A 71,307-nucleotide genomic window follows, 5' to 3' on the forward strand; every position below is an offset into this window, starting at 1 on the left:
TCTAGCACAGCTATTTACAAGGAGACAGAAAAGTTGAGGAACCAGCAAGTAAAGGGTTCAAGAGATCAAGCTAGATTGTATCTGGGATGGGAAAGGAAGCAAAGCCAGCAGCAGACTGGTGTATTAGAGGAAAAGGAGAGTTTCTAAACAACTTGGGAGATGCTGTCTCAAAATTTAAAAAAAAAAAAAGAAAAGAATAGAAAGAAAATGCTGGGGGATATAGCTCAGTGGCAAAGTGCTCCGGGATTAAATCCCCAGTACCTGTACCACCAAAAAAATCCTATTTAAAACTTCATTCCCAATGTGCTCAGACTATCATTTACTTTTCCCATTTATTCCTGTAATCAAGATGTTTTGTGGAGGCCATTTTGTACCTGGCTCTATGCCAGGCTGCTAAGACTCAAAAGCACACAGCCTATGCCCTCACAGCACTGCTCAGCCTCTAACATCCTACCACCCAGGGGTGCCAGGCTGCCAAGGATTCCCACTACAAGGGATTCAAGGGCTCTGCCACCCTCTGCTCTTGTCCTTGGCTTCTAGGCCCAGAATCAAGAGCTTAAATGGCCTCATGCTGAGTGTGGAGCAGGGCTGCCCAGACACAGACAGCACTAACACAGTGAGAACTGTGGAAAACTCCCCTCCCCAACACACCTACCCAGATGCTTTCCATCGCCTTGTCAGTTTTGGAGTGTCTGGGCTCAGACTTCATGTTGGTGGCCAGTGCGAGTTGTTCTTCAGCCTTCTTCCATTCCTCCTTCTTGGCATAGAGGAAAATGATGTTATACAATACCTGGAAAGGCAGAGGCCACTACAGAAATCTTGAGGCTCCTTCCTGTTAAAAGCCAGCAAAGGGTATGTGTACTCACAGGGCATGGCACCTGGTGACACTTCCCCTCCCAGCTCCCCTGGGTGGCACATTAGTTTTGCAACCCAGTTCTGTCAATCACTAGCCTGAAGCTAAGATAGCATCTCATGATGGGTCACCTCAACATCTGTATGTTCTTCCAACAACCAAAGGGGGCCCAAGGGGACAAGAGCTCAAGGGGACTGTGTGATTTTAGTATGGAGATGAGTGACTTGTCCAAAGCCCCTTGAAGAGGCAGAGAGAGGACTGTGACCTCCCAGTCCATAGGACCCAATGTATAAATATAAATAAATAAATAAATAAATAAATAAATAAATAAATATTACTTTACAATGATATAAAAGTAATATGTATTCAGCAGAAAAGGTACTGCAATTTTTTAATTTGATCTTCTCTTGGTCCATCGATATGCACTACAACAGACTTGCAATTTGGGCAGCGGCAGTGAGCCCCAGCTCCCAGTAACCAAGCAATCATGGGGGAACAGCCCCCACCCTGCAATGGACTGTGTTGCCAAACTGTGAAGGTCAGTAAGTCAGGTGCATGACATGCATTTTCAACTTAGGGTATTTTAAATTTAAGATGGGGGCACTGGGGCTGGGGCTCAGTGGTAGCACACTTACCTAGCATGTGTGAGGCATCATATATAAATAGATAAGTAAATAAAATAAAGATCCATCAACAACTAATAAAAAAATTAAAAATAAGTAAATAAATTTAAGATGGGTTGATCTGCACAGGTCTGGAAGCATCTGTATGTGCTCATCTACTCCTAATCGTGGGTAGAAAGGAAAGGAGAACTCAAGGGGGTTCAGAACATCTTGTTTGGTTCTCAGCCACCTTCTCTTGAAATCTTTACCCACAACAATTTTTGTGACTCAGTGACTAGAAAAATCTTGAGACTCCTTGACATGAATGCTGTGATTTCTCAGAAGGCGAGGAGGTGAAACCCACGTGGGACGAGATGAACGGAATCAGAAATAGGGAAATGCCTGTGACATAGAGGGCTTCAGGTCCCCAAAGATGGAGCTCCACTTGCAAGGAGACCCTCTCAGTCAGCATTTCCTGTTCCTTGGGTCATTTCAACCCCTGCTACAGAAAGGATGTCCCTTTCATGGAGTTCTGCTGGGATGTCACTGTGACATGATCCTTTCTCTAGTGCCACTTGACCCCCTAACCCTATGTTCTGTGTAAGTGGTAATGGGATGACTTGCAATGTTGAGATAGTTTCACCACCACAACTGAGGGTAGGGTACCTCTGGCATCTAGACGGTAGAGTCCAGAGGCAAGCATCACCCAGTCCATTGTAACAGCAGTTCTGTGGCTGAAAAGCTCACCTCTAGAACAGCCAATAACAAGCCTCAACTTCCCAGTCTGTGAGAGGTAAAGAAAAGCTGCTACCCTGCCCTGGGGCTGAGATGTCCCTAGGGACCCTGGGCAGCTGTGGACTCTTATTTTTAGTCCTGAGTGACCCTGGGTACACTTGACTTCTTTTGCCTGAGAAACTGTCAGAGGAAAAGGAGGGTCTAGAGTCTGTTGGTCTTGTAGACACCAGCAGTTGTTGGAGGGGAGACATAGGTGTGATTAAGCCAGAAGGTAAGGAGGGCTTCAGAGGTAGAATAGATGGGAAAGCTGGGCCAAGGCCTAGAAATGCAGAGCCTAGTGGAGGATCAGGCAAACTCATACTGTTGATGATGGGGCCAACATGGGGATGGGAAAGCATGGGAAAACGGGGGTGAGGGGTCTAATTGGTAACAGTCCAATAAGCAAGAGAAGCACAGTCCCTGTTATTCAGAAATCTAAGCAGGAAGGAAGTACAAAATAAGTTGATCACCAAGGACAAGAATCCTATCTACCATGCAAGGACTTGGGGACAAGACTGGACTGGTAGGGCTGGGGATATGGCTCAAGTGGTAGCGCGCTCGCCTGGCATGTGTGCAGCCTGGGTTCGATCCTCAGCACCACATACAAAAAAAGATATTGTGTCCACCAAAAACTAAAAAATAAATATTAAAATTCTTTCTCTCCTTTCTCTCTCTCTCTCTCTCTCTCTCTCTCTCTCTCTCTCTCTCTTTCTTTAAAAAAAGATTTTCTTTTAAAAAAAGATGTTGTGTCCTCCAATAACTAAAAAATAAATATTAAAAAAAAGACTAGACTGGTAGAGACTGAGGGCTTACCAAAGCCCTAGAGGACTAGGGAACAGACAGGTTTCCAGCACAAAGACCAGAGCACCAGTTGCCAAAAAGAAGGTAAATAACAAGACTGGGGTAAAAATTGCATCTCCCACTCTGCACAAAAGTCCACTTCAAGTAAATCAAACACTTAGGAATTAGACCAGAAACTCTCCAACTCCTAGAAGAAAATGTAGGCTCAACACTCCAACATCTTAGTACAGGCACCAACTTTCTTATCAAGGCTCCTAATGCACAAGAAATAAAACCACCTCAATAAGTAAGATGGCATCAAATTAAAAAGGTACTGCCCAGCAAACAAGCCAGAACAATGAGAAAGACTACAGAATGGGAGAAGACCTTTGCCACTAATGTCTCAATCAGAAGATTAATATCCAGAATGCATAAAGAACTCAAAAAACTTAATAACACAAAAAATTCATAAATGGGGAAAAGAACTAAACAGAAACTTCTCAAAAGAAGAAGGACAAATTACCAAAAAACACATGGAAAAATGTTCAACAACTCTATCAATCATGAAAATACAAATCAATATTACACTGAGATTTCTTCTTACTCGAGTCACAATGGCCATTATCAAGAATACAAATAATAATAAATTCTGGTAAGGGTATAGGGGAAAAGTTACATTCATACATTGTTGGTGGGACTGCAAATTAGTACAATCACTTTGGAAAACAGTATGGAGATTCCTCAAAAATCTAGGAGTGGAACCACCATATGGCCCAGTTGTCCCATTCTTTAGTATCTAAACAAAAGAATTAATGTCAGCATATTATAGTGGTATAGCCTCATCAATGTTTAAGGAAACACAGATCACAATAGCCAACTTATGAAACTAGCCCAGATGCCTGTCAATAGATGGCTGGATAGAGAAAATGTATTATATGTGCACAATGGAGTTTTACTCGGCCATTATAAACAAGAATGAAATTATAGCATTTTCTGGTTAGTGGATAAAACTAGGTCATCATACTCAGTGAAATAAGCCAGACTCAGAAAATCAAGGGTCAAATGTTATCTCTCAAATATGGAAGCTATTATTATCATCCTGGTTTTACCAAAGGGGGGAGGCAGATTATATCACTTGCTCACAAGCTCCCAAAAAATAGAAAAATAAAATAGTGAGGGGACCCCATAAAAATAGAAGTGAGATCAGTGAAATAGAATAAAGGGATTGGGTGGGGGGAGAATGAATGGGAAAAGGGAGGAACACCAGAATGAAATTGACCAAAATATCATATATACCACAGTGAATTTCACCTTTATGTATATCCATAAAGCACTAAAGTGCTAATAAAAAAAATATAAATAAGTAGAAGACCAGTAGAACAGAGGAAAGGAAACAGGAAAGGGACAGGCAGAGGAAAAGCCTAGAGATGGAATTAGCGCCAACTATATTTCATGCTTGTATAATCATGTCAAATGATGCCCAATATTATGTATAACTATAATGCACTATTGGTGGGAGGAACCCAAGTGGGCTGCCTGGGAAGGCAGTGAAAAGGCTGGTACCTCCTTTTCTGGCTCCTTCCCAGGCACTTACTGCTCTGCCCATCATTCCCACTGGCCACATCACTCTCCCAACATTTTGGTCTCCCCTATCAGTCTGAATGTTCCAGGAAGGGTCACTTGTTTACCTGCTGATACTCAATGCAAAGCAAGCCACTTGGAACATAGTAGGCCTTTAAAATTGTTGTCTGGCTATCTGGGTCCTAGCTGGCAAGACAGCTCAGTGGTCCCTCGGCTAGACAGCAGGTGGCTGTGGATAGCTGGGAGCCTGTTGCACACTCAGGTACAGACTGCCGGGGTTCTAACCTTGCCTCAGCTATTGCTAATTGGGCCATATTGTGAGGAATTCAATCCCACTGCATCTAATTTTTCTAACAAGATGGGAATTTATACTTTTTTTATCTTATTATGTGCCTTTCAGTTGATGTATAAAGAACATAGGATAGTGCTAGACATGCAACGCACTTGTTGTTATCATCTGATGACAGATAAAGAACATTCTGTATGTGCGCATATTGTAGCTGTCACAGCCAGCAGCAGAGGCTTAGCATCTCCCAAGGAGCACGGGAAGATGGCAGCCTCCCACAACCCACCCTCAATTAACATTCCTTAAATGTTTGCACCATGGCCCAGAAGAACAGAAAGGAGATGCATCCCTGAGGCAAGTTGCACATCCATGGGGGAAGCGGTGCGTCAATCGTCAGGTCCCCATCTCTTTGCTCAGGGCTGGTGCAGCTGTAACTAACCCGCTCGCCTTCCAGGAAGGGGCGCCTGCTGTTCCCTGCACCTCCGAGAGGCGGGCGCCTCCTGGAGGCCACCGCTATATCTGCGGGGATGCCCACCTGCATTTGGGGTGGTGGCCGGGTGAGGAAGATTGTGGCCCAGGAGGAGGGTTCATTCATTCTATTTTATGCATAAACATTTATAGACACTGCTGTGTGTTAGGATCGTTATTTCTGGGGGGGGGGAAATAAAACGAACATCTCATCTCTCGGTGCATTCATGGCATGATGGAGAAGATAGATCATCAACAGGTAATTCAATGTGCATCACAAAGAGCTGGGAAAGAGATGGATATCAAGGAGGAAATAACTAACCCCTTCATTCCTCCAAGCTTTGATTTGTCCTGGTACTAGTTCAAGGCACCAAAAAAATAAAGACAGGAACTAAACAGTCATCCTGCTCCCGAGGAGCACATAGTCCCATGGGAGTACAGACAGGCAAACTTAGAACTAAGAGGCAAACTTAGAAATAAGGGACAAGGCAAGAAGGGACCAGCCAGGCATAGGAAGAGTGGTCAGGGGAAATACTGCAATATTTTGCAATGAAGCCTGGAGAGTGTGCACGATTTCTCCAGGTTAAGATGTGAGAAACAGTATCTTCGGTAAATTTGTAAAAGCAAATGGAAATATATGGGTTAGTGAATGGCGGGTTTGTTCTGAATCTAAAATACAAGGAAGGGCAAGGATGCCAGGCAGGAGAGTTGGGGGACCTACAGGACGCATCAGAAATTCTAGAGTAGAAATTCACACTATGCAAATTCAACCTGAAATGCAGAGTGAGGGCTGATAAAAATATAGACCACTCAAACTTGATGCCCACCACGTGCAGAACACTGGGCACCATTACTGATTTTAATCTTTTTAATGGACTGAGAGGGTAAGTACCATTATTATCCCGAGTTTACCTGAGTTTAGGAGGGAAACAGATTACATCACTTGCTCACAATCTCCCCAAACAGGCATCAAGTATTTGCTAGATCAGGTCAGCCAGATGCTGAGCAGGAGCCCTTTCATGCTACTGAGCTAAGGAAAGCCAGGGAACTACAGACAAGACCCCTGGGGCAGGTGGAATCACATCACCTAATGACTTATCTGGATGTGGAATGTGAAGAATAGGGAAGAGTCAAAGATACAATTATAATGACATTTGTTTTTGAGATAATACATTTTCAGACCTGAGAAAAATCTTCTGGGCCTTTGAGAACAAAACCCCCAGTTTTAAAACCACACTTTCAGCCAGGTTCAGTGGCATACGCCTGTAAGCCCAGTGGCTGAGGCAGGAAGATCAGGAGCTCAAAGTCAGCCTCAGCAACTTAGTGAGGCCCTAAGCAACTCAGAGAGACCCAGCGTCTAAATAAAATATTAAAAAGGGCTGGAGATGTGGCTCAGTGATTAGGGCTTTGGAGTTCAATTCCTGATACAAAGTAAAAAAAAAAATCTTCAAGGATCACTGCAACTATGTGCAACTGTATCATAGCCCCTGTTCCTCCTAGTAGAAAGGATGAGTGGGGTGTGCTCCTAGGTGTATTCCCCATCACACACCCTTGATCCTGTCCTGTACCTACTCAACCACATTACTTCATCAATTTTTCTCTGTCTCTCCTTCAGGAACAATTTTTTGTCTTTTCACTGAATCATCTTTATAATCATCATATATGTGTATGAAAATCTTCCCCATAAAAAAATAAAAACCTTCTTGACCCCAAACCTCAAGCCTCCTCTCACCACCATATTATATCCATCCTCTTCAAAGCACTTATTCATACTCAGACTCCACATCTTTTCCTCTCATTCTTTCTCAAACTCACTTCAATCAGTTTCATTCTCATGACTCTGCCACAACTGCTTCTATGGAGTTCATTAAATGACTCCACATTGCAAATCTCAGGGGCCATTGAGAGTCCTCCCCTGAGGTGACCTGCCAGCAGTATTTCACACAGGTGAGTCTCCTCACTCAAGTGCCTTGCAGCTGCCTACCCTCTTCTCTACCTGCCCACTCCTCCTCCCTGTGCTCACTACCTGGCTGCGGTCTAAAAATTCCCCACTGCCTGTTTCCAGCCTGATCTTCTCTCTGAACTTCAGGCCCATCTGTCCCACTGTCCACCCCACATCTCGGCTAAACACTGAAACCAGTGTGTGGTCTGTGTGAAATGACCTCACTTCTTCACTCTGTTCTCAGTGTGGACAGCTATGGAGGAGCATAGCAAGAGCATGGCCTGAGCCATGAGGACGCTGCTAGAACAGTGGGCACACACTCCTGTTGGCACCAGAAGTCATCAATTGCTTCTCGGTGCCACCAGTGAGTGGAGGTGAGGAATTTGCCAAGAACTTGTGCAAAGGGCCCAATAAAGTATCTCCAGATGACCCCAGCCTGGGCTGGCATGGGCTTTCACAGAGTGCCCTGTGCTGATCTGTGAGCCCTGAACCTATGGGGCCTCAACCCCATTGCCTCATTGTGGATGCAGCTTCCAGAATAAACACATGGCCATCAAACCTACATCTCCATGGGGAGACCATGGGGGCAATATTCAGGCTTCTGACAGTGAAATATGTGTGTCATGACACCAAATGCAATTGAGTTGACCGCATTGTGACCTGTTTCAGGATGTTCTGGATGAACAGGGAAATCCAATCACTAGTTGCCCTCTCTCCCACATCATTTCTCTCTGCCCCACACTCCATCATTCCCATAAGAATAATTTCTCCCACTTAAAATAAAACGACTCTGTTGACCTCACATGGCTCTCACCGCTGCCTCTGTATTGCAAATCTCCCCTAAACACTCAACTGCCTCTCATCTCCTGTCTTCTAGAATCCATGCCACTTGGGTTTTTCTTCCCACCCACACTGCAAACTTTTTTTTAAAGAGAGAGGGAGAGAGAGAGGGAGAAATTTTTAATATTTACTTTTTATTATTTGGTGGACACAACATCTTTGTTTGTATGTGGTGCTGAGAATTGAACCCAGGCCGCATGCATGCCAGGCGAGTGCACTACCACTTGAGTCACATCCCCAGCCCAACCACCACAAACTTTTTTTAACCCAAGTAAATGATGGCTGCCAAAGGTAACAGCCCCTCTTCATCCAGCATGCACTTGACTGTGTGCAGCACTTGGCACTTGAGTGTGCCCATCCTTCATAGCATGCTCTCCCACTTGGTTGGTCCCCAGGGTGACCCTCCCGCTTCTCTCCCTCCCTTGTTGGCTTACCAGTTCAAAGCCAGCCTCTGCAACCTAGTGAGGACCTAAGCAAGATAGTGAGATCCTGTCTCAAAATAAAATCAATAAAATTAAAGTGGCTGAGGATTAGAGAGAACCACACAGGGTGTTGCTAGGTTGCCAGGGTCTTGCTAAGTTGGCTGGCCCTGAACCAGTGATCTTCCTGCCTCGGCCTCCTGAATCACTGAGTTTACAGACATGGGCCATCCCTGGCTCTTCATTTATAAATTTATAAAAATTTAAGATTTTTTAATTTTTGTCTCTAGCCTTAACACTCCTGAACTTCCTTCCCACAGACTCAACTACCTATGCAACACCTCCACCTGGATAGCAAACTACCTCCTCACTGTAAGGTGTCCCAAACAAAATTCCCCTTCCTTCCCTTTCTCCCTCCCTGCCTTTCTCTTTGCTTTCTTTTCTTCTTTCCTTCCTTCCTCCTTTTCTTTCCTATATTTTATCTTTGACTTACTCCTTATAATAAGGGATTTCAAACATCCACAAAAGTCCATAGACAGACTGGTGTAGCAACTCCCCCACCCATCCCACAGGCTTGGTGACTATTCACTCAGGACCAATCTTGTTTCCATTCTCCACCCCATATTATCTTTCCCAGACATACATGTTGCATCATTCCATATATATCTTTTTTTTAGTTTGCATCTCTAAAAGACAAGTCCTCATTTTTAAACATCATCATGCCCTCATTGTCCTCATTAAAAAAAAAAGACAATTTCTTAACATCATCTAATAGCCAGTCAATGTTCCATTATCCATCTACCTCATAATTTTTTGGAAGCTTGAATCAGAATTCAAATAAGGTCTGCACAGTGTGATTAATATATCTGTAAGTCTTTTAATCTCTAGATTCTCCCTCCCATTCCCTTTTCTTGGCAATTTATTTGTGGAAACTAGGTCATTTGTCTTATGGTGTTATCCTTTCTTTGGATCTCACTGAATGCACCCCACAGTATTGTTTGGTATGTCACAACCTCCTCTGAATTATCTGAAAATTGGTATTTGGATTCTAGAGGTAGAGACAGATCTTTCTATTGAGAGGAAAATAATGTCTCTTTTTTTATCATATTCAGAGCAGTTTATGCTCATTGCCTGGACCCATTACCTCATTAAGATGGTGTGAGATTCAAATTCTACCATTCTTCTTAATTCATTAGCTGCAAGATTATTAAAGAAAAATGCCCCCTCAAATACTATTTGATTATCCTAGGTATAGTTTGCACATAAAAGGCAGAATAAATGCTTATTCTTTCCCTTTACTATCAATCATTTTTCTCAATACTGAGTTGGTTTGCCATCATTCTCCAACAAGCACCAATTAAAAGATCTATTTTAGCATCATCATAAACACATGGATTTAAACACATTTGATGACATTGCAATTCATTGCAGTTTTATCCTTATTAATGCTTACATATTCTTCTTTCTTTCTTCTCTCTTTCTTTCTTTTCATTTTTTACTGGACCTAGGGCCTTCTACATGCTAAGCAAGTGCTCCACCACTAAGCTACATTCCCAGATCATTATCCCATCCTTATCCCATCATTATCCCTCCCTTCTAACTGGCATTAGTCCTTGGGACCAGACCCTAATCGTCTTTGAAAGCTTCCTTGCTAGCTAGTATTTTCAAATACCCCAGGATCCTATGGTCCATTTCCTGCCCCATACTTCTGGTCAGCAAACGTGGGAAAGAGTACTGCAAGATCACAATATGAATGCTGGCATGATTGTTGTGCCATTCATTTGAAATAGATCTCTTGATTCTGTCCTCAAAGCCTACTCCTCCCTCACTCTTCCCCATGCTCATGGGTGGCAACTCCCTTCATCTAGGCCAAACACCGTGGAGTCAGCATTGAATCCCTTTCCTTCACACCCATGTCTGCTCTATCAGTAAATCTGCTGACTTTGGCTTCATATAATGTATGCATCTCGGCCACAACCACTCCCTGAACTGTGGTCTCACCTGCTGCATTGTAGGAGCCTTATAACTGTTTTTTCTGTCTGTTCTCTACAGGGCAGCTAATTGGCTCTTTTGAATAACATGACTGAGACCTTGGCACTCCTTTGCTCAACATGATTTGCTTCTACTTGTGCTTGGAGACGAGTGCAGACACGTTATGACAGGCTGTAAGGCCTGCATGATCTGGTCTCAAACCCTTCCCCCACCCTCGACCTACATGTGCTCACTGCCTAGCTGCTTCCATTCTCTTCCTCAACAGTTCTTGCCTTTCCCTCTGCCTGGAGAGCTCTTGCTCCCTCTCTCTCTCTCTCTCTCTCTCTCTCTCTCTCTCTCACACACACACACACACACACACACACCTCTTCCCCACCTCCTCATTTCTGCTGTCTTCACTTTATCAGAAAGGCCTTTCTTCACTCCTGTATAAAATAGGTCTCACACGGCCCCACACCAACATCTCTGTCCTTTTACCCTGCTCTTTTTGTCTTGAGAGCACTAAGCACAGGGGACAGCTGTGCCCATTCTCTCACTACTAGGATACAAGGCAGGAATTTGTCCATTTTGTTCACTGCTGTACCCCGAGAACTAAAACAGCAGTCCTGGAAATTGTTCAACTGATGTTTGTTGACTGACTCAATGAATGAGTGAATTAAGGCAGAGGAGAGAGGGAACATGTGGGGAAGAGACAGATGTGTTAGCCAAGTTTCCATCCCTATTACAAAATACCTGAGAGAATCAAAGAATTTGGGCTCAGAGTTTCAGAAGTTTGGGTCCATGGTTGCTTAGCCCTGTTGCTTTTGGACCCATAGCAAGGTAGTCCATCATCGCTGAAATTTGGGGCAGAGCAGAGCTGTTTGCATCATTGGTAAAAAGGCAAAAAGACAGAGGAAGGGGCCTAGATTCCAATATCTCTTTCAAGGACAGACTCCCAATGACCTTCTGCAAGGCTCTGCCTCATAAAGCTTTCACCTTCTCCCAAAAGCATTACAGACTGTTGGCCAAGCCTTTGATGCATGAGGGGACAGTGGAAGACTTGGAGACCTCTCATTTAGCCTTTGGGGCAGTGGTGGCATTGACCCTTAATGAGATGTTGCCAGTGGGAAAGATGACAGAGCTCTCTCCTGTTCCAGACTTACCTTCCTGGACTTCAACAGAAGAGGCCTCATCCGGTTTTAGCAATGAACCATAAATAAAACCATTTATTACAGAGAGTTGTGGGAACATGATATAAAGATGAACAAACAGTGTAGAGGAGAGAAATGAGCCATCTTGATTTTCTGTAAATATCAGAGAACAAGAGAACCCAGAAGTCTCCCTATTTAGCTACTCAAACAAAGTTTAGCAAGGCCTTTGGAAGCACCCTAGCAGAAGGCAGGGTGTCCAAGTGCGTATTTCAGGGAGCACATCATAGTCAGCCCATCTCTGCTTTCATTAGTGTTCAGGTGAGGAGTTTAAATCACTGGTTTACAATAAACCTAAACAAAAGGGTCATTTTCTTTTATACTGGCAACTTGTCTGGGGAAATTTGGCCATTTATTTAAGACCATCAGCTGTCTCTAGTGGGAGACTGGATCTTTTGAAGGCAATCTATGCAGGATGGGGTCGCAGAGGCACTGGAGGGGACAGGGGAGTTTTGTGGATGTGGACAGTGCCTTGAACATGCTGGCCAAAGCTCTCTGCCTGTTCTTCCTTCCCCTCACCCCTGGTTCCCCCGCCCTTTCTTTAGAGGAGACAAACCTTCTTAGCAACTTCTTTCTTTTCCCTCTCTCCCTCCTCCCTTTATCCCCATTCCCTCCTCCTTTCATTCTTTCTCTCTTCCTCTCCATCTCTACTCACCTCCTCCCTTGAAATAATGTCTATGACTTAAAAAAATGGAAATTCATGATTTTAAATTAATCTGCTTGTTGGGGAAATCTAAATGGAAAAGATACATAGCAATGTCCTGTCTTCCAGGTGCATCAGAGGCCATATTGAAGTTTAGGATCAGGTTTAAAAGCAGAGATGGCTCTGGCTGAGGAAGCAGTTCCGAAATACAGCCACACGAGGGCGCCTCTGGGGCGGAGCCGCTGATAAGGAACAGGCATTAGTCAATTGCAGTGCCCAGTGCCGCCTCCAGGGGCACCATCTCTCTGCATCCCTAGACATGTGTAAATTACATTACTACCAGTGCTTCTGGCGCGCCACCACCCACCCCCTGGCTCCGTGAGATCTCGAACAGGTCATCAGGATTCAGAAAGCAGTGATAGCTCAATGGGCTGAAGATGGGAGGCCTTCTGCCAAGTGGCTCTGATGTGTTTCATCTCCCACTCCATCCTGGGGAATACCTGAAATTGGACAGCTCATCTCCCTAGTGAGGGAGCGCTTAGGACTAGATTTAATTTGATTTCAGTACAGTGACATTTCATCCATCCCAGTACTTGTGCAGCAACTCCATAGTCACTTTATGCATAATGTATTTGAGCTGAGTAATACACGTGCACAAACATCTTTTCCCCTATATTTTCATTCTGTGGAGCATGGGTAAATGGCCTTAGAGCGACATCTGAAGCTTAGAAATACAAAAGAATGTTGCCAAGGAAGGGGTCGCCAGTCCTACAAAGCAGAGCCTGTCTCCTGGGAGCAACTCCAGTACCCTAAGGTGAGGCCTTTCCTAGCACTCCTGAGCAATGGGAAAATGGCAATGCTCAGAAGCCCTGTGCTGCACCTTCTTCAGTCCCCAGGATCAGCAGCAGCTGCAGATGGTTCTGGCATTTCCCACTACTTATTAAGATGGAAAACATTCAATAAAACAGAGCACATGTTTGTCCCTTGGAGGACCTGAGGACCCAAAGCTGCCAAGGATACTAATTCCCGTTTATTTCTACACGTTTTTTGGGCATGTTTCTTGTCTGCTTTCCCTGGAAATTGGCTTGCAGCCTGGAAAGCAGACAGCATGATTTATGAAAGAACTGTTTTTCTTGCTAAATAAAAGCAGAGAAAAGGCCACATCATTTTCTGAGCATGCAGTGAGAAAGGCTTCATTCCTCATAGCCCACTATAGTGGGTGGAATACTGTACCTTCGGGCCAGGTTTGTGAGGTTTCCTGTGGTGGCATCTGAGAGTCTGGATCACATCCATAGACCCAGAGATTTCAGGTAACACCAGCTGCAAGGTGGAGCTTACAAAAGCAGAATATAAATGTTCAAGCTAGTTGGGAGCTTACAACCTCTTGTTTTATAGGGTTGAGATGGAAGGTCCGGAAGTGTAGGTGCTATGATTGGATATGGTTTGTCCCCCTAAAGGTTCATGTGCTGGAAGTTTGGTCCCTGGTGAAATGGTATTGAGAGGTGGTGAATCTGCTTTAGTGGAAGGTGATTAGGTTTAGAGGTATCACCCTTGGAAGAGATTAATGCCTTCTGGAGGAAGTGGACTAGTTCCCAGGAGAATGGATTGTTATAAAGCACTAACTGTGGTCCCTTCTCAGTCTTGCTTCCTCTCTCTTCACTCTATCTCATGCACATAATCGACTATGTGATGCCATCTGCCACATTGTGACACAGCAGAGGCCCTTACCAGATGCACTCAGCCAACCCAGCTGCCAGAACTGTGAGCTAAATAAACCTCTTGCCTTTAAAAAGTTCACCTCCACATGAACTAGGTGATTAACCCAGATGGTCTGCAATGGCAAACATTACTCCCTCCACTGTTTGGCTGGCCCAAGGAATTGAGTGGCATGTGAAATCTCTGACATTGTTTTCAAGGCTGTCTGAAATCATAGACAAGTGAAGACTACCACTACCTAAGAAGAACAAACTAAAAATATCCTGTAATTTCACCATCAATGAACTCAGAAAAAAATTCTGGAATATATCCACAGTCACTTTGCCTCTGTACTTTATTTCTCTCTCTCTCTCCCTCCCTCCCCTTTTCTCCCTCTCATTCTCCCTCTCCCTCTAATTCTTTACTCAGTACCACAGAAAAACTGTTGTTAAGCACAGATATAGAAGGGTTATGAAACTGACCATGTGCCAGGCCACAAAGGATTAATTGATAAATACCATAGAATAAAAAATAACAAACATATCATTTTCTCAGACTCTAATACCAAAAAATTAGAAATGCATAGCAAAAGGATAGTTTGCAAAACATATTGCTGGGAAATAAATAAGATTAAATTTTAAAATGTAAAAAAAGAAAACATATAGCAAATTAGTATGCACTCAGAATGTCAATGAAATGGTAATCATTTAAAATTCCTGGGACTTAAAACAGTAGATGGAGGGAAATTTATAACTTCAAACAAAAACTGTTAATTCAAGAAACTGGAAAAAATTAAAAGGGCAAATTTAATAAACAAGAAAGAAAAATAAATAAAAATAAGGACAAGAAAATCAATGAAGTAAAGGAAGAAAAGACAAAAGCAAAAGCAAATTCTTTGAAAACTTCAATAAAGTAAAATTCTAGGCTGGGGATGTGGCTCAAGCATGCTCACCTGGCATGAGTGCTTCCCGGGTTCGATCCTCAGCACCACATACAGATGAAAGATGTTGTGTCCACCGATAACTAAAAAAAATAAATATTAAAAAATTCTCTCTCTCTCTCTCTCTCTCTCTCTCTCTCTCTCTCTCTCTCTCTCTCTCTCTCTAAGAAAATAAATAAATAAAGTAAAATTCTGCCAAGGCCAATCAAGAAAAGAGGAGATGAAAGCCAAGCACAGTGGTGCACACCTGTAATCCCAGCAACTAGGGAGGCTGAGGCAGTAGAATTGCAATTTCAAGGGCAGCCTCAGCATTTTAGCAAGGCCTTAAGCCACTTAGCAGATCCTGTCTCAAAATTAAAAATTTTTTAATAGGGCTGGGGATGTGAGTCTGTGGTAAAGCACTCCTGGATTCAATTTAAAAAAAGGGAGAGAAAGAAATTGCAAATAGATAAGACTAATTGAAAGGGGAGAAACAATTATAGATATGACAAAGACAAAAAATGATGTAATAACAATAATCCCTTTGAAGTAGCTTTGTTAGATTATCACACCTAAATCTGATTGAGGGTCAACATTTAAGAATCAATTTGCAGAAATACAGAGGACAGGAGAACATGTCAAAGTGGAGATGCAATCATGGACAATTCTAGGCCATGACCCATGACCCAATTTCTTCAAAGGAAGAAAAATAGCTAGAAGGGACCAGAGATATTAGAAGACACATCAGCCAAGTGCAATGGATAGACTTCCTCAGATTCAGATTCAAACAGGCAAGCTTAAAAAAAATGACATTTGTGAGATAATTGGAAGCTTAAACACTAATTGGGGTTTCTTGATATTGAGCAATAATTACCTGTGGAGGAGTGGTGGATAGACTAAAAAAACACAGTTCTTAACTTTTGAAGTTCCCTGCAAGAGCATTTTCAGTTATAAAAATGCCCTTGATAGCCAAACTCAGTAGCGTACAACTGACATCCCAGCTATCCAGGAGACTGAAGCAGAAGGATTGCAAGTTCTAAGCCAATCTGGGAAATTTAGCAAGACTGAAATAAATAAAAAATGAAAAAGGACTGGGGATATAGCTAAGGGGTAGAGTGCCCCCAGATTCAATCCTTAGTTACCCCCCCTCCCAAAAAATGCCTGTGATTTGCTTTAAAGCATTAAGAGAGCAAGGCTGAGGGCTGTAAATACAAGATTAGCTGTGAGTTGATAACCACTGAAGTACAGGAGATCATTAATCTACTTTTGATTATGTGCTTAAATTTTTCTAAAATAAAAGTTTTCAAAGTATGATGAACAACGATATGCTAAATATTGTGAAAATTTGGATATTGTGATAAGTTTGTGATGCAATATGAAATGTCAAAATATGGAATACATAGCCCCAAACCCAATTTACAATCATTAAACTTAATGATTTTTTTTACTCTATAATTTCTGCTCTTTCTAAGTCACCAGTTAATGGAATTTTTTTATTAGCAGCCTAAATGGTCTAAAACACTAAGAATGAAAAAGAAATTCCAGGAATTGTTACCAAAAACCTATAACAAACTTTTTTTGGGGGGGTACCAGGGATTGAACTCAGGGGCACTCGACCACTGAGCCACATCACCAGCCCTATTTTGTACTTTTTATTTAGAGACAGGGTTTCAATGAGTTGCTTAGCACCTCGCCTTTACTAATGCTGGTTTTGAACTCAAGATCCTCATGTCTTAGCCTCCCAAACTGCCGTGATTACAAGCATGCGCCCCCACACCTGGCTAACAACAACAACAACAAAATTATAAGGAAAATTTCAGTATATTTCCTTGCCTCTCAGGTATAGTTTACACATTTAAAAAAATAATAATATAAGATGCCTGGTTAAGTTAGAATTTCAGATTAAAAATTATTTAGTATAAGCATATCCCATGCAATATTTAGGATAAAATACTGGGTATCCTATATTTTATCTGTCAATCCTACTTTGAGGGAACATTCAGTATCTGAAGACATTCTCATCTAAACTGGGGTTGGGGTATTAATGACATCTGCTACAGAGCCTACAATGCCAAAGATGGTACCTCTCACACACACAACAAAGTAATGATTCTAAGGTTAGAATCCTATGTTATACACTTATAATAACCGACCAAAAATATAAGAACCACACACAGCAACTATGAATGATATGGGCATTAACTTAATTCATAAAATCTTTATAAACTTTAAAACTCTAACAAATAACAGAAAAGATTTTATAAATAACTAGAGATTTTTAATGCTTTTGTGAATATGTTAAAGGTTAAATTTAACTCCATGATCAATAAATACAAAATTCAAAAATTTAGGTAGATTATTTTCAGAGGTTACTTATTATTCTAAATTTTACATGAAGTAATAAAGGGCCAAGACTAGCATAGTCAACTTTGAAAAAGAAAAGGGAATACTAACTCTGCTAGATACTAGGCACACTACCAAACCTTGGTAATAGAAACAGAATGTTACTGTCCCAAGAACAAACAAACGGGATTAATTAGAGAGACGGAACACTCAGAAATGGAACCTTGCAAGCCTAATATATTTTAGAAAAGTTGTCCCAAGCCAGTAAGAAAAGATATAAATCACTAGTAACATGGAAAAAAAAAACTAAATCCTATTTAATATTATATAGAAAACAAACTTCTTCAAGGGATTCATTTATCCTTTAAGGCAAAAAATTACCAATAAATAAAATTAACAGAAGACCATTTTAGTCAGAAAATTTAGAAGAACCAACTATACAAACAGTAAGCAGGTGTGGTGGCACACACCTGTAATCCCAGCATCTTAGGAGGCCAATTTAGGAGTGTCAAAAGTTCAAGGCAAGCCTCAGCAACTTAGCAAGGTCCTAAGCAACTTAGTGAGACCCTGTCTCAAACTAAAAAAATGAAAAGAGCTGAGAACGTGGATCAGTGGTTAAGAGCCCTTGGGTTCAATTGCCAGTACCAAAAGAAACCCCGAAAAACTGTATAAACTGTAAGCAAAAATGATAGGTGGATTTGATTACTCCAAATTAAAGGCTTTCTAGTCCACAAAAGACACCATAGACACAATGAACAGGTTAGAAGATACCTGCAATATCTAAAGCTCCCAAAGGATTGATACCTGCATTAAATAAGGAGTTCTAGTGCATCAGAAAGGAAAAAGAACACTGGTTGAATACAAATATTAAAAGGGAGTCAACTAAGGGAAATCCAAAAGCAAACACATATAAATAAATGCTGAAATCCACAGTAACGAGAGAAATGTTGATTCAAGCAACAATAAGATTCAACTTTACACTAATAAGATTAATTATGAATAGATGTCTAGACAATGCCAAGTGTTAGTGGAGATTTGTGCAGGTGACTGACAGCAGGGACAGCCTTTCAAAAGGGTAAGCTGGTAGTGTGGGGGTCAAATGTGGCAATTGCACATCCTATGATCCAGCTGTCCTGCTCTTGGGTAGATGCCCAGAGAGATGATCACAAGGATAATTATGCGGTCATGTGCAAAGAAATTAATTGTAGTGACACTCATTGCCATGTTTGTGTATCCAGATTTGAGTCAATGCACATGACCACTTTTAAGAAGATGAATGGGAACACGGAGTGAGTATATGCACACAATGGGATATTTGTGGCAATGGGAAATAATGCATTAGCTGAGCACATGACACCCCTGGGCCTTTGAAAACACGGTGCTTTGTGAGGTGGGAGACAGAAAGAGACTTTTAGCCAATAGAATTAGTATTTTTTAAAAAAATGCACACAGAGGCTGGGGATGTAATTCAGTGATAGAGCATTTGCATAGCATTTGCAAGGCCCTGGGTGCCATCCCCCCAGCATCACAAACAAACACACATAAAATTAAAAAGCATCAAAGCAATATATGCTTCATAAAAACACATACAAAATAAGTTTCACATGGAGCACAATGGTTGGCATTTGGAAGTGGAGAATATTAATTAAAAAAGAGAGTGAGGATGAAAGGAAACAAGAAAATTAAAAAGCAAGAAAAGTTTGTGCAATGATGAGAAATTACCCTGAAAGGATATAGCAGTGGCCTTCTGCTCCTGGAGGCCCAAGCTGTAAGAAAACAAAGCAACCAAGAAAGAAAAAGTTGTATGGTCTTGGTTGAATCTAGAAAAGATATTTCTAAGATGTGAGTAGGTGGTGTACGGACCTTATACTTGTTGGAAGGGAATAATTTCCCCATGGTGAGGGATGGAGCATGAGCATGGAGAATCCAGGGCTCTGAGATCCTCTCATGCAGGAATTGATCTTAAGAAATTTAGAAAATTATATGCTAAACATCCTGTCTAGTACTAGGATTTGGGGAGAATTAAGGGTCTATGCCACTCCAAACCCACACCCCACAAGGGAAATGACAGAGAAGCTCTTCTGAGGCTTTAAGGGAACCCACAGAGACCCAAGGGCAGGTACCAACATTGCACTGAGTAGCCAGGCTAGGAATGGCAGATAAGGCCAAGCCTCCCAGATGCCCAGAGGGGTGGGAAACCTGTGGGGAGCTGCTGAGGAGGGGGCTGCCTGCCTTTACCACAACAAATCATTGAGGCAGAGGGGAGACTCAGGGAAGTCCACTACACCTGCTGTCATATAGTATTGTATTTAACAACAATAGGATCATAATATAGTCATATTTCTGAGCATCATGGAGGATTGATTTCAGGACTCACCAAAGATACTAAAATTCATGAATGCTTAAATCCATTATATAAAATGGTATAGTATTTGCATATAACCTCCACATATCTTCCCATACAGGAGAACGTAAATGTCTAGGAAAGTTGAAATACTTAATATAATATAAATAGTTGTTATATGTATTGTTCCAGGAATGATAAGAGCTTACATGTGCAAACATCAAGGCCTAAGTACATTTTCAATTCTCAATCCATTGGATCCCAGGATGCAGCTCCCTCAGAGGGCAACTGTTCAGGTTCTAACACACTGGGGGCATGAAGCAGCATCCTCTGAACATTGTCTTTGTTATTAAATATTCTTCTATAATGCCTATAATATTCTTTGATAACTCCATATAATGGTCTAATCAAAGATCATAATGTAGGGCACATGCCAGTTACTTTGCTAATTGCTGGGGTCCAAGTCATCCCACCACCCTGCTCTTTATCCCATTTCCCAAGGTCCCTTTACCAACTAGGTTCAGCCATCAGGAAACACTGCAGAACACTAAAAGGTGGGAGGGAGAGAAACCCTGGTAACTCTACATTCCCCACCCAGTTTTGTGGTTCCAGTTACTGCCTCTTCACTCCCCCTGACCCCAGCTTTTGCACTCTGATCTAGGCAGCAGGCTAGAAGCACCTTTTCCTTTTTTTTTTTTTTTTTTGGTTTCAGGGATTACATCCAGGGGTGCTTAACCACTGAACCATATCTGCAGTCCTTTTTGTATTTTATTTAGAGACAGGGTCTCACTGAGTTATTCAGGGACTTGCTAAATTGTTGAGGCTGGCTTTGAACTTGCAATCTTCCAGAAGAAGCTTTTTTTTAAGTTGTCAATGGATCTTTATTTTTTATTTGTTTCTATGCAGTGCTGAGAATCAAACCCAATGCCTCACATATGCTAGCTAGGCAAGCGCTCTACCACTGAGCTACAACTACAGCCTCAGAAGCAACTTTTCTTGATGTCATAATTTCTGGGTTGCTTCTCTGTAGTATCTGGCTTCTCCATTTTCCATCACCTGTTTAATCACATCACTGAATTATAATGTTTGAAAAAACTAGAGACAAGTTTTTACTATCTGGACCCTGAAACAGGGTGAGCCAAACAGTTTATTTTTAGCTATTATAAACCATATAATAGTCAAAACCTTAGTTCCCAATGTGTATTTCCTTAGCACAAATTTCTGGAAAATTATGTAAAACATATATATATCACCTATTTCCCCACTGAACAGGTTCTACCAATTTATACTTTGACCAATTTACCAACTTATACTCCCATGGTCTCAACACTTTGTTAAAAACAATAGGAACTAATTTAAATTTTTCCTTTATCATTGGCTCTATTATTCTCTTAGCCTTGATCTTTTTCCTTTCTCAGTTATTGTCAAGCAATTTTCCACAGAGATGTGGAATTCCAGGAGGAGGGAGGGGTGCTAAGGATTATTATTATTTTTTTAAGTTGTTTGAGAACCAATGGGAATGGTTGTGACCAGTATGAACAGTCCTGGCTTCTGTATCTCAGGAAGGCCAAGACTTGGGCACAAAACTTTACAGTTAATGTAAAAAAAAATCCCAATCCAATGGGGTCCTCTCTGCCAAGGAAAAGCTGAGGGGACTGTGTTTCTAACACAAAAAGATGACTCCTTATAATTTAAAACAGGGAATAGGGGGAAGCAGAGAAGTCCCTTCCGAATTCGGGGGTTCTATCGCTGACAAGCCTCACGGGTGCGACAGGACACGGCAGTGATGAGCGCGGCCCCCTTCCTGCTGCCGTCCTCTGACTCCAGGAAGGACACTTCACATTTAGGGGCCAGGTCCTTCACAGTCTCATGCATGACTTTGGCAAAACTGGAAAAAGGGAGAGAAAGACAAAAGAACAAAGCACTTTAATAATGACAGATTTGTGTGCTCAGAGGTGAGAAGTAATGTTGGCAACACACAAGTAATTAAGAGGAGGAGCACAACAGCTACACTGTGGGTCTATTTATTTGTACCAGAAAATTAAGCCTGGGAGATGCTAATAATCTGTCCAAGTTCAATATCACAGTGTACCCATTTAGCTCTTAACTCAAGGGAGCTAAGATTTCACTCTAGAAAAAATGCCTTGGAATTCTGGTGAACTGTGCTCTTAAAATGAATCAGTGAAAGAAGTTCAACAGTCCTGTGAGCCACCTATGAGTCTTGCAGAAGTGTGTAACCTCCTCTGCAGGGGAGGACCAAATCCTGTGCATGTGGTTTCTATATTTTCCAAGGGTTATTACTTCACATCAGACCTACACTGACTCCAAAATGCCACTGAAGGCAAGAGGGGCAGATGTATAGGGTTTCTGTTAGGACATTACAGAGATCACAGATCATCTTCCTATGGGACTGGAAAAAGAGACAGTCACCATCCAACCCATCCCAATCCAAGAGGGTCAGGATGCCCTCTCATCTGTGAAGCTTAGGATGCCCAGTCCCAGGGTCGGGAGCTAAGTTTCCATCCCTGCTACAGTTTGGATCTAAATGTCCCTCATGTAAGAGGTGGGAGGTTTTTAGGTCACTGGGGCTATGCCCTTGGAGGGAATTGTGGGACTCTGGTCTTCCTTTTTCTTTCTTTTCCACTTTCCAGTCACAAGGTGAGCAGTTTGGCTCCACACACACTCCTGCCATCATGTGCTACTTTTCCACAGGCTCCAAAGCAGCAGGGCCAACCAGCCTTGGACTGAAACTTCTGAAACTGTGAGCCAAAATAACCCTTTCCTCTTTATAAGTTGATTATCACATGTATTTTTTGACAGGAAGAGAAAGCTGAATAAAAGTCCCTTTCCCAACCCTCATCTGGAGCCAAGACTCCTATTTTTACAATGAGACTTATCACTGAGGAGAGGGACGTGGATTTTTGGAGGTCCCTCCCCCTCTTTTCACTAATAGTGCAGACTCAAAGAGCCTCTTAGGTCATTAAAATAAATGTGGTGACAGCTCAACTCATTATATCATAATAGCTAAACTATGGAACCAACCTAGGTGCCCTTCAATTGATGAATGAATAAAAAAATGTGATTTATATTAAGAAAATACATATACATATATGAATATTACTCAGTCTTAAAGATAAATGATGGTATTTGCTTGTAAATGGATGGCGCTGGAGAATAAGCTAAGCAAAATAAGTCAATCCCAAAAAACCAAAGGCTGGTGATTTTTCTGATATGTGCATGCTAATTCACAATAAGGGGGTTGGTTATGGGGACAGAAAGAATAGTAGAATGAATCAGACATTACTACTCTATGTACATATATAACTATAAAACCAGTGGGATTCTACCTCATGTGCATCCAGAAGGATGAAAAATTATGCTCCAACTATGTGTGATGTATCAAATTGCATTCTACTGTCCTGTATAAATTAAAATAAAAATTGAAAAAAATCAAGTAGCTGCTATGTAGATAGTGTATAATACTGTCCAAATATATTGAAACTATGTTTATAAATAAAAATGTTGATATAAACATTTTGATTTAGGAAAAAAATACACAAATGTATTTGTGGGAGAGGTGGTCACAGTTTAATCCAGGATTCTCCACCCTCACTTCACCCCGTGGGTACTGTGCAGGCTGGGCCCTGCTCTACTCCTTTAGCTTTAAGCTTAAAGGCTTTCAGAAGAGAGTATATGGGCTACTTCCTCACTTCAAAATAAATTATACAAATAGACAAGTGAGAGAAGACAGAAGCAAAATGGTAATAAGAAGGGAGAAAGGAGAAGACAAGGGAAACAAGGAATACAGTTGAAAGAAAGGGGAACTTGATATTTCCATATTGAGGGCACAGCAAAGGGCCAGGCAGCAATCCCTTTCAGTGTCACAGGCCATAGGGTCTGTCTGTGTCTACTCCTCATGGGTAGTATGAAAGCGGCCATCGACAGCACATAAACACATGAGTGCCACTCTCTTCCAATAAAACTTGATTTACATGAGCAATCATGGCTATTGATTGCCAATTCCCTGACCTAGATCATAGGGGGAGAATCTTGCTTGAGTTCCAGCATGTTTGCTAGAACATTCACAGCAGCACTGTTTGTAATATGAGTCAAAATCTAGAAATAATCCACATAGTACACACTTGGGAGGCTGAGGCAGGAGTATTGCTCAAGACCCAGCAGTTTGAGACCCTGGACAACATAGCAAGACCCCATCTCCAAAATAAATAAACAAACCATAAATGCTGTGTGAGAAAAGCCAGTCACAGAAGAAGCCATGTGATTCTATTCATGGCAAGTTCAAAAATCATGCTCAATTTCTAGTATATGTTTACTAAACAATATAGATGTGTAACATAGAGACTCGGGGAAAAAAAAGCAAGAACTGAGTTGGGGCAGCCCTTATTTCTAGCAGAGTAGGGAGAGGGTGCAATTGCAGGGCGGGGTGGGGGGCAACACATGTCCAATACTGAACACAGGCTTGATTCTGGTTCTGATTACTGATCTCCAAATTACAAACATTAAAAACAACTATTTAATAATAATTTTCTATAAAGTTAAAAGGGGAATGGGGACAAAGACAAAGCGATAAAGGTCTGGGGTCAGGAACTCACTGAGGATGTAGAGGGTCCCATCCACACCCACTATGACTTTGAGGGTGTCCAGCCCACGGTTTTCCTGTATCTTGTCCACAAAGACAGCCATGCCTGAACGACAGAGCTGGGCTGCCCGCCATGCCACCACGGTGCACACCTCCTTGACGATGATGCTGTCGTCACAGGTGCTCTCGAGGCCCAAGTGGTGCAGGATGGCACGGACTTGCAGCAGGGCCAGGCAGTCTCTGGGGTGGAAGGGAGACGGTGAGTGGTCAGTCAAGAGCAGAGAGGGCTGGAGACCCCTCTCTGGTTGGCTCTTTTATCCTGAGAGTGACAGGAAATTTTAAAAGAAGGTCCTCATTCTACTTTGTGCAGGGAAGGTAGAACACTGTCACTACAAAACATATCCAAAACCAAAGGAACTTCATTGTCTACTCATTTGGAAATAATAAAGACAGTGGCCATGCTGGCATGTGGCATTTCTAGCTGTAGAACATGTTTATGTCCCTTCTCTCATTGCTGTCCCTGGGTCTTCAGGAAAAGCATTAACTCACTAGCATTACACTCCTGCTTGATTTCCATTCCCCACACTGGGTAGTCTGCATTCTGCTTGTGTCCTTTTTATGAAATAGATGCACATAAAATTGTAGTGAGAAAATAAACCCTATTTTATAAAGAAAACTATTTTAGAGACCTAGAATCATCTCCTCACCCATCAACTGAGCAGACTCTGTTCACTGGTGCAGATGCCCTTGGGGCCCACTCAGGTCAGTTACCCAGTTCCTGGTCTATGCTTTGAGAGTAACCATAGCATTAATTTTTTAAGGGCTCTGAAATTCACCATTCTAATTTGGAACAGAGTTTTCTGCCATTAGACCAGAGGACAGAGGCTTCAGTCTAACAAGACACAGCATAGCATGATTCTGCCCTGCCTGATGTTTACTTAGTCCTTGATAGAGTGAAGCCTGTCCTCTTTAATCAATCCTCATTGCCTGATTGTTGCAGCCAGCAGTGAAGAAGAATCCCCAAGCCAAGCATGGATGCTTCATCACATTATTTTCCTCTGCACATTTTAATTTACATCCTATAATGGGGTATCTTTCTTGTTCTATTTGACCTAAATATACAACAATATCCCTGTTCATGTCCCCATGCCATGCTCAGCACCATCTTTCATGTGTGAGCCACTAGACTGACTTGTGTGAGCCCTGCTCTGATCTCACTTGAGCTGTGAAATCCTTCAGCTTGTCTGTCCATGAGAAATACATAGGACATGACCGCATCCTCCTCCAAACCCTAAATCAACTCTTACCTCTCAATCTGAGACAAGAACTTTGTTTCAAAGATTCCCCTTGTCTTGAGCTGCTCTGAGATGCGACCGCGGAAGAGCAGCCCACGCTTGGTGAAATCAATAAGGATGTTACGGACAATCTCGCCCAAGTACATGCCACTGATCAACTTCTCAAACTTGTAATTCATGGAGGTTAAATAGGAAGGTGGTGTGATGTGTTGAGACAGAACGGAAAGTGGAGTACAGCATGGCAGGAAAGGAATGCCACTTAATTCACTTGAGCAGGATTCCTAGTGTCCTCTCACACTGATCCTCCACCTTCAGCAAAACTGAGCATGTGCTGTCTGCTCACACCCTCCCCTCACCCGACCACCATCACCACCACCACTCATGGAGCTTTGTGATGCTGGCCCTTGAGCAGTTCTGGCAAGAGAGGGTGCTTGACGCTGGATGGCTGGGGGAGGAAGAAAGGATTTGCTCCTGTGTGGGTGCCCCAGCAATGCTGTTTTACCCTGGCAGCAGCAGTGGTCCACTCATCATTTTTCCCTCACAGACTCAGCCCTAGGTTTTGATCCCACCCCCACCTCCGCTTTCCCGAGCCTCGAGGTGGAAGCAGCTTCCTCATGTTTACTAACTCAGAACTTTCTAAGAAACCCATTGTCATCTCAAGATAATAAGCTTCCTTGCAAATGCTATGGTGGAGTCTCCGATAACTTATTGCTGTCCAGTTCTGGAATACAAAGCCCTCACCTAGTTGGGTGCCTACCTCTGTTTGCCCAGGTTGAGCGAAAGATCATCCACAGCCTTGTCAAATTCCGTGCGGAAGTCGTCCAGGCATCCATTGCCCTAAAGCCCCCCCCCACTCTATGTTGACGCACATCTGCCCCTCTTCTCCATCCACCAGCTCCACATTTCACATCTCCTCCATGTAGCAGGCGTTGCTACCCATGCCTGCCAATCACAGGGACACCAGGTCTCACTCAGCTCCAGCCTCCCACCCATCCAAGGCTGTACCCCCCGCCCCTGTGGGGAGGATGGTTGATAATGTTACCAACAATGAGGCCAACCTCACAGTGAGGGTCTTCATAGCCACAGGTCATCATAGTTCCAACTGTGTCATTAACCATAGCCACCACGTCCAGGTCAAACTCCTAAGAAGGCAGAAGCAGATGCCTAGTCCACAAGTGAACCCCAACATTCTCCCTTCAGACATTTGCAAGGACACTTACATGTATATAAAATACATCTCAAATGCTGTGGCTCACTCCCTTATTTCATACTAGGCTCGCTCAAGGCTTGCATGAAGACTTCCTTATTGTGCTGCTATTAAGATTGCCACTTCCCTGCTCACTTTATCTGCTCTCCTTGTCCAACTTCATTTATCTTAGCCCTTAATAACAGTTGCCATTGGATTATGGGTTTATGTTTGAGAACAAACGTTCTTTTTTGTTTTGTTTTGTTTTGTTTTGCTGTCATTCCTGAATCCCCACACCCAGAACAGAGCTTTATGCACAGTGGACACTCAACCATTGCTGAGCTGAGTGATTACATCAATTTTCCTGCCAGCCAAAGCAACTGCACTCAATGTTGGCCCTCACAGATCACTTCAAGCATCAAGGAATCAATGCATGGGGTCTCCTTTACCTCTCGCCTGTGGATCACTTCCTTCAGCAGGGTGACCATGTCCTCACCCTCGCATCCAGATGCCTTGAAGCCTTTGGTCCACTTAAGGAGGATACTCTAAAAAGCACAGAGAAGACCTCAGAGAAGGGCTGCTGGGTCATTTCTGGGCTCTCAATCTTTTAAACTAGACAGATTCCCTGGAGTAACTAGCCATCTCACCTACCAGTGATCCTCAATCTAAGGTTGTTCCTAAGGTTGCTGCTTGGATTTACTGAGTACTTTCTGTACACCAATGCTGGTGCATGATATATGCTACACCATTTAATCCCCACAGCCATCTTTGGAGAACATTTATTATGATCACACCCACCTTTTACAGGTAACCCAGGCACCCAGGTGACTTGCCTAGGCCTAGTTTGAAGCTAAAAGCAGGACTCACCTCCAGACCTGCTGACTCCAATTAATGGCTCATAAGCACTGTGCAAATGTCCCAATACATGTTTCCTTTACTGGGCAAAGCAGTTTTGCCCTGTACCTGTCCTTCACTTAAATCAGAAGGGTCAGTACATCTCTTAATTTTTCATACTTCCATATCCAGTGAACGAGTACCTGGACACAGCTGGGGAAGTGTCTAGGCCTCACATTTCTTAGTGAGAAAGCTCTCTAAGGCTTCTCAGAGTCCTCTGTGGGCCCATCTTTAGTGTGGCCCTTGACCATGTCACAGGGCCATCTGGAAGTAAATGCCCGGTGGCTTTGCACGTGGAAGGAATCTTTGTTCACTGGAGCCCTCTGTGCTGCCGAACACCAGGAACCAGTGTCAGCAGCCCCAGATCCATTTCCCAAGAGGCTGGACCCATCAGTGGACTGTGTGCTCACTACCTCCCACTTGCATGGTGTCCCCAGGCCTTGCTTGGTGGTTCATGCCCATCACCTTGGCATCTCATCCACCTGGATGTGTCACACCATGATCAGATCCCAAGAGACTCAGAAGAACAAAGCGCATTCCTGTGGAGCCTTGGTTTACACACTCACATCCAGACAAGGGTGTGCTCACCTCCACCCATCTCTCTCATCTGCACATTAGCTTCATATCTCTGGCAAAAGTTTGACGCGTTAAAATTTATAGAATGTCCAAGTAATATCACTTCAGGTAATCCTTATAAAAAGACACCAACAGGCCCCAACAGCTGGGGAGACTTGCCCAAGGCCAGTGGCGAGTAAGTACAGCCAGAGGCCCTCAGGCCTCCTGAGCACCTGCTAATACCTCATCATCAGGATGACCTCATCAGCTAACAGATAGAATCGTCTTTCCCTTTGTTTGCTGTTCATTTTTATGATCCTAGACATAACATGTGCTCTTTACAGAAAATTGGAACATACAGATTAAGATCCAGCAGGATGACTGTTCTATTCAGATAAACTACTTCTATTCAGATAAAAACAGTTATCATACCCAATAAAATATATAAATACATGGTATGAAAAGATAGTGTCTGTTTAAAATAAAATAAAATAAAAATTTGTAGGAAAAGTCTGGAAGGACCTTGTTGGAATGTTATTTTTACTTTTCTATTAATCATTTTTTCTTCTTTTCTATATAATATAGATATTATAATTCTCAAAAATTTAAGAATAAATAAATAAAACCTCTCCCCATCAAGTCATTCTTCTAATTTGCTCCAAGTACTCCTCACCTCCTCCAGGACTGCACTCAGATTATCACCTCACTGCGTCTTCAGAGCTGTAGTATCCCATTGCCATGGTCCAAACAGCAGCTCTTACTTTCCTGAGCTTGCTTCAACAGCCCAGTTTGGAAGCATCTAAGGCAGGAACCATGCCTTTTGCACCTGGAAACTGCATCCACAGCACCATAACCCTGCAGCATGCATGCAGGTTTCTACATGACTGGCTATGTCAGAGAGGAACCACTGTTCAAATAAAAATACTCTAATATCGAAGCCATCAGCCCAGATCCCAGCATTGCCTACTCAGCTGTCCTCCATCTCTTTATGTACTCTTATCCAGAACATCTGGGAACACCAGATCTTCAATTCCTCTTTCATTCATCCAAGGCAAGTTGAACAGGAATGAGAGGCAAAAGTGAGTCTAGAAAGACCAGAGCATCCACATTTACAGGAGACAAAATAAAAATGCCTGAGCCTGTAAAGCCTCAGGAGCAGGAGAGAGAATTTGAGCTCATGGGCTCAAGACATCAGAAAAACAGAATTCAAATAGTGGCTTGGCTACTCCCAAGCTAGATGACCTGGAGCAAGGCACCAAGTACCTAAGTAGACCTTATCTTCTTTACTGAAAATTAGGCATATGAACACTTAACATAGATGGTTGCTGTGAGGATTGAATGAGATAATGCACATGGGAAGCTAAATGTATTATGTGGCATACAAATAAGTGCTTAAAATATGTGAGTTTCATGTTTTGTTTTAGCATCACCATCATCATTCTTCCAAAGAAAGTTGGATCCTAACTAACCCATTTAACCTTCACCAGCCTCAACCAACTTATTCTTATCAATGGGCCCTTACTCCCCAAGGGTCACTAGTGCCCTTCTTTCACTCATTAAGGTCAATAAAGCCCATAGGAGAGCCCTGTGGGAAGGCACTGTTACCTCATTCAAGCTGTTCTGCTGGCAGGGGAAAGAGAAGTTGAAACCCAGAGGCAGAGACACACCCTTCATGCCCATGTGCTCCAGAAAGTTACTGATGCATTGGATGATGTGGTCAAAGAGCTGTGGGGAGAAGTTGGAGCACTAAGAAAGAGGCCCTGGCCTAGATGGGCTAGCCCCAACAAGACCTCAGTAGGAGCTCAAGGTTTCTATCCAGAAGAAATGAAAGCTCAGGCACAAACCCAGAGAGCAGCCTGGGCCTGGGGTGCACCAACCTTCTCCAGGTCCATGGGTGAACAAGGAAAGAGCTGTCATTGAAAGCAAGAAGCTTCCTGGGCCCTCCTGGAGGCTCCATGCTGCTCATCTCCTCACCTGTGCCATGCATGACCTCCTGTGGGATGGATTAGATCTTGTTGTGCATCTCTACTCCTCACTGCTTCCCATTTCACACACACACTAGCAGGACCTGGAAATTGATTCCTACAAGGTCCAAGGCCGAGAAGTCCCCTTTCTCTGGAAAACAAATCCAAGGAGGTTATGAGCTGGGGTGACAAAGAGTGACAGTTTATGTACCTTCCCCTGACAGGGCCCACTCTACAGCTTCGGCAGCCTCAGGGGGTGATGGAGTGTGAGCTCTATTTAATGATGAAGAAAAAAGATGCCCCAGGATGAGATCTCTGCTGGCTCCTTAGTGACTCTCAAATGAGTCCACATGCTGGGGGCCCAGAAGTCAAAGTGAGCACTGCAGAGCTCTGGGGATGCTGATAGAGTACATTTAAAACTATCTAAATATGCTATTTGTGCCAAATCAAATACCACCTTAGGTTAGATTCCAGACTAGAGAAGGAAAAAGAGAGTGTAATTCTTTAAAAGAATTAGAAGGAAAATCTTTTAAAATGAGAAAAACTTCCACCATTAGGAAATTTCAGTGTGCCACAAGCCTCACACACAGTCCCCATCCAACACTTAGGCCATCCCTAAGGGATACAGTTCATTCCTTTCTTATGGATGATCAAAATCTGGCTGAGATGGACAACATTACTTATGTAGAATCACATCAGTAGAAAAGGGGAGAAGGATCAAACCCTAGTCTCTGGAACCTATACTAACTGCTACATTGGCCTGCTCAGCAATCATTTTCTCTTATTTGGGAAAAGACCTTGATTTATTAGGTTACAAGACCCACAAGAGGGTTTATAGTGATGTTTTTCTGTAAAGGGACAGGCAGGAAACATTTTAAGCTTCATGGACCACATAGTCTCACTGCAAACACTCAACTCTTCCAGGGTAGTGCAAATCAGTCATGAATGCTGTACAGACCAATGGGCATAGCTGTGTGCTGGTAAAACTTTATTCACAAAAGCAGGCATAAGCCAAACCTGGCCCAGGTAGTACAGTACCCGGACCAAGTGATGGTTGTGAGCAGTGGCTCTGGTACCTAAATTCCTGGATTTGAATCCCAGCTGTGACTTTTGCTAGTAGCGTGAACTTGGGCAAGTTTCTTAACTTCTCAGGCCTCTGTTTTTTGCCACATACAGCAGTTGGTTAATACACAAAAGTAACTACTAATCTTTAATAGCTAACAAATATTAAAGGAATTAATAGGCATTAAGTGTGTTGATACATAGTAGGTACCAGTAAGTACTGTTTGATTTTAGCTGAGGTATGTCTGGTTGACTCTAGTATTATAGTAATATAGCTTCAAAAACAGGTGGCAGTTCAAAAGTCCAAGGCTAATGCTAACGGACCTCCCCAATCATCGATGCTAGGACAAAGGCCTGCCAGGAGAGCATCTCTGCTGCATACCTATGCCATTGGGGGTATCACACATGTAGGTGGGCAGCATCTTCACAGGGGAGATGGAGTGTGTCTCCTTGTTCATACCTCGCTCCATTTGAAGCTCCATCCTCCTCTTGACCTCCAGGAACTGCTCATGGCTCAGTTTTAGAGGCTCCAGGGTCTTCTGGTGGGCTCTTTGTTGATCAGCCAGTCGGTAAGCCATCGCAGTCACCATGGCTGCCCCTTTGCTGCTGCCACCCTCAGAGCCGAGGAAGTGAATGACACAGTCAGGCAACAGCTGACTTACAGCCTTGTGAAGACGCTTGGCAAAACTGTAGCCGCCCAGGTGAGATAAGAGACAGGTGTCCACAGTTAAGGTCAGTGGTATAAATGGTTGCACAATGGCTCACTGCTTCAGCCCAAAAGTTGGGCCTGCAAGAGCAGAGGCTGCCCTCAGCCTTCTCCCTCCACATTTTCCCATGTTAGGAATCCCTGTATAAAACCTCAGATGACCGCCCTGGTGGGGTTTATCCCCCACTGAAAGGAAAGGACACTTCTTGCAAAACACTGTTCCCTATGTGCAGTCACAAAAAATCTCCTCTGCCCAGGAGATTGCAATCAGCCTCTGCAGTCTAATAGAATCAGGTGGCTCTAACATTACCCATTTTTCATGTTCCATAACTCATTTTATTTGAAGACGTAACTTCTTCTGCACTCTCACCTCTCTTTTGCCAATTTCTTCCAACCATCTCAAGGTATCTGAACAGCTAAAGATAACATGTTATGTTTGGCAAGAAACTCTCCAGGTGATGACTGCTTTGAGGTATCGCTCTGGTACTCCAAGTGTGGTCCATGAGCCAACTGCCTCATTGGAGGCTGTGAGATGCAGGATCTCAGGCTCACCTCAGACCTTCTGAACCAGAATCTGCCTCTTAAGATCCCCATGTGATTCATGTGCACATTAACTAATGTTTGGGAGGCACTGAGCTAGGAGATTAGGGGACCTCAGAGCTGAGACCTTCCACAGTGACCAGCTCAGTTAATGATGCCATATTGACCTGGCACTCATGTTAGGAGAAATTAAATGAGTGCAACAAGAGGCATCTTCCAGGTCCCAACTGAAACTTGAATATCTGGATATATATAACCCAAGGGATCAAAACATGCAGCATGGCATCAATTCAATACCCAAATCAGAGGCTGGTAACCCCCAGGACTGAGGTGGTCCCTGGCAGAATACATAGCACATATAAGAACCACCAAGAATCATAAGAGTAAAGAATGAAACTCTGTCTTATAAAGAAGAGGGTGGCCAAGAAGAGTACCCAGCATGCAGGGGAGCTCTGAGTCATCATCAGCCTTCAGAAATCACCTCCACCCACACCAGGAATGACATCCTCCAGTAGCCACTTGCTCCATTGGGAACTATAATTCTACAAAGACCCCCGACACCTTGGGATGAAAAACAGAGCTGCCCGATGGAGTCACCAGGTCCTAGGTACTCTGGGACCTCCTTCACTCCTGGGCCCAACATGCTGACTCACTGAAGGTGTTTCTTGTAGACGGAGCCATCAATTCCAAAGGTGGAGCGCACCCTATCCTCACCCTTGCTCTCCTTGATATGCTGCAGCACAGTAGCCAGGGTGGCTGCACACAGGTTGGTTGAGCGTGTGGACACAATCTGGCAGATCCCTTGAGTGGCCACACAGTCCTCCTGCAATGGATTCAGACCCAGCCACACCATCACCTGGTAGGCCTTCCGGATGCCATCCTTATCGCTGGGAATGAGAAAGATAGTGTGTGTGCACTTGTCTGACCCACTGTGGCCAACAGGAGGAGGGTGTGGGTTGGCAAGGAAGCCCATCAGCTCCAGCAAACCCCATCTATCAGTGAGGACACAATTTCTCTTATGACCTTGCTACCTGTTTGTGAGCAGGGTGGGGACAACAAGGAGGGAATACAATGCAACATCGCCACCTTGAGGTATCTTTCCCAGACATCACATACACACACACACACACACACCCACACACACACACACTCTCTCTCTCTCTCTCTCTCTCTCTCTCTCTCTCTCTCACACTCACTCACACACTCACATACAGTGCTAACCTGGCTCATTTTTCCCCCAGTAAGTAAAACCAGTATTTCTTTTCTGTGTGCTAATATGAAGATAAGACCTGGTTCATGGACCTTCTGCACTCTTTTCATTTGCCATTTACTTGTCTTAGGGTAAACAGACAGAATCTCTGCCTCTATAAACAGTCACCTCTAAACATGTGCCAGCTGTGCTGCCCATCTGTTCTCTCTAAAGCAGCCAGAGTTTGTCTGTGTCTGAAGATGGTGGGAAAAGGTAGGTGATTTGACACCATAAGTGCCCTTCTCAGGGGAGCCAAATGCCTCACTAGATTGAGTACTACCATCCCTTTGGGGTGTAGCAACTTTAGCCACTGTTTAAAGGTTCCACTCAGAACAAAGTCCTTGGAATGCTTTCACTGCTCCTTTTGGCACTGAAATCACCTCCTCTCTCTACCTGGTTCCTCAACTAATAGGACCCCCTCTATTCACATGAGGAAATAGCAATAATGGAAAACTAGCCCCAGCTATCAGGATACTATGGGCCATCCTCACGCCCACCCCCGGGCTGGACTAAGAGTGGGTAAATATATCTGTGGGCATCCAAGCACCTATTTTTCTGTTTTGAAGTAGGGCTCAGGGTAGTCCCTTTTGAGAACTGCTGATAAGAAAAGACATGTCAGAAATTCAGGAGAAGAACAAGGAGATAGATGCAAACAAGTGTTAAGGTGCCCCCGTTAATGCCTCCAGGATTTAACCCAGGGCAACAGCCCAAGTCCCTGCATGCGCAGGCCAACTGTTTCTAGAACCCTGAGTCACTTCATTAGCATCACCCTCAAAATCCACAGGAGCACAGACAAGTAAGTAGAGTGAATTCACAGACCCACCATGGGTAACCTTCAAGACCCTATTGTGGCCAGGTGACATGGAAAATGCCTATAATCCCAGCAGCTTGAGAGCCTGAGGCAGAAGGATCATGATTTCAAACCCAGCCTGAGCAACTTAGTGAGGCTCTAAGCAACTCAGCGAGACCTTGTCTCTAAACAAAATATTTTAAAAAGAACTAGGGATATGGCTCAGTGGTTAAACACCCCTGAGTTCAATCCCCAGTATCACCCCCCCCAAAAAAAGGCAATCATGTGGACCTCCTGCTCAAAGAGTCAAAAGCCAATGCCTCATCCATGTTCTCCAAATGCCTCTCCCCATAACCAGACACTCGGTTATGGGGAGAGGCATTGGGACCAGAAACTTACTCTTCAATATCTGAGACATCTTTGGTTTCAAAGCTGCCTGTGGTGAGCAGTTCTAGGCTGAGCTTCCCCTGTCACAGCAGCTCTTCCTTGGCCATCTTCACCAGGATGAGCCTTACCAGCTCCCCCATGTACATCCCACTGATCATCTTCTCAAACCTGCAGGGAAATACAGACCAAAGCAATAATACCCCCCCACCGTCCATGAATGCACAACTTTCCTAGGGAGGCAAGACACAAATATGTGAGATTCAGCATGCTTTAGAGGACAGTATGATTAAGGATTAACTTTTTCAGGTGTGTGTCGACCTGACAGCTGGGGGGCTGCAGGAACTGCGGGATTAGGACTGACCCTCAGGCTGGTGAGTCTTGAACAATGGGAAAAAACAGGACTTAAACAGATGAAACAACCAAGTGTATAGAACATTCTGGACAGGCTGAATTTTAGGTAATTTAATTTTGTGTAGGAGAATGTTTTTTAAAATTTCTTCTCTCAAAAAAAAAGCTTCTTTGAAATAGAATCTCACGTAGAGACCCAATTTTTTTTTCAAGAGGAAAAAAAATTCAACCTGATTAAACATAGGCACAAGCCTCTTTAAGGCAATTTGTGGATTCCTGAGAAAATGGTGGGGTGGGGAGACAAGTTGGGGCAGGAAGATAGTGAGGCAAGATTACAAGACCAAATTAGAACAGCTCTCAAAGAGTCTGGGGGTAAACACAATGGAAGTTTCGGAGCAGGCTGGTGATAGAAGAAACATGTTTTAGAAAGGCAGAGATCAGCTCCCAACCTGAGGCAGTTTGGTAATTTAATTTTGCAGCACTAGGTGACACTGTTTTCTTTAGAAGTCTTTCCAGCGACGACTATGTGGCAGAGGAAACTCAATCTCTTTTGGGCAAAGAAGACCCATTGGTCTCTCAGAAAGCCTCTGGGTCTTAGAGAGAGGAGGTTCCTAGGGCTACTGGTACTGTCTAGGACTGGCTTCAGTGACAAGGAGGCCCAGAGCAGGGGTGTGGAAGGGACTTGGACATTACCTACAAAGAGACAACTTACGCCAAGTCGGAAAGCATTGGAGCTAAGGGACAGGTGGCAGCATTTGTTCCGAGCACAAGGCACATTGAAAATGTCAAAGCACCAACATGGGCACCTGCCTTGGGAGTAACCTGGCTTCAACAGTGAGGATTCCACATCGTCACATGTGAAGCTGGTTGTATAGAAGCTAAGGGAAACACCCCCAGGGCATGCGGGTCTCTACAGTGTGATGTCATCGCTCATGATTTTGGGGCTACCTCAGCTGACAATTTGAAAGATGACTTCCCAATCTTTTTTTTTTTTAATGGATAAACCAGGAATATGCTGTCAAGACCTGGTGGGGAATTTTGTCTTTTGATACTTCAAAGGGTACAGGGCTCTTTGGAATGACATGGGCATGTCTCATTAATGGAGGCAGGCATTGAGTGAGTGACTTCTCAGCTCATAAACCTCTGGCCACCTATGGCAGACACAACCAATATGTTCCTAAGTTCAGGTAAATGGACTCACATTTCAACACGTAAAAAAAAAAAAAAAAAAAAAAAAAAAGCTTATGACTTAATGAAACCAAGCTTTGAGGAAGAAAGGACTCCCCAGTAAAGCAAAAGGCTGCCCACCACTGACCTGGTATATAGGGCTAGTTTTCCTTTCTAAATAGAGATCTGTGCGAAAAGACTTCCCAAAACAGTCCCAACACCAAGAAGACCATAGAGATGCTGCATTGCTCAAAATGTTTTGTAACTATGTTTAGTGCTTGTAGCAATCCAGTCTCAAGATCTTCAGAGACATTTGGCAAACGTGAGAATGAAATAAGGTTGTGTAAGAGTCAAAAATAACATAAAACCAACTCTGACCTGGCTGGAGTGTAGAAGATTCAGGTCACAAAATGCTGGGGCCTTTTATCCGATCTACTTCGAGATTATGGTTGGGCCACAGACCAGGGGTGGAGCCCAAAAAGGCTTCTGAGAATCCAGCCTTTCCATAAGCCTTAATCAGTCTGCAACTGAAGCAGGAGGCCCTGGGACTCTGTGGGTTGGCAGTGAGCAGCGATATGATATAGCCTGGTCCTTTGTGGGGTGCAGTGGTTGAGAGCTACTAAGGGGCTTTTAAGAACTAGGATATGGCCTTCCAAAGTGAATGTGTTGAAGGATGATTGGGTTTATCACTCACGCTGGTTTTAGAGCCCTCTCAGCAATTTATATTCCCAAATGTTCCCATAATTGGTGGGTACCTTGGCAAACTTTGGGGGACAAAGTAAGACTATAGAGATGACCTGAAAACAAATGCCCTGTCCCTGAGAAGCCCCAACCTCAGTTCCCAACACACACCCCCAACCCCTCCCCCCAAAGGCCCACTCACAGTTGCTTCCCAGGGTTCAGTGGTCCATCTCTCGGTCAAACTCCGTGCAGATGTCATTGAGCACGCCATCGTCCCCAAAGGCCCCCCACTCCATGTTGATACACATCCGCCCCTCGTCGCCCTCCACAATGTCGATGTGGCACATTTCCTCCATGTAGCAGGCATTGCTGCCAGTGCCTGACCAAAGCAAGGAACTGCTCAAGCACCTCCATATGCATCCCTCCCCTGCCCCCATCTTCCTATCACGCTACTGTCCAAGGCTGCTCCATATTAGGATCCCTTCCTGCAGACTCCTGGACTACCCAATATATGATCCAGAACTCTACTACCCCCAGCTCCACAAGCCTTGGCTTGGCCCTCCAAAGAAACTACATTGTTATCTTCAAATATAACCCAGTCTACAGGTCACTCCCTTCTTTTCATCCCACTCCCCCAACTGCACATCCGGCTCTCATACCCAGAGCTCACTCACCCACAATGAGACCAATCTCACAGTCTGGTCATCATAACCACAAGTCATCATGATCCCAACCATGTCATTCACCACAGCCACAATGTCAATATCAAAGTCCTGTATGAATGAAATGGAGGGTTATGACCTTCACCATCACATAAGGGATGGATACAGGATGTGAAGATGGAAAAAGAGCAGCAAGACACACAGCTCAAGTGCAACAGGGTTACTAACCCAACTCAGAGCCAAGGAAGGTGCGAGCTGGAAAGCTAGATCCACACCCAGGTGAACATCGGGCAACTCACTCCCACCCTGCTTGTTCTCATTGTGGAGAACCATTTTCCTGACACCAGCCCTGTGGTCTAGTTTGTAGCCATTACTGCACTAAGAAAAGTCAATCTTGTTGGCTTCTTCTACTTCTCTTTCTTCTCCCTCTCACCTCCCCTCTTCTTCCTTCTCTCTCCCTTTTTCTTTTTCTCTCTCTCCCTCCCACTCATATGACAGAACTTTATCTTGTCCACTCTCGGCCCCATTGTACTGTCATGTCACCATTATGCCAACTTCCTTACTTGAAATAATATGAAGTCTTCTTCAGGACTGAAGGTTTTTTCTTGCACCAAGACTAAGATTACTTTCCACCATGTTAATCTCAAAACCCCAAAGGCATCTGATCATATATAAAATTACTGTGTAATAGCAGAGAAGAAGAATACCTCCCCTTAAGCTCTACAAAAGCTTCTCAGGCTGAGTTTGAGCACAGACTTCAGGGTGAATCCCAAAGGGCCTGCACACCTGAGGTCCCACCAATCCACACTCACCCCTCTCTGCTGGATGGCCTTCCGGATCAGAGCCACCACGTTTTGCCTTTCACACCACTGGACTTGAAGCCCTTGGTCCATGAGACCAGGAAACTCTACTACAAAACAACTAAGGAATGAATATTGATTTTCTACAATTTAAACACAGGCCACATTTTGGCAGGCATCATTAGTAGAGCTCTCTGATGCCCAGCTAAAGTCATGATTGAATTTGTAGACTGTCTCCTGACTAGCAGAGGAAAAAGAAACTCAGGATCCTCCCAGGTTCAGGAAAGGAGATCAAATGAGTGATTCCTTCAGGATTTACTACCTCTAAGAAATAGAAGGAGCAAACTTTAGACTTGCCAAAATAAGATATGTATATCCTTGAATCATTAACTCATGAAGCAACCTTCTTCCAAGACCTTTCATCAAAACACTCAGGATCAAAAGAGTTCCTAGCTTTTCATTCCTGTCGCCCTGGGTGGGATTGGGACACTGTGCAATAGGTGTGAAATGCAGAGTAACAAAGAGCACCCACCTCCCCGATACTTTTTCACCCCTCAACACCTCCACACACACACAGTCACCTGGAGCCCAGAACTCTAAATACTGAATCCTTAGCTATAAAATCCCTCAGTGCTACTGCCGACACCACAGCAACAGATGGCCACCACGGCATTCTTCCCAGTCCTCCCAGCTCCAGAAGCGAAGCAATGCAGCAAGTCTTCTGAAGAACCCATCTTACTTCATCTAGTTTACTCTGGTGGCAGGTGAATGAGAAGGTAAAGCCCAATGGGAGCTTCTTGTCTTTAATTTGGAGCTTATCCATGAAGTTGGCCAGGCATTCAGCACTGTGGTCAAATAACTAAGGACACATGATACAGGAAGATGAGCAGGCAGAATGGCAAAGAAATTAAGACCTTGGGCTCACAAAGGAATTATTTGAATTTGTACCAGATCCTCTTACTCTCTGAGTCTTCATTTGTTTTTCATCGAAGAAATGGGAATGGTAACTAGACTGCCCATAAAAAATTCCCCAAATGATTAAAAGAGTCAGTTCATATAAGGGCTTAATACTAGTTAGTACTCATTAAAAGCTGTCTTCCATTTAGACTATTTATCTAAACATCTGTCAAAATAACCCTGAGAGGAAGGGGTAAATCGTGGCCAAAGTTATCAGAATGTCCTCGCACGCCCTACAAATAGGACATCCTTTGGTGGCCCTGGCAGACCCCCCGGACACAAATTCCTAGCCAATTATCTTACCAGAAAGGAAAGTTCACCTCACCATCAGGTAGTACTTCAGCATCCCTGTTTCTTGTGACTGGGGGAGTGGTGGAACATTCTGTGTTGGCATTCTATGAACCAACTTAGCAAAAATGAGTAACTTTTTTCTATTTTTTCCTCTTTTCTAGAAAACTAATCACCTAGGGGCAATCCAAAGAAGTTATCTTTGTTTTCTACTTTCAAAAACGGAATACTCAGTTCTCTCTGAAGAGCAACAAAGAATAGGGTTTTGTTGGTGGGCACTCTCACAACTGTGATCACACTGAGCAGGACCCACAGCTCCTCAGCCCTGGAGAAAGCTGCATTCACAATGAGCCAGGTTTTTAATCAGCCCCCCCAAAAGCCCCCTGACTTCCTTCTTGGCCATTCAGCACCCTCAAAGAGAAGTTGGTGACCTCCAGATGCTGAAAGGATGAGGTCAGAGGTTTGGGGAACAAAATATAAGGAAGAGGCTGAAGACATTCCAAGTGCAAGGTTAACCAGGTGGCAAAAATGAAAAGCTAAGTGGGGGAGGGGAAAGTGAAAAAGAACAACTATCTTTTCCTTAAATAGGAGAAGTAGAAAGTCACCTTCCCCTCACCAGCCCTTCCCCTCACCAGCTCCCTCTCTAGATGGGAAGGCAGAGAAGAAAGGCAGTGAAGATGCTTTAACTAATACCCTGCCCAGAAAGTAATCACTGGCCATCTGGGGCTATTTCAATTCATTAGAAAATAATAAAAATAAAAAAATAAAAATTCAGCTCTCCAATCACAGTAGCCCCACTTCCCAAGTGATTAATGCCTCAAGAGGCTGACAGCTACAGAATCATGCAGGCCAGATAGAGAGCAGTTCTACCTCTGCAAAAAGTTTCCTTGGCCAGTGCTGGGCCCTATTTTGTATTTTATTTAGAGACAAGGTCCCACTGAGTTACTAAGCACCTCACCTTGCTGAGGCTGACTTTGAGCTCACAATCCTCATGTCTCAGCCTCCTACCTTTTTTTGAAGTGGAGAAGAGGAGATTATCTGCTTCCTTGAATTGGAAGCCTAACCCCTTTTCTATTAGCTGAGGACCTACAGATAATATGCTGAGAGAAAGAGCTAACATCTTCCTGCTATAAAAAAAAGCTCAAAGGGCATCACTGTGAGGAGTTTGAAAGTTTTTCTTTTCTTTTTTGGTCTAAGGATCCACTCACTCACCTTTCCACAAGACACACCTTAAGTGATTGTCCTGCCTCTACCCTCAGTGGAGATGCCCTCCCCAGACGTCCTACTGTGCTGCCTCTACCCAGACGCCCTTCCCCAGACATCCTACTGTCCTGTTGTCTGCCCTCAGTGTATATGTCCCTTCCCCAGACGTGCTACTGTCCTGCCCTCTGCCCTCAGTGTAGATGCCCTTCCCCCGACGTCCTACTGTCCTGCCCTCTGCCCTCAGTGGAGATGCCCTTCCCCAGACGTCCTACTGTCCTGCCCTCTGCCCTCAGTGGATATGCCCTTTCCTCAGATGTCCTACTGTCCTGTCCTCTGTCCTCAGTGTAGATACCCTTCCCCAGACATCCTACTGTCCTGCCTCTGTCCTCAGTGTAGACACCCTTCCCCAGACATCCTACTGTCCTGCCTCTGTCCTCAGTGTAGACACCCTTCCCCAGACATCCTACTGTCCTGTCCTCTGCCCTCAGTTGAGACACCCTTCCCCAGACATCCTACTGTCCTGTCCTCTGCCCTCAGTTGAGACACCCTTCCCCAGACGTCCTATTGTCCTGCCTCTGTCCTCAGTGTAGACACCCTTCCCCAGACATCCTACTGTCCTGCCTCTGTCCTCAGTTGAGACACCCTTCCCCAGACATCCTACTGTCCTGCCCTCTGCCCTCAGTGTAGATGCTCTTCCCCAGATGTCCTACTGTCCTGCCTCTGCCCTCAGGGGGAAACCCCCTTCTCTAGAAGTGCAGCCCATCCCAGCTGTTGCCTGCAGGAGGCCTGTGTGACCACTGCCAGGCAGGGTGCCCTGGGTCAGAAGTGACTCTGTGGGTTGTCCTGCAGGCCAGGGGCAGGGCTCACACTTCCCCAACATAGAGCAGCCTTTCCAGCACTCATTCTGGGTTCCTGGCCACCTCTGCCTGCCCCACAGGTGCTGAGACCACGTGGCCTGCAGCCTCTGGGCTCCTCCCCACAGCCTCCTCTTCTAGCCAGGTCATCTGCCCAAGATGCCTGCCCAGCCACCCCTGCAGGAAGTGCACCCGCTCTGAGACATGGTGGGTCTGCTGCCCCCCAGTCCTGGCTGGCTGTGCAGCTGTGACACAAGGCTCAAGCCTGAGGACCCATCTAGGCAGCATGGGCAACAGGCTTGGTGGCACCTACCTTCTATGGCAGCCACAGTCTGCTCCCTGTGGCGCTGCTCCTGGGCCGGCAGCACAGCGCTCTGCATGTACAGCTCCCCACCACCAGGAGTGGAGCCAAGCCGGTTCACCAGCTGCTGGATGGACAGAAACCACTCAGGACCCCTATCCTCAAGGGACATAGCTGTCTCTCGACCACTCTGGTGGTCTTTAGTTTTAGATCCCCACTGAGACTGTGTCCCTCAAAGGGGACAGGGCTCCCAGCCAGGGCCTCGCCCAGGCATCTTGCACTGTGCAGATGGCTGCTGGCTGTGTGTGGCTCTGAGCCCCTGAAGTGCAGAGCTGGCTGGGTCTCCCTGCCTCCTGGAACTTGCATGTGGGGCCCACATGCAGGAGGCTGGCCTCTAGACAAGAGCCAGAGACTGGAGCCTGGGGCTCTCGGAGGCCCTATAACGGGCACACACCTGCTCAATGTCACGGTGTGCCAGGACAGGCCCTGAAGACCAGAGGCTCAGACTGGGCCTTGCCTTCAGGAGCCCCAGCCTTGGGCCTCTGGACAATGAATAGGGACAGGGCAGCTCTTCCTTCTGTAGGGTCCCACCTATGTGACACCAGGCAAAGGTGGAAACTAACACTACTTTTTACATAAATGGATGAAAATTGAGGTCAGCACTGGGTTCCCTAGAAAGGCAAAAACCAAAGGGCTTCTTTGAGAGGGTGGGAACAATGGCAGGTGGCAGGGCTCAGCCTCGTGTGGAAGAGGAGCAAGGCCAGACATGGTGTGGTGGGTTGGGGATGATGGGTTACAGTGGCCTGGTGTCTCCGGGCCTGTGCCAAGGGCCCAGGCCCTTCCCTTGTCAAGCCCCAGTGGACAGCTGGCCATGAGGCTCCTTGCCCACCCATCTTACCTCGCATTCATAGTGTCCCAGGTCATCCTTGCCAGCTGCTCTGACCACAAGCACCAGCAGGCCGCTGCGGGGCTCACTCAGCATCTGGTACTTGTTGCCCGTGGTCAGCAGGGCCCCATCTTTGTACCACCTAGAACCCGTCACAAGAGTCCATGAGGCAGGGTGTGACATTTCCTGTGCTGCAGAGCCGCTGCCCTGGCCCAGATGCTACAGTCCTTGGTGAACCCACCCTCTGGATGCCCACATCCAGCTTGGCCATGCTATCTTGTGGCAGAGGCCCCATGCCCAGTGGGTCTCAGCCCCACAATGCCCTCTCTTCAGTGATCAGACAGTCACTGTGCCCAGCCCCGTACAGCTGCACAACCTTTGTGTTGCAGACAGGAGCCTGAAGCCCCTTCCCTGGTGCCCCACCATGTGCTGGCCCACCTGATCTGAGGGTGTGGGGCGCCTTCGATGGTGCAGGTGAGCTGGGCATCCTCTCCCTCCACAAAGGGTGAGGCCCGGACCTTGTTCACAAACCGTGGCGGGACTGCAGGGTGGAGAGACACAAAGAGCCACTCTGATGGAGCTGGGGGTGTCCGAGCCCCCACATTCTTCCTGAGCCCTAAGTGAGCCCACGACCACATAGGGCTTCCACCCTCCCATGCCTGCCTGCCTGCCCTTCTTTCCCACCCACACCCAGTCCCTCATCACAGTGAGCAGAGGGATGGAGGGCCCTTCCACCCATCCACCAGAGCCACATGGTGGGCTTGGTCAGGGTGTCTCCCTGCCCCACGGGCCTCCAGGCTCACCTTGCACCAGGATCTTTCCCAGGGTGCTGGCACTGCCAGCGGCGCTGGTCGCAAAGCACATATACTGGCCAGAGTCGACCCCAGTCAGGTTGTCCAGGATGAGGGTGCAGGAACCATCTGGGTCTTCGATGAGGATGTGGTGAGGGTCCACTTCCACTGGCTTCCCATCTAGAAAGGAGGAGTGAGGGCTGTTGTCGGGCAGGGACCTTGTAAGCCTGCCCAGATGGATGAGAGGCTGGGGCTGGTCTGTACCTCTCTGGGTCTGTCTCTGTTTCTCTCTCTTTCTCTCTCTACCCTCTCTACACAGAGGGTGTGGCCCAGACCTCTGTCTCTGTGTCTCTATGTCCACCTTGGACATTAGCTAGAGGCAGGGCCAAATGAAGAGACCTGAACCTGACAGAAGACATCCACATGGACAGCTAAGTCCATGGTCACCCCACCGCCCCAGTGTGACTCCCTGAAGACCTCCCATGTGCTGATCACGCCCAGCTCCCTGGCTATGGGCCCATCCTCACTCAATCCCACCAAGCCTACAGCTACATAATCCACTGCCTAACACCCCTTCCCTCCCACCCATACCTCATCCCTCATCACAGCATGCAGAGGGATGGAGGGCCCTTCTACCCATGCAATCTGCATGGGGCTTCGAGAAGGAACTCAAATTTCCATGGCTGTGCTGGACACAGGCACCAGGCCACCCAGTTGTGGACAGGGACCTCTGGGTGCCATGGCGATGATGTCTGCATCTGAACTCTGGCCTGAAACTGCACGTGACTCTGAGTTCACATAGTGGACCCTTAGCACCAGCCTTCTGCTCAGAGGGAGCCAGGCATCCTGCTGGTCTTCCTGAGGCCACTAGTGCAATGTGCCCTTGTTGACCCAGGGGCTGCTGCAAGTGGCATGGCCATTTGGTTTGACAGTTAACCAGCTAAGCTGGGACAGCTCCACGAAAACACCTGGCAGTAAAGCGTGGATGCCACACCCCAACTTTCCAGCCTTTGCGTGGCTGGCAGAGGAAGTGCCAGGCCTTGCTATAGCACAGAGGCAGCCAAGGTAATGAGAAGATGAATCGCAACTTGATGTCCTTGTATGGCCATCAGAAATGGTCAAAGAGAGCTGGCTACTAGAGTGATCATCACCAGCTCTATCTACTTGCTGCCCCCATTGGCCCAGGTTGTAGGCACATACATAGGTCGTGCAAGCCCAGCAGCTCCGGATGGGTGGCTCCGAATGGGGTGCCCTGGGAGCGCTCCCCTCCTGAGAGGTAGGGCCCAGCAGAAGTGAATTCAGTCACTGAGGGCACTGACTGGAAGGGATGGGTGCTGGTCTCCAGAGGTCAGCAAGCTGCTATAAAACCAGCCTGGTCCTGATCCCCTCTCTTCCTGTCACTGCAACTGCTCCTTCCCCCTGGCAAGACTCCAAAGAAGTCATGAGGCCACCAAGGGGAACCCCACCAGATGGCACCATGCCCTTTGGACTTTCAATCTGAAAACAATCTCTTCACTTTATAAGTAACCCAGACTCAGGTGTCTTGTTGGCACATCAGGAAATGGACACGTCGCACGTTCCTGAGACATACCGTTTCACGGCTAGAGCCCTTGATGAGTGAAGCGTCCCCTGGGTCTGGGACTTATCCCCTGCCAGACATGGCTGTCAGATACCACTTTTGAAAATCAGCTCTCAGCATGCAGTGGGGCTTTGGAGGAAACCAGATGCCCAACCCAGTGAGGCCTTGTGATCTTCCACTCAGGGATAGGCCAATTGGACTCCCTGAGGAACAAGAGATAAGGGCTGCCCAGCATTCATCAAAAGGAAGAGAGCTTCGTGAATGAGTGGATGTCCCCCAAGGGCAGGGTGGGCTCTGCTCTCCACTCCACTCCCTGATGCAAGGCAGCTGACTCCATGAGAATCTGGATCCAAGGGTCTCCACTCATGGGCTTGGGTTCGCATGGTCTAGCTAAACTGAAGCCCACTGACACGGCAGCTCGCTAGCCTCATCACCCAGGAAAGGAAGCTGGACTCATTCATTGTTTTGGGGGCTGGCCAGAGCTCTTGGCAATCCTGGGCCCTCTCTGCCTGGCTGCCCTTCCTCGCTAGCTTCCTGGGGTCCCTCCCATCTCTCTGGCTTGCCGCCCCTTCACTTATGTTCCTCACCTCTCTGACTCTGTGAATCCCAGATCCCAAGCCTTGAAGCCTGCCTTATCTCTTCACGCTCATTCCACATTCAAACTGACCTCAGTCTCTCTCTCTCTCTCTCTCTGGCACCAGGGATTGAACCCAAGGGCCTTAATCACATCCCAGCCCTTTCTACATTTTATTTAGAGACAGGGTCTTACTAAGTTGCTTAGGGCCTTGCTAGGTTTCTGAGGCTGCTTTGAACTTGCATCCTCCTGTCTCAGTCTCCTGAGCTGCTGGGAATGTTTTGAGGGCTGTGCACTAGACCTGACCCATAGTTTCAGACAAACTATATGCCAAGGACCTGCCTGCCATCTCTCACCTCCAGCCAGACATCTCTCCTAAGCTCTAGATTTATTCTCAAGCTATCCCCTCCATAACCACCTGGAGCCCAATGGGTACCTGGATTCTTCAAAACCTCACAAATCTGGGTTTCTTTCCTCCCTGCCCAGCTCAGAATGTTTCAGCCTGCCTCCCTGTGGGTCTACCCCACCTCTGTGAATAGGACCAGTGGCCTCTGGTGTCCACAACCCCTGTGCTGCTCCCTGGATGCCATCTCTCTTCCACACACCCCATGCAACCCATCAGCAAATCTGGCTGGCTCTGCCTTCAAAATGCATCCAGGATGCAACCATGGCCACCACCAACATGATGCCATGTCCCTAAGCAGGCCCTTGGCACTACAGCCAAGGTGACAGATGACAGATCTGAACCATGCCCCCTGCTGCTCACAAGACCATGAGGTTTCCATGTAGTCAATGCTCCATGCTGCCCAAAGGAATCATGTTGATCCCTGGCACCAGCAAGGTGCCTTGGGACCCGAGAACAGTCTGCCAGGGAAGAGCCTCGGATTTTCTGGAACCTTGGGCCACAACAGATGGGCTAGCCTAGGGGTTTGTGGCTCAGGACCAGACTGGACACTCTATTTTACAATGGCATTCATGGAGGAGGCTCTGGCCCATGCTAGCCTCCATACCAACTAGGAGATTCCTGGTGGGTGACCCGGGCCACGCTGGCATCCATGTCAATGAGGAGATTCTTAGTAGGTGACCTGGACCACACTGGCATCTATGCCAACAATGAAATTCCTGGGGGGATTCTCAGGCCATTCTGAGAATAGGTGACCCAGGCCATGCCAGTGTCTATGCCAACGACGAGATTCCTAGAAGGTGACCCAGGCCATGCTGTGTCTACACCAATGAACAGATTCCTGGAGGATGCTCCAGGCCACGAAGGCTTCTATGCCAATGATGAGATTCCTGGTGGGTGACCAGGGCAATGCTGGCATCTCTACCAATAATGAGATTCCTGATGGATGCTCTAGGCCAAGCCAGCACTACGCCAACAAGATTCCTAGTAGGTGACCCAGGCCATGCTGGCATCTACGCCAATGACAAAATACCTGTGGGTGACCTGGCCCATGCTGGTGTCTTCACCTTTGACGAGATTCCCAGTGGATGACTAGGGCCATGCTGGTGTCTATGGCAGTAACGAGATTCCTGGGCCACACTGGCATCTACACCAATGAGGAGATTCCTGATGGATGACCCAGGCCACACTGGCGTCTACACTAACAATGAGATTCCTAGTGGAGCTCCATGCTGTCTTCTATGCTAACGTGAGATTCATAGTGGGCTTCAGGCCATTAATCTTGACTTCAGGAGGACTAGAGCCTGAGGTCAGCCACATGAGTGGTCAGCCATGCAGGTCTGACAGAGTTCCAGTGACAAATGCTGACGTCAAGTCTCATTAAGCCTCCTGGTTGGCATAGGTCTGTTTGTGTTCTCAGGTGTCACTGGGAGGAGAAGGTGCTCTTCCTCACTGCACTGGGAGCGGGAGGCTGGGAGCTCATAAGTGGTGACACTGGACCCTCCCAAAGTGCTCTTCTTTTTTCTCAGGGGCTGCAGTCTTGTCTTTATGCTGAAGTAAACCCTAACCCTGAGCATAATAGCTCTGAACTCCAAGACCTTCTGGTGAATCACTGAACCTGAAGGCAACCTTGGGGACCAGTGAACTGGACGTCAGAATTGAGAGTGGTCTCGGGACCCCAAGCCTATGGAGGTGCAGGAAGTGAGGATGGTCTTGGGACCCCAAGCCTGTGGCAGTGTCAAGTGAGACGGGCCTGGGAGACACCTGACCTCCCTTGACCTTGGCAGCTCCCATCCGTGAGCCACGTAAGGCCTGTGCTCTGTGACCCTGAAGGCGCAGTGTGATCAGCACCCTTCCTGGCCCATTAAGTTTACAGGCCTCTCCTGCACCCAGGTGCCTGCCTGTGGCCCCCTCTGTGGTCCTGGTACTCTCTTGGCTGCCCTCAGGCATGTCTGTCTCGGCCCTGTGCTGACTCCTCACCCTGCTCATTCCCTAGGGTGGCCATGGCACCACCTGACTTACCTGTTCACTGTCCATCCCCAGGATGTTTGCCCTTGAACAGGCCTGGACTGTCTCTTGTTCCCCATGCCCAGCCCACTGACCAGACCCCATGCTGTCCTCAGCCCCCGTGCAGCCCACCCCTGGTAGGGGTTCCTGTGAAGGGTCAGTCTGTAGGCCCTAGCAGGTACCCTTGTACCAGCTGACAGTAGGCTTGGGTGTGCCAGTCACGCGGCAAGCCAGCCTTACAGTTTCCCCCAGCTCAGCCGTGCAGTCAGCCAGTTCCTCTTCAAATTCCAGAGGACCTGAGGACACATGTGGGGGTCTGAGGACTTTGAGGGTGGGATGTCAGGCCTATGTCCCCTGGGTGCACCCTGGCAAATTGCCCCCAACAACAGCAGTGGCCTCACATCCAAGGGCCTGGTTACTGACTAAGCTGGGTGTGGCTGCACGAGGCAGGGACAGACCAGGGTACAAGACCATCACACCCAAACATGACCTGGTCAGATACTCCAAGTCTGGAGCTATGCCATGTCCCCACTACATCCTTTGTGTCCCAGGGTCAGCTCAACACCTGCTATGGGGCTCCCTGGGAGGCCAAAGCCATTGGTCCCTCAGCTAGATCTGACCAAGGGGAGAACCAAGCCACCAGTGCAGAAAGCAACCCATGCCCACGTGCCCGGCCTGGGTGCAGCCCGCTGGGCATCTAAGTGATGTTCAGGTCCCCACACCAGCACAGCACCAGGGACACTCACGCCACACAGGCAGGGCCAGGCGCTGCTGGATGCTGCTGATCTCCTTCACCCAGGAGTGCTTGATGATGACTGTGCACGCCTGCAGCAGGTACTTGCGCACAGAGTCCTCCCGCTCATGCCACACCTCGAAGGCAAGGTCGTCCCCTTCCACCTGGTCGTTCAGGTCGATGCTGCTTAGCTGTTGAGGGGTGCAACATTAGTGGGAGGACAGAGCTAAGCATCCCTAGACAGACAAGGTCCAGTAGGGCTATGCCCAGGTCATCCCAGAACAATGGCAAGTTCTGCTCCAGTGGCCACCCTGGAGCCCAGGAACAGGGAAACCTCCACTGGCCTGCATGACACCCCCAGCCCCTGGCACCACAGACCTTCATCATATTCCAGAACACATAGCTGAAGGTGTCGGTGCGCGAGTTTCGTCGGGGCTTGCAGATCATCAGGTGGTTCCGAAACAGGAAGACATGGCGATTGTGGCCCTTCCAAGGCATTCGGGCTCCTGGTGCGCCCTCCCACACAATGAAGTGGCCCTGGGGTGTGAGTAGATGTGGTTGGACTGTGGTTGCCTGGCCCCATCCCTGGGCGCAGACCCCAGGGTCATCTATGAGCCCAGCACCCACAAAAGCCACACCCCACCACATGGCAGCAGACACAAGTCCCCCCACCTGGCGGATGGGCTCCCCCAGGGCCTCCAGGGTGCCGGGGTAGTTCTCCATGAGGGACACGTGCAGCTTGTTCTCAGCACGCTGGGGCAGCGCTGACACGACTGCGTAGGCCTGCTCCAGAAGGGCGCAGTTCTGCTGGTTCCGCGCCTTGTTGTGGATCAGCTCCTGAGGTGGACCAAGGGTCAGGACCCAGACCGCTTCAGCCCCAAGGCCTGGCCTGGACATTCAGGGCTGGGGCAGGACATGGCTTCCCACCTTGAGCAGAGCCTGGTACTTCTGCACCCGCTCCACCGGCTGCTCCAAGTAGTGCTGCAGTGGGGGTGGCAGTAGCTGCGAGGGGTCCCCAGCAGACAGCATCTCCTCAGTGCATTTCTGTAGGCACCACAGGGCAGGTTTCAGGCAAGAAAGCACAGCTCCAGTTAGGGCATCCTGACAGTAGAGGACATCCCAGGGGCACTCTCACACCTGGCCCTGAACCTGGACAATGGCTGTGTTACCATCTAGCCGGACGCATGCACAGAACTTGGGCAGTGAAGTGGCCAGCCCAGGAGCACAGAGCTACAGGGCTCAAGGGTCCCTGGGGACTGTGGGGAAAGAGATCAGGGAATATGAACTAAGGCCATGAGCACAGGACAAGGGCTAAGCCTCAGGGGACTTTCAGGTCAGTGAGTTTTCTGGTGGGAGTCAAGGCCAGCACTAGGCCTGGGAGTAGCCAGGGAGGGGTACTGTGGCCAACGCCATGGAGCCAGGCATGGGCACCTTGTAGAACTCCTGGATGGGCGTGCTGACAACCACGGACTCTGCCTGCACACGGCCCACCAGGAACTCCAGGTACTTCTCAAAGGCTTCCTGGTTCTTGATGAAGCACATGGCCACATCATCATCTGTGTCACAGCGATGCAGGTCCTGCAAGAAGCTGCCACAGAGAGGGACAGGGTCAGGCACAGCTCACAGCCCAGTCCTGGGCCCTGTCCTTGAGAGGCTATGGTTCTTGCCCAGGAGTGGGTTCTGGGTCTGTGAGACTGAGTATACTAAGCTGGGTGTGCAGACATGTGGGCACATACAGAAGTGCATGGGTATGTACACTTGCCCACGAGTGTGCAGATGTGTAGTATGTGAGCATGTATATGTGGGTACATGCATCTACATGTGCACGTGTGTGGGTGCATGTGTGTATGCATGTGGCTGTGCATGTATACACAAGTGTGCAGATATGACCATGCATGTGTGGCATGTGTGTATAATATGTGTGCATGTGTTTGCCTGAATGTGTCTGTGGATGTGCGCATGGCACACACATGCACTCAAATGCTTGTGTGAGTGTGCAAGAGTACATGTGCATGGAGATCAGCATGCATGTGAGTGCACATATCTATGTGTATCCAGCATGTATGTACATTTTTGTACAGGAATCACATATGTATGTGTGCACACATGTACACTATGTGCACACACATATCAAGCACATGTCCATGCACATTTGAGGCTGGGTGCGTGAGCATATGTGGTGTGCACATGGGACTTCCCGTGTGCCCGTGTACATTCATGTGCATGCACATGGGCCTGTGTGAGTGCTCATGGGTGGCAGGTATTCTTCAGCCTTCAACCAATATGGCGAGCGTCTGTCACTGGGGCATCACACAAGTGGGATGTGCCCATGGGTAAATCGAGTTCCTACCCCAGCTGCTGAGTGTCACCCTCCACGAGGCCTGACCCACAGCTGTGCGTGCACCTCACATGTATGTGTGTGGCCTTGCCTACCTGCTGTGGAAGCGACTGATGTCCTGTACATTGCGAAAAATGACTGCCTTCTGGCTGGCCACGGCTGCTGGTGCTGTATGTAGTGGCTTTGGAGGAACTGAAGCTCACCCACGAAGGTCTGCTCTGAGCTCAGCAGTTCCTGGATGACAGAACTGGTGGAAGAGTGGCATCAGGGAGTGCCCAGCAGCTGCCCTGCTCCCACTGTCCCTAGTCTCCACATGGGGACTAGGGACACATGGAGAGCTTGCTCCCTTGCACTGCAGTTAAATGGGGTTCCTGTGATCAGGAGCCTGTCACCCAGTTTCAGAAAGTGGGTAGGTGGTGGAGCAAGGGCACCACCTCTTCCCCAGGAAGCCCTCCCGAATGAGGCTCTGGGAGGGCACAGCTGCAGAAACCAGGGGCAGGACCATGACCTAAGGAGGCTCACACAGCTTCAGCAAGCACAGGTCCCCCATGAAGAAGCACGGCAGAACGCCAGCTGGCCCTTGAGGCCCAGCAGCCAGCTGTGGCTCCACTCTCAACCCTCCCCAACACATACCTCAGCCTGGTCTTGTACTCATCCTCGGACATGGCCTCGGGGAATTCGGGGGCCTCACTGGGCCCCCACTCAGGAGACAGCTATTGAGAAACAGGAGTTTGTTCCAGGGCACCAGTTTGTTCCACCTCCTCTGTGGCCACCGGGCTCCTGTCCCTTACTTCCAGGTTTCTCTGGCGAAGGGCCAGGATCCCAGGGCCTTGGCACCCTCCCCCAGCTCCGGACTACCATACCTTGAGCCTCTTGTCCAGGTAGGCTGGTGACACACAGCCTTGCCTGGAGGGGCTGGACTTGGTGGGCTTGGTGCGCACAAGCCAGTGCAGTGGGTGGGCTGAGTCCAAGACCTCCACATACTGGCCTTCCCGCAGTGTGATGGCATCCTGCTCGGCCCCCAGGGGTAGGTAGTTGGCCGTGGCCACATAGATATCAAAGATCTGATAAAGAGAAATGGGCCTAAGTCTTGGGGCCAGAGGGGTGAGGCCTGCCAAGGCCCCCCATTGCCCCCCACCTCTGAGGAGGGATAGGTTCTCCCAACCCCCTAAAACCCCCAAGAGCACAGAGGGGAGGGTGCTGAGTCCAGGGGTTGAAGAGGTACCCAGTCCAGGGCCACAGGGCAGGAGCCCCCAGGGTCACTCTGCACAGATGGCAGTGAGAGGGCTGGCTCCTGCCAACGTGGATGGGCGCCTAGACTGTGGTTGCTCACAGCGCCTTGCTGCCCACTGCCCCCTGCAACCCAAGAGGTGGTGGGCTCTGGAGGCAAAGGTGCACTCTCCACAGATGGCAGTGAGAGTGACATCAGAGGTAGTGCTCTGCAGGAACCCACGTGCAGAGACCCTGCCCTCTGCTCTAACCTCTGGTGTCCCTTGGTGTCTCTGGGGGTCATGCCCCTCCCTTGGTAGCACCAGGCCCTTGCAGCCCCCCATTGTCTCTTCAGCAAGTCAGGCCCCAAGCCCTTTTCCTAAGGGTCCCAGCCCACCCACCTCTCCTTGGGAGTCCCCATCCTCTGACTCTGAGGATGACTCCTGGACGCTGGAGGAGGGCCGCGACTGGCCATGCCGGGGGGAGGTGGACAGAGTCTTGGACTCCTCATCACTGTCACCTCCAGGCACCTGCAGCTTGGCTGGGCGAACACAAGAGTTGTGATGTCCCTGGAAGGCTGTCCCCCTACTGCCTACCACCCAGCCAGTCTCCAGGGCTCCCAGGTACAGAGTCCTAGCTAGGCCCCATGCGAGGACACAGGGTCCCAGCCTCCCCTGTGGTTGGGGGGGTCCCATCCTGGCCCCCTCACCCTGTGTGATCTTGGCCGACACCATCTCAGTGATCTGGGAGGTGAGTTTCTGTAGGAATTCCTCTGTACCCACCTCAGTGAGGGACAGGTGGCTATGGGCCTCCTCAGCCACCAGGGCCTCCCCTGGGGGGACAAACACAACACTGTGGGGTCATGCTTCCCCCAAAAGTTCACTGCAATTCTCCTAGGGGCTGATGGTGAGCAGGAGACCAGGCCCTGGCAGGGAGACCATGAGGTGGTACCAGCAGGAAGAGACCAGTGAGATCAGCAGGATGCAGAGCCTGTGACCAGGGATGAGAATGAAGGGAGCGGGTCTGGACAGAAGAGGCAGCAAGTGGCCAGAGAATGGCAAGCACAGCTAAGGGGCAGCAGGTGGCAGGCAGGGCTGCAGGCAGATGGTGAGGGAGCTGAGGACAGGGCTGGGCAGGGTCCAGCCTGGCATCAGGCTTGAGGCAGGGTTGGGGCTGTGGGGGCCGAGGTGACTTTGTGGCTCTTCTTAACATAGCCCACTGGGCATGGGCCCCCTGACCACAGAGGTCAGAAATAGCTCTGACTCCAACCAGAGCTGGGAGCTGGCCATGAGAGGGCAGGAACCTAGAGCCCAGGCTGCTCAGGTCCAAAGGGCGGCCTCCCCTGCACCCAACCCGGGCATACCTTTCCTCTGCCCAGCAAGGCCGGTGAGACCAGCAGACTCTGACATCTGTGCTGAGATGGCTGAGGGGAGGAGGGGTGTCCTGCAAGCCCAGCTTGGACCCCACCACTCTGCTCCCCATAGAGGGGGGCCTAGGGGCCAGGACACCACAATCAGTGGCTCCACACCAGAAGGGGCCCATAAAAACTTCATTTGATAGTGTGGAGAAGCTGCACAGGGAAGGGGGTGGCCACCCACAGGGCTACACCACCCTAGCCCACTGGGTAAGTCAGTCAGGGCACCCACTCACCCCTGTAGGAAGGTAGAAATGAGAGCCTCCTTCATCTTCTCCTGCTCCTCCTCCTTGGGCACTGTCCAGAGATCCAGGGGAGCTGTCAGGACCAGTCCTGTACTCCGATACCTTGAGTCCTGGGCTGGGACCCCTACCCAGGACATCTAGACCACCCTGGGGGCCCTGCCTGCACTGTCCCTAAGAAGCCCCTGGCAAGGGTCTGTGCCTAAGCGCCCACCTCCCTGTCCACTCTCAGCACTTGGTCACCCATGGGGTTGGGGGACAGGCCTGCCCTCCAAGCACCATCGCTCAGAGAGGCTGAACAGAGGGCTCTGGGCAGGGCCTGCAGGCCATCTGTGCACCATGCAGGCAGGGCTGAGGTTCCAGGCCAAACTGGCCTGCACCACTGGGCCCAGACTGCTCTTAGGCTCTGCAGGAGAAGGATCACAGGTGGGTGAAGGCCATACATCCCAAGCTGGTCCCTCACCACACCCAGGCTCCCTACTCACTGCCTGAGACATGCAGGCTGGCAGAGCAGAGGGCCTGGCCAGCGGCCTTGGTGGCAATGCACGTGTAGGTGCCCTGGTGTTGCCGGCCCACATCTAGCAGGACCAGGCTGTGCTGCTGAGCAGAGCTGGCCATAGTGTAGCCTGGGGTGTTTGGGCCAATCCACAGCACGCCTCTCTCGGCCTCCTCCTTGAGCCAGTGTATGGTGGGGGCCTGGCATCCTGTGGGCAGGAGAGGGCTCAGTGGGTACACAGCCCCACTGGCTATGGGCCTCCAGAAGAGGGTGCTTGGCAAGAGTCATATGAGGGGTGGAGCAGGAGGCCACGCAGGGTGGCATGGGTGGACTGTGGGAGGGTGGCATGGGGACTCTGGGGGGGTGATCTTTCTCCGGGGAGTGAGGATGCCCACCTTCCACCTTCACCGAGAATGTGATGCTGGAGCCCCTCTTCACTTTCTTGGGGGTGAACCTCTCCAGGATGCGGGGTGGCACCAATTGCTCACACACATCTGGGAGAGCAAGGACAGCCATGGAGACACCCGGCACCCCTCCTTCAGCTCCCACGTCCTGATGTCCTTGTTCTGGGAACCCCAGGTAGTTCTCTGCGACCTGTGCCTGTGGCCCCAGAGAGCCCTCTTCCTGCACCTCCACCGCTACCAGGCCCAGGGCTGGTCCACTCTGGCCTCACGCCCACAATCCACCCAGCCTCTGTCTGCCCACAGGGCCATCTCACCTGATGCTGACTTCTCTTCTGGTTCATCAGGACCTGAAAAGTGCAGAGGGAGTCAGATGTGCAGCATGCACAGATTCCCTTGCTTCCCTACATGTGGGAAGGTCCTGGTCCTACTGCCCAGTGGGGGGACCTGGGCATGGCCCCACCCATGGTCAAAGGTCCATTACCCTGCCTGAAACTTTGGCCGGGAGGCCAAAGAACTCACACTCCAGTGTACATCCGTGTGACATCCCCACCCTCCCTGTGCCCACTGGGAATCTGGGGCCCCGCCTAGAACCACATGGGCACTGGGAGATGGCAGCTGGGGCTGCACCCTGAGAGGCAGGAGGAGGACCCAGCAACAGTCTCTCCGCAGGACCAGTATGGGTCAAACTAGGAGTCAGCTCTCAGTGCTCAGAACGTTTGGGAAAATAAAGACACAGGAGTTTTCTTGTCAGAGCTGCCACTGGGGCTTTGTGCAGGTCTGCTGGGCCCAGTGTTCGTCCGCTTCCCCCAAGAGCCTGCTCATCACTCAGGGCGTCCAAGCCCCACTGGGCACCCGCTCCTGTGGGGCAATTCTGCCATCTGTGCCACTGTGCATAGGGCAATGGGCTGGGCCCCGGCCTGATGGGGCCTGGCATGCAGTACATGTGGCACTGCTCACTCCTTCAGGGCACACACCTCGGACCAGCAGATGGGCAGATGAGTAGGCAGCACCAACAGCATTGCTGATATAGGCTGCATACTGGCCCACGTCCTCTGGGGTGACAGAGACGATCTCCAGGGTGTGCAGTGTCTTCTTGTCAGCCATGCGAATGTGGGCAGATGTAGACAGGGGCTGGCCATCTTTGAACCAGTACAATCTGGGGACTGGGTAGCCTACCCCATGGAGGAGAGTGGTCAGCACACGACCATTCTCAATGGGCACTATACTCTTTCGATGGGAGACAGACAAAGGCCCAGAAAAGAGGTTGCTCAGAGGCCAGCGAGCCTCTGGTGTGGGGGTGGGGTGGCAGCCTCTTGTTGCCCAGCAGCAGGCACACATGACCTCCTGACCTCCACTGGTCAGGCCCTTCCCACGTGTGACCAATGGGAGACAGCTCCTGGCCTCCCTCCAGCTACGGTGCCCACTCCCCAGCACCTCACCTTTCACTTTGAGCTGAAATTTGGCCAGGCGTGTACCAGGGGCCACCTGGAGGTCCCTCAGCTCCTCCACCACCTGGGGCAGCTGCCCCTCATCTGATTCGGTTCCCTCTTGCTCCCGGCTGGCAAAAAAGACAAATAAGGGGGTAGCCATAAAGTGGAGCAGGCTGAGGGTCCAGGCAGGAGGGCCCACGGGGTGAAGGTCAGAGGCGGATAGGTTTGAGGTTCCCTGTATGCTGAGTGGAGGAGCAGAGGGACAGAAACGGCCAGGGTCTGACTGAAAGCTGCAGGCTTGGGAAAGTCAATCTAAGCCACCCAGTCCAGATCACCACTTCCCGGGAGGCCCTGGGCCGCTGTCTGTGTGGCCCCACCTAGACAGGTATCCCTGGGCACTGAAGTAGGATGAGGTCTCCGTGGCGTCTGCGGCAGTGTCGTAGTCTGTGCTGGTCACTGGGGAGGAAAAGTGAGTGGAGGAGGCTCAGGACTTTGGGATTTCAGGGGGACGTGCCCTCCTGGGCCTGCCCACCACTGCTGTTCCCAGCCTCGTTCTTCCACACCAATAACTAACTGCAAGCCTCTTAGGCCCAGCACAAAATGTCAGATATGACCTGAGTCTCCAGAAACAGCAGACAGGGACAGTGGCAGAACCTTCTGGTTCCATCCCACCAGGGCATGAGAGGTTGGAGACACAAGCCTCAAAACCAAGAGAAAGATACTTGAATTTCTGGCCAAGAAGGGGCAACAAGCTGGACTTCCACCACTGTGGGCCAAGCGAGAGTCCCCAGAGTGCCCATGCTGAGACGCTACCCCAGCAGGATGGTTGGGAGGTGGGGCTCTGGGCCTGGGGCCAGTGGGAGCTGAATGGCAGCTGCACCTTAGCCAAGGACCCGAGACCCCTGGCCCTTCTTGCCACGTTCTCAGTGACATTCAGGTAAAATTGGGGGACTTTACAAGATTTCTTAGACAATAAAATGGAAGAAAATAGTCTTTTACAAATGGTATTAAGAAAGAGTGAACTTGGAGCCTTACCTCAAACTCACAAATTACCTCCAAGGGAACCAAAGACCTCAACTTCAGAGCTACCACCAAGTTTCCAGAAGAAAACACACATGTGGGTCTTTATGACTCACATCAGGCAGCACTTGCATACGTGTGGCAAAGCCCAAGCAGGCAAGAAATAGCAGAGACCCTAGCCTTCATCAGGCCAGACACAATGCCCCCAAAACATGGCCAAGAAAGGGAAAGACCGAGGTCATGCCTCTGATGCAGCCCGGAATCAGAAACACGTGAAGAGCTCTTTCAGCTCTGGAAGGAGACCAGCCATCAGTGCCCACCATGCCACAGCTCCAAGCATGCCTGTATGCAGGAGAGCCTCCACCATGACCCCACACACACCAGCAGCAGTTCTGTGGCCAGGGCACCTGCCAGCTGTATGTCCTCTAGCCCAGCTCAGCTCTGACCCTGTTTGCCTGGGGACAGGCAAGACAACCTGCTTCAGAGGCTAGTCAGAAGCCCAGGTTCCTCGCTGGGGTGGACCCAGTGGATATAAATCAGGACCCATGGTCTCCCTGGGGCAGGATTAACCTGCCAGGGCAGCTCACAGAAGCCAACCAAGGGTCCTGTTGCCTAGGCTGAAGGTGTTTTAAGGACACCTCAGGAGCAGCCAGATGTGAGATCATGTCGGGCAAGCTTTGGTGGGCACAGCCCCTGCCAGCACCTCTGTTTCCTTCAGGCCGAAGTTCCCTGAGGCCCACAGCCTGGGCACCCTACTCCAGCTGTGTCACACGCCATCCCCAGTGGATGGGGTGGGGCCCTTTCCAGGCTTCCTGTCAAAGCTTGGTCTTCCTGGCCAGCCTGCCCACCAAGGCTACAGGGACCCTGTAATTAATTGGTGTCTATTTGCTAATTAATTAGACACCAGTGCTACAAGTTCAAGTATGGGGGTCAGGGGTCAGGGCGTGCTGTGAGGGTGGCTCTGCAGTGCCTGGGCTGGGGGCAGTTGCTTGGAGGGTAGAGGGGCCTGCTAGATCCCTGCCTGCTTCAGCCCAGGTTCCCCACCCCTTCTCTTGTGCCACAATGGGGTGGGGGCTGGAGCTCTCCTCCAGGAGAGGCAGGCACTACAGATCCGGTGTCTGCTGGACCCAGTCCTGGAGAGAGCCATCACCCCCTAGCATGTTTTGCCTGCCTTGGCTTGACTGTTCTCGTGACTGCTGGGCCAGCTGAGGGCAAGGCAGGGAGACAGTGGTTGGATGGAAGGAAGAACTTCCCAGTTACCAGGGGGCCCTGTTGCCTGTTGCCCTGGAGTGTACTCAGAGCCTCACTGACCACATGTATGGGCTGTGCAGCCTGGGAATCCCTCCTCATGTCCCCCTTTCCACCTCTTCCCAGGGCCCCCAACCATGCAGGTGACCATTGAGGATGTGCAGGTCCAGGCGAGTGGTACGGCACAGTTTGAGGCTGTCATTGAGGGGCACCCACAGCCCACTGTGACATGGTACAAGGTAAGAGCTGGCCCAAGGAGGCAGGGTGGGACCCTCAGAGGCCGGAGGCACCTGTGTGTGCATGTGTGTACGAAAACCACACCACACAATCCTAGCTGTGTGGCCCCTCCTGCAATCCCCAAGCCCATCATGGCTGGGCATGGGGCTGGACCTGGGGCCGACACACAGCAGGTGCCAGGGAAGGGCAGGTGGGCCTGATGCTGGGATGGGCTGATGGCGTCCTGGCCTGCTGGTGTTTCAGGACAGTGTCCAAATGGAGGACAGTGCCCGGCTGAGCCAGCAGAAGGATGGCACCACTCACTGCCTGCTACTGAAGGATGTGGCCCAGCAAGATGCAGGCGTCTACACCTGTCTCGCACACAATGCTGCTGGCCAGGTGCTCTGCAAGGCGGAACTGCTGGTCCATGGGGGTAAGCCGCAGAGCCTCCCAGGCCCAGGGCCGCTCGGTCTCCACATGGCATCCCCAGTCCCCACAGGGACCCCAGCTCAAGGTTCCCATGGGCCACAGACCCAGGCCCAGGGAACAGCTTGCCAGCTCCACAGTACTGGGGACGAGGGCCAGGGCAGTGCCTTTGCCATCCTAACTACCTTCTGTGCTGACCACAGGAGACAGTGAGCCAGATTCAGAAGAGCAGAGCCATTGAAGGAAGCTGCACTCCTTCTACGAGGTCAAGGAGGAGATTGGCAGATACACTCCAGCCCTTCTGGCCCCGGGGATGCCCAGGACCTGTGGCACAGCGTCACCATCCTGATCCCCCTCCCTCCTCCCCAGAGGCGTGTTTGGCTTTGTAAAAAGGGTACAGCACAAAGGAAATAAGGTATTCTGTGCTGCCAAGTTCATCCCCCTGCGGAGCAGAACTCGGGCCCAGGTGTACCAGGAGCGAGATATCCTGGCCACGGTCAGCCACCCGCTGGTCACTGGGCTGCTGGACCAGTTTGAGACCCGGAAGACCCTCATCCTCATTTTGGAACTGTATCCTTTCTTCTCCTGGCCCCTTGGGGTTTGAGGAGGGGTACAGTGGCCACCAGGCTGGGGATTGGAGGAGCATATGCTCCCTGGGCCTGGCAGGTTGTGACGGCCTCAGCCCACCTTCCTGTGGCCAATGCTGTGTGACAAGCAGCCCTGTTCCTGACACTCCTGATGGTATTGGGCAGGGGGTTCTTTCTCTCTGAGGGTTGTCCATGGGGGTCACCAGGCAGGGTCAGTGGTTGAGCTGCTCCTGAGGGTCCAGATGTCCTCGGTGGAGATGGCCAGGGGTCTCCTCCCATGGGTGACCTCTCAGATGTCAGGCGAGGTGTATCCTACACAGGTTACTCCAGGTCTTTGCCCACTGCCCATAGGTCCCTGACTGGGGTCTCAGTGTGGAGGGCCTTGTGGCTGGATCTGCTCCTGTGTTCTTGTCTCTCCCCTGAGGAGGGATTTGTGCAGACAGGCCAGGTGCCCCCACCCTACCACTGCCCTGTGGCCTCAGTCCCTAGGCAGCCCCCCTCATCTGGGCTGGATGCTGTCTGGGGTTCCAGGGGCCCATGGCACCTCCCCTCAACCTGAGCACCAGTACCCCACCCTTGAGACCGCAGGAATCCTGTCCTGGCCACCTCCTGGTGGGTTCCAGCCTCAGCTGCTTTCCTTGACCAGGCCCCAGGTGCTCATCAGAGGAGCTGCTGGATCGCCTCTTCAAGAAGAGAGTGGTGACAGAAGCCGAGGTGACCCTGCACCTGCCTACCACTGGCCTGGGCTGCATGCGGGTCCCAGCCCCACCCAGACACAGCTGACCCAAATGTGGCCCAGGCCCCGCCTCTCTGGATCCCAGGCCCCGTGGCTACCCAGGCTCTGTGCCCAGCTGCACTGCCTGGCTTCCTGCAACCTTGCTTGTTCCTGGGGATTTCTCTGGCTTTGGCACTTAGGGCTCAGGGTGCCACCTACCCTTTGGCACTTAGGGCTCAGGGTGCTACCTCTCCTCAACCCCTTTGGGCTTGTCCCAGGTGCTAGACTGGGGCACTCAAGCAGGATGAGTCAAGGTGGAGGGCCGCGGTCCCTCCCTGAGCACAGCATTTGCCACAGGTCAAGGTCTACCTCCAGCAGCTGGTGGAGGGACTGCACTATCTGCACAGCCACGGGGTCCTCCACCTGGACATAAAGATTCTGTCCCTTGGGCCCCTCCAGAACCTGGGTGGGAGAGGGGAGCCCTGGGCCTACAGGATAGGAAGGGACAGGCCTACCGTGTCCAGTTTCCTTGACAGGACTTGCTATCCTGCAGGGACTGGATGCACTGCTAATTGGCAGCTCATCCGTGGGCTCTGTCTGATCTACAGAACTTCTAGTTTCCCCCTCACCCCCCTCTCCCATTGTGGCTTAGCTTCTACAGATCAGAGAAAATATTTGACCTTGGATTTTTAATCCTAATTTTCAACTCTGTAGAAGAATTTGGCTCCAAACCTTTCCAATCAAAAGGGTGATTATCTCCTCCATGGGACACAGTCTCCCCTTTAGATACAGCTGACTTATGGAACCAGACCAGAAATACCTGTCACTTTCACAAATGGAGGGGAAGAATGGCTCTACCACTGCCTCTGGGTCCAAACCCATCACTTTGGATCCACTTTTAAGAAATCTAATATCCAGTATGCTAATGAATTATTTTCTCAATTAATTCCACTAATTAGTCATCTATTCTTGCTCTGCCAGAATCCCTATCTTTTTACCATCTAATCATTCATTGCCAACAAGCCACATATTCTACCTCCCTAGAGGGATGCATTTACACTGGGTAAATAAATGGTTAGGGTAATCTCATGCTGCCTGTTCCAGCTTCCCAGATCCAGTTCACAGTACCAAACATCAATATTAACCATCAAGGGAAAATATGCTTCTTTAAATAATCAGGAGAGAATCTCCTACTCTATCTGGAAATTTCTCTGTTCTGCTAGTTCAGTATTGGCAGTCAACAGACAATGGCACTCATTACTACTACAATACTAAAAGGCATTTTCCCTATAGCTAAACCATCATCTCTGACACCCAAGTAATCAGAATTTTTTAGCAGAATTTAGTGTCCTTGCCTCACCTCCCAACAGCATCTTCTGCTCATTTTTCGCCCAATACTGAGGTTTTATCTGAGTTCCATGGTGATGCCAAGACAGGTAAAGATATTCTTTAAATCTTCCACCTACTCCCTTCTTTTCTGAAACTTACACATAATCAATGTTTTTACTTATTTTGAAAACTCTCATGCACCAGGTATAGTGATAATAGCTTTAAAAAGCATTTACCTACTTCCACCCTTAAATCTTTATGGGTTGGGGTTTGTACCCCCATTTTACAGAGAAGAAAAGCTGAGGCTCGGTCACCTGCCCAAGGTCATCCCGGGCAGGGGCTGGGATCCAGGTTTGACCTGGATGTCCTCTGTCCTCCGCTTGCTGGATTCTCACAGTGCGTGCGGGCGAGGTGCGCTCCTTGGGGCTGTCTTCCTTGGAGGACGAGCCTCTGAGAAGAACCAGTCCCCTTCCCTGTCTTCACCACGCTCCCGCCACTTCCACCTGGCAGCGGTTCCCGGAGACCCTACTCACAGTCCCTCCTCTGGGGCCAATTCAAACTTCCCCTCGGTCCCCAAAGCAGGCACCGGCTGGCTGACACGAGGAGCCGCCTCCTCCCCGCCCGCAAGGGTGGGAGCCGCCGGCGAGTGGAAGAAAGGAGGGCGCGGATACCCCGCTTCCCCGGGCTCGGACTCGGGGGACCAGAGGCGGCACGACGCTGCGGGGGAGTGGGCAGCGCGGGCGGGCCAGGGGTCGGCGGGACCCGGGGACCGGGGGACTGGAGACCCGGCGCGGGAGCGCGGCTCGGGCGGGCAGGGGGCTCCGGCGCCGAGGGAGGATGCGCGGGCGGCGGGGCGCTGCCGCCGGCGCCAGGTCGGTGCGCGGAATGCCGGGAGCCGCGCGGGGGGGGGGGGGGGGGGGGGGGGAGGGGTCCGCGGCGCGGAGGGGAGGGGGGAAGGGGTCCGCGGCGCGGGGGGGGAGGGGGGGGAAGGGGTCCGCGGCGCGGGGGGAGGGGGGAAGGGGTCCGCGGCGCGGGGGGGGGGGGGGGAGGGGGGAAGGGGTCCGCGGCGCGGCGGGGAGGGGCCCCGGGGCCGGGCGCAACGGGCGGGAAGGTGCAGCGGCCTCAGGCGCGCCGGGCCGGGTCGGGGTCGGGTCCCGGGAGGCCCCCTCCTACCTTTGCCGGGCGCCACGTAGACGGAGTAGAGCAGCGAGGACGAGAGCGAGAAGAAGAAGAGTGCGGAGAGCGGCGAGCGGCGCGGCAGCCACAGCAGCCCCCGACGGGCGCACATGCTGCAGCCGGGCGGCCGCTCGAGGGCCGGGCCTGCTCCTGCCGCTCCCGTGCGCCGCCGCCTGGGCCTCCGCCGCCGCCTGGGCCTCCGCCGCCGCCTGGGCCTCCGCCGCCGCCGCCGCCTCCCGAGCCTCGCGGGCCGCCACCGCCGCCTGGCAGATCCCAGCCGACGGCCGCCGCGGGCCGGGCCACATGAAGGGGGCGGGGCCGCGCGGCCTGGAGCCAGCGCAGCGACGGGGGCGGAGCGGGCGGTCGCACAGGGGCGGAGGGGCAGGGCTAGCGCTGCCCGGCACCAGCGCAAAAGACCCGCGCGCTCGCTCGCCACCCGACCCCGTCGCCCCCGCGGCCGCGCAGCGGCTTTAGGAAGCTGTTAGAGGTACAGTAGTGAAGGATAAGTCTAACCCCACTCTTGAGGGTAGTGGGTTAGAAGCACAAATGTACTCCAAGTAGGCCATGTGGTACAGGTGCCATGGACCATATGTAGCTGCCCAGCACCTGAAGTAGTGTTAACTGAGTAGTGTTAAATAGTGTTAACTGAGATATGCTATGAGTATAAAACACTCACTGGAATTACACAAAGGATGTAAAATTCCCAGTGCTATTTTTTCATGCTGATTGTATCCAATCACATTACTTTGAATATAGTCATCCCTCTGTATCTGAAGGAGATTGGCTCCAGGACTCATCCCAAGGAATGCTTCTATCTTTTATATAAAAGCATTTGGACATAAACTATGCATATCCTCCTGTATGTTTTAAATTTCCTTTAGATTTATAATACCCATTATAAATTAATATTATGTTGTTATATATTTACATATTATATTGCATTGATTAGGGAATAATAATAAGAAAAAAATCTGCACATGTTCAATAAATATGCCATTTTTTCCCTGAATATTTTTTAATCCTAACTTAGTTGCAGAAACCACAAGTATGGAGGGCCAACGCTGTTTGGTCAGACAAGATGTATTGTTAAAACTGATTTTCCCTTCTCCCTTCTGCTTTTCTGCACTTGGCTACAGAGACCTCTGGTCACAGGCTGCTTATATTCCATTTGTACTTGAAAGAGTTACAGCTGTATCTACTCTACAGGATGCTCCGGATGAGTGGGGGTTCCAGCCACGGGGACAGAGAAGGCCTGCAGAAGGATGTGACAACAAAACTGTCATTTGGATGGCAAGTAAGATTTAGGCCAAGAATAGGTCAGTGGTGGGGTTGGAGGATAAACTTGAAGGCAGAACAGGGTATTTAGAGAAGGCCACCATTTGCAAAGTCAAATCATCATGATTTTCATTTATTAAGTAGCAGGTTGCAGCCACTTTTTAAAAGTGGGCTTTCTCTTCTAATGCAAGGCTTTCATGGCCCCTTTATTGGAAGCCTGGCAGCAGAAGGGTGGGCCTCAGTGATGCCAACTTCCCCCACATGGGCTATCCCCCCTCATATCTTAATATGAGATAAAGCTCATTTTAGGAAAGGGTAAATTCTCTTAGACCAGAGGAAGAATAGTGACATTGAATTAGCTAGATAGATGGCAACAAGTAATCTGAGTGATTACCTTGGACTTGGGCTGGGCAGGCACGTCAGCATTGGCTGGAGGACCTCTGATCATGCAATTTATCCTCATCCATGGAAATGAATGTGCACTTAAAAAGTTCCAGGAGAATATTTTAGTGAAAAACAATAGAAAATTTTAAGACAGATTAAGGTTTAGTGTCACAGAAGATTATAGTGTGAGCAGACTGTCCTCATAGGGATCAGTTTAACTGTTCACAACAGGAGGAGATGTGAGCTGCAAAGATATTTGACATGAGAAACATGAATTTTCCCTCTGAGTGTTGACTAGCATTTGCAAGTACCAGGAGATGAGATATGAAATGTACTGTCAAGCATTCAGTGTTCAAAATATAATGCATTATTTTAAGTTGAATTTTTTGTTTTCTGAGATCCTCATTCTCAATTTGTCTACCTCTGGGATAGATAGATTGGCCTCATATGGTGCCTTCCCAAACCCTAATGGCAAGCTGCTGCAGCAAAAAAAGGATGGGGCTTTCCAAAGCCACTTACTCCTGCCTGTTCCTTGCCTCCCTGGATTAGAGGCAGAATGGTAAGGCCAGCCCCTCTGTAACAAGTGAGGGTCATTGGCTTACTCTGTCCAGTAAGATTTGGGCATTAGTGTCTAGGGAGAATGTTCTCCCAGACAGAAGAGCCAAAGCGCTACTGGCAGGGAACCCATACCCTTTTCCTCCCTACCTCCTCCAGCCTGGTGTCCAGAAGGAGGACACACATTCAGCAACAATGCAAAATGCTTCCATGAGGTCGGCAAAGGGCAACTTTCCCCAGATGCCCAAGACACTTTCTTTGTCCCAGTGCATGGACCAAGTTTCTGAACCTCCCTATAATTCTGAAGGGGAAAATCTTGTAACAGCAGGGACCCAAAGATCTGAACCTTAGTGAAATAGTTAGGGTGTCACTTGTGGAAGTGCAGAGGACCTGTGACCATGGGCTCTCAAGCTAAAATCAGGATGAAAAGTGCAGTTTTATAGAATCTTGTTTTAGCATGGCCTGTTAAAGCCAAAGTACTTAGAATTTAGAGCCCAAGACTTACTTACTATTGCATGACACAAGCCTCTGTGGTGTGGCTTCCCTTCCCACATCTGAAAAACAATTAATGTTAGTTTTAATACTTAAGCCAAGAGATTCCCCCCGCCCCAGCCTACTCAGACACACCATGTGAGTGTTCACTGTTGCTCTTCCTGGATCTCATGACTTTCTTGCAGCCCTCCTCTCTAAAGTCCAGCTTTCTCTGGTCATGTCCAAATATGAGGTTTTGCTCAAACGATATTTATTATATGAATCAATGAATGAAATAAAACAATTGAATGTGAAACACAGAAGAGTTTTTTTTTTCTGTTTTTTTTTATTGGTTGTTCACAACATTACAAAGCTCTTGACATATCATATTTCATACATTAGATTGAAGTGGGTTATGAACTCCCAATTTTACCCCAAATGCAGATTGCAGAATCACGTCGTTTACACATCCACAATTTTACATAATGCCATATTAGTAATTGTTGTATTCTGCTACCTTTCCTATCCCCTACTATCCCCCCTCCCCTCCCCTCCCATCTTCTCTCTCTACCCCATCTACTGTAATTCATTTCTCTCCTTGTTTATTTTCCCATTCCCCTCACAACCTCTTATATGTAATTTTGTATAGCAATGAGGGTCTCCTTTCATTTCCATGCAATTTCCCTTTTCTCTCCCTTTCCCTCCCATCTCATGTCTCTGTTTAATGTTAATCTTTTCTTCCTGCTCTTCCTCCCTGCTCTGTTCATAGTTGCTCTCATTATATCGAAGAAGATATTTGGTATTTGTTTTTTAGGGATTGGCTAGCTTCACTAAGCATAATCTGTTCTAGTGCCATCGATTTCCCTGCAAATTCCATGATTTTGTCATTTTTTAGTGCTGCGTAATATTCCATGGTGTATAAAGGCCACATTTTTTTTATCCATTCATCTATTGAAGGGCATCTGGGTTGGTTCCACAGTCTAGTTATTGTGAATTGTGCTGCTGCTATGAACATCGATGTAGCAGTATCCCTGTAGCATGCTCTTTTAAGGTCTTCAGGGAATAGTCCAAGAAGGGCAATAGCAGGGTCAAATGGTGGTTCCATTCCCAGCTTTCCCAGGAATCTCCATACTGCTTTCCAAATTGGCCGCACCAATTTGCAGTCCCACCAGCAATGTACAAGTGTACCCTTTTCTCCACATCCTCGCCAGCACTTGTTGTTGTTTGACTTCATAGTGGCTGCCAATCTTACTGGAGTGAGATGGTGTCTTAGGGTGGTTTTGATTTGCATTTCTCTGACTGCTAGAGATGGTGAGCATTTTTTCATGTACTTGTTGATTGATTGTATATCCTCCTCTGAGAAGTGTCTGTTCAGGTCCTTGGCCCATTTGTTGATTGGGTTATTTGTTATCTTATTGTCTAATTTTTTGAGTTCTTTGTATACTCTGGATATTAGGGCTCTATCTGAAGTGTGAGAAGTAAAAATTTGTTCCCAGGATGTAGGCTCCCTATTTACCTCTCTTATTGTTTCTCTTGCTGAGAAAAAAACTTTTTAGTTTAAGTAAGTCCCATTTGTTGACTCTTGTTATTAAATCTTGTGCTATGGGTGTCCTATTAAGGAATTTGGAGCCCGACCCCACAATATGTAGATCGGAGCCAACTTTTTCTTCTATCAGATCAGAGTCTCTGATTTGATATCAAGCTCCTTGATCCATTTTGAGTTAACTTTTGTGCATGTCAAGAGAAAGGGATTCAGTTTCATTTTGTTGCATATGGATTTCCAGTTTTCCCAACACCATTTGTTGAAGATGCTATCTTTCCTCCATTGCATGCTTTTAGCCCCTTTATCAAATATAAGATAGTTGTAACTTTGTGGATTAGTCTCTGTGTCCTCTATTCTATACCATTGGTCCACCCGCCTGTTTTGGTACCAGTACCATGCTGTTTTTGTCACTGTTGCTCTGTAATATAGTTTGAAATCTGGTATCGCTATACCGCATGATTCACACTTCCCGCTTAGAATTGCTTTTGCTATTCTGGGTCTTTTATTTTTCCATATGAATTTCATGATTGCTTTATCTATTTCTACAAGAAATGCCGTTGGGATTTTGATTGGCATTGCATTAAACCTATAGAGAACTTTTGGTAATATTGCCATTTTGATGATGTTAGTTCTGTCCATGTACAGGGTATATTTTTCCATCTTCTAAGATCTTCTTCTACTTCTCTCTTTAGGGTTCTGTAGTTTTCATTGTATAAATCTTTCACCTCTTTTGTTAGGTTGATTCCCAAGTATTTTATTTTTTTGAGGATATTGTGAATGGAGTGTTTTTCCTCATTTCCGTTTCAGAACTTTTGTCGCTGATATACAGAAATGCCTTTGATTTATGCATGTTGATTTTATATCCTGCCACTTTGCTTAATTCATTTATTAGTTCTAGTAGTTTCTTTGTAGACCCTTTTGGGTCTTCTAGGTATAGAATCATGTCGCCCGCAAATAGTGATAATTTAAGTTCTTCTTTTCCTATTTTTATGCCTTTAATTTCTTTTGTCTGTCTAATTGCTCTGGCTAATATTTCAAGGACTAAATTAAATAGAAGTGGTGATAGAAGGCATCCCTGTCTTGTTCCAGATTTTAGAGGGAATGCCTTCAACTTTTCTCCATTCAGAATAATGCTAGCCTGAGGCTTAGCATAGATAGCTTTTACAATGTCAAGGTAAGTTCCTGTTATCCTTAGTTTTTCTAATGTTTTTAACATAAAGGGATGCTGAACGAGGGGAATGACAGCCAGGGTTTGTGGCACTGTCCTCATGGGCTGGGTGCTGTCACCGGCAGTTCACATCATGATCTCACTTAACCCCATGCTGCCCAGGTGCATCCCTTGGCCCTGCTCGCGGGTTCTCCTGCCTCGCGGGGGCTGCACTAGGATCCACTACGTGGGTTTGTTCTGTGGATTCAGCAAGTTCACCCACGAGGTGCCCAGCTCCAGGGAACCGCACAGTGAAGATCGGCTGTCATTTTTTATTACAATCCCTCAATTCTGAAGCCCAAAAAAGACTATGAAAACCAACAGCTTCCACCAAGTCTGATGCTACGACTCATTCTAGGACAAATCCCGGGCTGCTCTGAGGCTACTTGGACTCTCGTGGAGCCCTAGTTTGAATAATCACGAGTCACAGAAATGGTGATGGAACACGGTAGGATACGTGGCTCATAAACCTCACCCCCCCCTCTGAAATCTAAACATGTCTAAATTTGGAAACAATGACTTCTGCCCAAAGATTATGGACTTGTGATACCAATCCTCATGACAACCCTTAGGCCAGCCCTACGAGATCTTTATTTTGTAGACAAGGAAACAGGCTCCTGACAAGGAAACAGTCCTGACATGAATCTTGTTTTTCTTTTGTCATGATGCAATTTGCCCAAAGCCACCAAACTAGGAGATGGATGACTGAGAACTTGAACTTGGGTGGGCTGACTCCATGGGTGTCTAGGTCCTTTTTCTTAGGGGATCGCCTGGTGCCCCCATTCTGAGGACCAGGGAGGCCCTTTGAGCACGAAAAGGCTTGGTGACTCCTATCTTGCCACCAATGAACTCTGTGTGACCTTGACAAAGCCCTTCCTCCTCCCAGGACCTGTGCCTCCTGACTTGTAAAACAACTGACAACACTGTCTTTGAGGTCCCTTAGCTGCTGGTCACATTTTCTCTACAGCCTTTGAAGAGGAGTCCCGCCTGTCGCATTGAAAGTAGGCATTCAGACCCTTGGGGAGGTGCCGTGGCACCAGATCCCATCCTGGAAATCCTTTGAAATGTTAGGCTGGGCTGGGGGAGTCTATGGGATGGGGGGTAAGGAGCAGGCAGAAAGAATTCTGAATGTCCCTTGATTCTGAGATGCAAGTGCCACGTCATTGTCTCCACCCCTTGGTGAGTGAACCTGCCAAGGACACTGCCTTCTTACTTTCCCAGGTTTCTGAGGCTATTTCAGCAAGAGCCAGTCTTGCCAGATTGAATGGATTTCTTTCACACACTTAAAAGAAATGTAAAACCCAATCGTTCCACTGTCTTTTGAAGTTTTATTACCTAGTTTTGAAATGGTGAAAACTGGCCCAAGATAAACAAAATTCAAGGACAATAAAAATATGTAGGAAAAATAAGTTGGTCCCTCTCGGGGACTGATGTCCCCCTCCTCAGAGGCACGCCCAGCTGTACATCTCCTTCCCCGAACACTTTTGGGGTCTGTGAGTGCTCTTGGGATGCTCTGGGCAGCAGGCACAGAGCCACACGTGACCTATATGTGCATGATTTCCACATAAGTACTTGGGCTGTCAAGGAGTCCCCATGGATGCACTCAGGGGCATGTAAATCCAGAGAACCAGATTCTGTCCTTCCTTTGCTCTGGCCATCGTAGCAGTGAGACTTGTGAATCCTGACACTGGGTGAGTGAGCACCATGTGCAGCAGGAGTGTTCTGCAAGTCACCTCTACACCAGGACAATGAACAATACCGAAGAGATCGTGAGCGACATGATCCCCTCCCACGGAACTGAATGAGATGGATTCCCCACTTCAGCTTCCCCTTAGGTGACACTGCCCATGGCCCCCCAGTGCCACCTGACACCTGTCCTGGGAGTGCGGGGCAGTCGGGGACAGTGGTCTGCTTGCACCTGCAGGACCTTACCTCTATGGGGGGCTAGGGGAGCCTATGACCCTGAGGACACTTGGCTAGGGCTTTGGCAGCTCTCACCAGTTGAAGTCCTGGCGTAAGCTTGTAAGCTTCGTTTCTTTAGGGTTGATCTACTTCCACATTTGCAGGAAAGCTGGGCCGGCTGAGTGATCAGATGTGAAAAGTGAGCGAAAGAGAGAAATCCAAAGTGATTTGAATGTGGTTTTTCTTTCTTTCTTTCTTTTTTTTTTTTTTTGGCTTAAGCAACCAGTTGTTTAGAAAATGAAAAAAAATCAGTTTGGGGGAATCATAAAGCAAAAGTTCAAATAAAAAAATTGAGGTTCCTATTAGACAGCTTCTGGACAGGCAATCCAGGCATCTATTATCTCCTCTCTTGCTGAGAAGTCCATCACACATTTGTAGGTTGTTTTTGTACTTGTAGCCAAAAGCTTCCCAACAAATGCAGTATATGCATATGTGTGTGTGTGTGTGTGTGTGTGTGTGTGTGCACGCGCGTGCATGTTACACACACATATACATGTAGATGCCTCTCTTTTTTTTTAACAGTACTGGGG

The 71,307-nt window shown here is 48.2% G+C and overlaps 3 protein-coding genes across 3 annotated transcripts; all 3 read right to left on the reverse strand.

Moving 5' to 3' along the window:
* Positions 1-21,320: 21,320 nt before the first annotated feature.
* On the reverse strand, positions 21,321-47,492 carry LOC101973538 (hexokinase-2). The gene is given in 21 exon segments (XM_078036133.1): positions 21,321-21,556; positions 21,682-21,688; positions 24,282-24,508; positions 25,576-25,730; positions 26,305-26,398; positions 26,400-26,505; positions 26,606-26,705; positions 27,199-27,294; positions 29,804-29,925; positions 30,167-30,313; positions 31,607-31,911; positions 33,124-33,357; positions 34,909-35,064; positions 37,295-37,316; positions 37,319-37,471; positions 37,767-37,790; positions 37,793-37,865; positions 38,567-38,610; positions 38,613-38,661; positions 39,294-39,413; positions 47,484-47,492. Coding segments are annotated over 21 exon segments (2,388 nt in total). The 3' UTR covers positions 21,321-21,411.
* A 1,076-nt stretch (positions 47,493-48,568) lies between these two features.
* LOC144372933 (obscurin-like) lies at positions 48,569-53,411 on the reverse strand. The gene is given in 12 exon segments (XM_078036128.1): positions 48,569-48,693; positions 49,144-49,321; positions 49,509-49,667; positions 49,803-49,967; positions 50,058-50,174; positions 50,529-50,718; positions 51,564-51,633; positions 51,636-51,715; positions 52,102-52,181; positions 52,332-52,532; positions 53,079-53,218; positions 53,387-53,411. Coding segments are annotated over 12 exon segments (1,530 nt in total).
* LOC144372934 (obscurin-like) lies at positions 53,198-57,780 on the reverse strand. The gene is made up of 9 exons (XM_078036129.1): positions 57,717-57,780; positions 57,041-57,146; positions 56,673-56,791; positions 55,548-55,580; positions 55,225-55,323; positions 54,819-55,037; positions 54,328-54,388; positions 53,387-53,509; positions 53,198-53,218 (listed from the first exon to the last, which is right to left on the reverse strand). Exons 1-8 carry the CDS (start codon positions 57,778-57,780, stop codon positions 53,491-53,493), a joined length of 720 nt encoding a protein of 239 aa, XP_077892255.1. The 3' UTR covers positions 53,198-53,218; positions 53,387-53,490.
* Positions 57,781-71,307: the final 13,527 nt, after the last annotated feature.

This window comes from Ictidomys tridecemlineatus, unplaced genomic scaffold (genome assembly GCF_052094955.1).
Source record: "Ictidomys tridecemlineatus isolate mIctTri1 unplaced genomic scaffold, mIctTri1.hap1 Scaffold_195, whole genome shotgun sequence".
NCBI classification, from domain to species: domain Eukaryota; kingdom Metazoa; phylum Chordata; class Mammalia; order Rodentia; family Sciuridae; genus Ictidomys; species Ictidomys tridecemlineatus.

Excerpts from the sequence above, each read along its gene's own strand:
- LOC144372934 (XM_078036129.1), bottom strand. The coding sequence starts at position 57,780 with ATGTGTGTTTTCTTCTGGAAACTTGGTGGTAGCTCTGAAGTTGAGGTC. Across the intron at positions 57,147-57,716 it reads GGTCTTTGGTTCCCTTGGAG|CCTCCTCCACTCACTTTTCC; the intron begins GTAATTTGTGAG and ends CAAAGTCCTGAG. Across the intron at positions 55,324-55,547 it reads AGAAGAGAAGTCAGCATCAG|ATGTGTGTGAGCAATTGGTG; the intron begins GTGAGATGGCCC and ends TTGCTCTCCCAG.